Genomic DNA, 72,089 nt, shown 5'->3' with positions numbered 1-72,089 from the left:
CCAGAAGTCATTTGACTGAATCAGCCAGAAGGGTGTCCTTAGTCCCTGGATCCTTTCCTTCTTCATGCTTTTTGGCACCTGAGCTTCTATTTTAATTCTGGATTCAAGCCCTCATTTCCTTCCCAGGACCTCATCTCTCAACCCACATAAAGGCTACAGCTGTTGTCCCCAAGATCCTGTCTGTCTCATAAAGCTACAGTCTAGATTAAGGGTATGGCCAACATGTGTTTCCATTTACCCTGTAGCCTTTCAGATATTCTGCATGTCAATCCAGGGATACTCCTATTCTCTCTTTAACTTCTAAGAGGATTTCTGCCAAAGAATGGGTTGGATACACTGTGCTATAGAATGTGACATGTCATGGTACAGAGGAAGGAAAGGTGTGCTTTGCCCAACTTCCCCTAGAAAGAGAGGAAACAGTCTCCATGTAATGTGTGAAAAATTTGGATTAGTTACCTGGAACAGCTTCATAACTGAGATGGAAAGAATGAAGCAAGGCAGCAAGAAATTCCCTTTTCACAGAGTGCTTGACATTTGAGAAGATTAAGAGAGAGTCTCATCCAAAGGCAGGCATTTTTCATTGATCTTAATGCAATGAAGGGAAAAGATAAGATTTATTTTAATGCAGTCAACATTTATTTGTGCTTATACATTTATGGTACTTTTGCCAACTGTATTCAACACGGTTGGACTGATACAAGGATAAATAATACAAAGTGTCTCCACTCATGGAGTTCACAAACTAGCAGAGGCAGTTAACACATCAATAACTGTCATGCAATGGAATAGTAATAAATATAAATAATAAATATACAATAAATCAAAATGCTATAGGAAGCCTAAGGGGAGAAGGAGCAGGTCTAACTGGATGAACAACGGAGTCTTTAAAATTAGGTTGGATTTCAATAGGCAGAGGTGGTAGAGAAAAGGCAGTTGAGATACATACACCAGGATGAGAAAAGGGTTAGAGATAGGAAAACGCAGGAAGTATTCGGGGAGAGTCAGTATCATTCAGAGGCAGTTTGCGTAGTAGTTTTGAACTTGGAGTTAAGAAGACTGGGATTTGAATTCTACTGCCTACATCTAGTATCTACACAATGGTGGACAAATCACTTTTTTTCTCTGAATTTCAGTTTTGTCATATTTAAAATGCGGGTAATAAAGGCACTCACCTCACAAGGCCATCGTAAAGAGCAAAAGGGGTAATGTATACAAAGTGCTTTGCAAACCTAAAAGTGCTGTACTTTATTGCTGTTCAGACATTTTTCAGTTTTGTCTGACTGTTCATGACCTCATTTGGGATTTCCTTGGCAAAGATATTGGAGGGGTTTGCCATTTCCTGCTCCAGCTCATTTTACAAATGAGGAAACTGAGGCAAACAGGGTCAATTGATTTGCCCAGAGTCACACAGTTAGTATTTGAGGTCAAATTAGAACTCAGTCCAGACCCTGTACTCTATTACACTTTAAGGACATTTTAGGAAGTAGAGCACAGAAATGGGAGTAGTGTGACAAGTATAGGAAGGTAATCTAGCATCAGGATATTGAAGATTTGTTAAGGAAGTTTAATAGGGAGATGAATTTGTCAGTGAAACATGAATGGGGGTGGTAGAAAAGAGTGGAGGTAGGAAAAAACTGTTAGGAAACTATTACAGTATTCTACTCATGTTTGTATTAGAATAGTAGGAATGGGAATGGGAATAGATAAGAGATTTATCTATAGGAGATTTTATGGAAGGTAGAATCAGCCAGACTTGGTAATTCAAAAGACTCACTGGATATGAGAGGATGAGGGAAGGGAAAAAGTCAAAACTAACACCAGTTTTCAAAAACAGGAGCTGGACTGAGAAGCAGTGTTCCAGGTATATATAAAAAAGGATGACATCAGAGAAAACTGTTGAGGAAGCAAAATTATAATTTTTGTTTTGGAGATCCTGGGTTTGAGCTGATGCAGTTGTAGATGGATGAGGTTGGAGACACAGATTTTAAATTTAGGAAAAAAAATTATGGTTACAATTAGAGATATAGAAATCATCTCTTAGGGTTATAGTTGAAACCATGGCAATGAATTAAAATGTCAGGAGACAGAAACAAGAAAGGTCAAGGACACATCTGGAAGAAGCGAAAAAGAGAAAGAGGTACAGTTAGAATAATAGGAACACCATGAGAATGAGTGTGTAGGAACCAGGAGAGGTGAGGTTTTCTTAGAAAGAAGGGTTAGTGTGTAATGCCAAATGCTTCAAAAGCAAAGAAAGATGAACATGGGGAAAACGTCTTTGATTTGAATGATTAAGATGTCACTGGTGATTCTGAGAGAGTAGTTTGAGTAGAATTGTGGACATGGTATTAGATGATAGGAGTCTGAAAAAAGTAGAGTGAGAAGTATGGAGGTAGAAGTATCAATTGCAGGCAATTGGATCACTCCACAAACCATATGAGGGAAGAGGAAAAATTATCTTAACTTAAATTGAGAAAAATATTTTGCCTTTTTTACTACTATAATGCTAGTTAATCTCTTGGGTTGGAGTGAAGTAGCAAAGCTAGTCACATTACCTTGCCCCCTCTGAATATTGAAGGTTCCAGCTAGAAGACCACCTAGGCCCAGGGCTAATACCCTGAATTCCATCTGGCAGCTGGGAAGCTGCCAGAATTCCTTAACATTCTCCCTCCTACTGTCCTTTGCCCTGTTTGGCCTCCCACCCACACACAGTCATGTCTCAGACTACACGCTTTCTTTCTGCTTCCTTCTTTCTTTTATTATACAAATAGCTCACAGGATCCTTTCTTTGCTACAGACCCAAAAATTGAATCTTAGTTACAGAGAAAATTGTAGAATCAGTTTTAGAATTATAGAATCATTTCAGGGATATCCAGTCCAATATCTGGTTCTCTTCTATCCCCTTCCATCCAATACTCGGTGCAGAAATCCTCTGGATAGCATCCCTAATAGGTGAATTTTTAGCCTCTGCTTGAACACCTTAAGTGACAGGGAACTTACTGCTTGCCAAAACAGTCAGTCCATTTCATGACTGGACAGCTCTTTATTGGTAGGAAGCTGCTCCTTATATTAAGAGACAGTGTGGTGTAGGTGAATGAACACTACATCCAAGAGTCAAAGGATATTGGTTTAAATCCTAGCTCTCAGCTGTCTAACCTGAGTGATACTGGGAAAGTCTCTATCTCTCTAAGCTTCTGTTTCCTAAAATGAAGGGACTAAGTGATACAATCTGTAAGGTTCTTTCCAGATCCAAGTCTTCAAGAATCACACCAAATAATTACATAATCCCTCTCAGTTTAATTTGGCACTGTCCCTGACCCAACATCTCTCTCATTAAAGAAGGGCTTTTGGTGCTTTATTGAAAAGGCTCATAAAATCAGAAATTTAAATTTGGAAATGACTGGTAGGAGAATTGGAGATCCTGTGGCAATGCAGAAAGAAAGAAGGAAGGAAGAAAGGGAGGAAGGAAGAAAAGAAGGAAGGAAAGAAAGAAACAATAATTTATTAAGTACCTACTATGTGCCAGGTACCATGCCAAATACTTTATGAATATTATTTCATTTAAGCCTCATCGTAACCCTAGGAGGAAACTGACAAAAAATGAAGCAGACAGACCTTTAGTGACTCATCTTGGGCCACAGAGCTAGTAAGAATCTGAGGCTAGATTTGAATTCAGGTCTTCCTGACTCTAGGCCCAGTGCTTTATCTGTTGCACCATTTAGCTCAGGAGAGAATATTTTTCTTGTTTCTCACCAGGTAATCATCTTCCTAATCTCCTTACACTTTCACTTATTTCTGGACATTTAGTACAGGGAAGCAAGGAAGGAAATAAGCATTTATTGAAAACCTAATATTTTCCAAGCTCTGGGCTAAGCACTGTACAAACATTATCTTATTTGTTCTTTATAACAACCCTGGGAGGCAGATGTTATCATTCTAATCATTTCATAGTAAGAAAAATGAGGCAAACAGAGGTTAAATAACCTGCCTGAGATCATACAGCTAGTAAATGTCTACATTTGAACTCAGAGCTTCCTGACTCCAGATCCAGTACTTTAACCACTGCACCACCTAGCTGCCTACAGGGGCATCTTCCTGGTTTTACAGAACTGACATAAATTAATGACTATCAAAATGAGTTTGCTCGTCACAGCAAGGATCCCACACAAGGATTGCCATATAAGATGGAAATGTATCTGGGTAATTAATGCACGGGTAAGTAGAGTCATAGAACTTCAGAACCATAGAATCTTTGAAATGTAGAAGTAGTAGAAATGATCATCCTCCTACCCATTATTGGAATCACATGGTAGGAACATTGACTTCTGAGGAAAGACTTTCTTTTTTCTCACCCTGAAAGCACCACAAATCAGGGCTCCCCTATACTCTCTGAAGATAAATCTCAAACTCCTTCCTCCAATTCCTGTATCCTCTTATTGACCACTAACCCCTATCTGCTACCCCTCTTTACTTGACTCATTTCCTGGAAAGTAAAGGGCCCCACTTCCAAGTTTTGTTTTGATGAACATCTCTCTGTATGGGGGGCTGGAATGAAGTCTCTTTGAAGACAGCTCCAAAAGTCTGGTTTCTATCTGCCCTCACAGAAAAATAAAGGAACCATAGAGTGAAGCATTCTCAGATATCTGCTGGGAGAAGAGTGGAGCAGGGGTAAGGATCAAAAAGCAGAGCAATCTAGTGTGGAAAGACCAATGAAGGTTATACTCTTCTTTGGTCAATCTGAAAAGGTTTTCTGGAGGAAGTCAGATTTTTATTTTTGAGGATGGATGTTTTTCATTAGCTGCTGGTAGAGACACTACTGTGGGTAGGATGGAGAAGAGGATCATGGGTGGTCCTTTGTTTCTCATTTTTTATTCCTCAGTTGAGTAGGGGAGAGGAAAAATAGAAGGTATATGTGTGTTAATTAAAAAATAAATTTAAAAAATAATTTTTAAAAATCAATTTTTAAAGAGTAGAGAGTGATTTCTTTAGTCTTCTGTGAGATTCTTCTCCCCTCTCCTTTATTTCTCTTTGCCAACCATATTCTTTTGTCTGGATCAGGAGGAAGAAGAAAAGTCTCTTGTATATCATCCCACAATGCTCACTGCAGCTATCCCTAATGGTACTGCCTTTCACCCATCCACTTTCATCCTGTTAGGCATCCCAGGCATGCAGGACCAACACATCTGGATCTCCATTCCCTTTTGCTCCATGTATATCCTTGCCCTTGCAGGTAATGGCACCATCCTCCTTATCATTATGACAGACAAGGTTTTACATGAGCCCATGTACCTCTTCCTCTGCCTGCTGTCCATCACAGACCTGGTTCTCTGCTCCACCACACTGCCCAAGATGCTGTCCATCTTCTGGCTCAATGCCCACACAATCTCCTTTCATGGCTGCCTTACCCAGATGTTCTTTGTCCATGCAGTCTTTGCCACCGAGTCAGCAGTCCTGTTAGCCATGGCTTTTGACCGCTATGTAGCTATCTGTCGCCCACTGCATTACACCTCCATTCTCAATGCCACTGTCATTGGGAAGATTGGGGCAGCATGCGTAGCCCGGGGCCTTCTCTTTGTCTTCCCTTTTGTTATACTTATTAAGCGTCTCCCTTTCTGTGGGCACCACATCCTTGCCCATACTTACTGTGAGCACATGGGCATTGCCAAGCTAGCCTGCACCAGCATAAAGCCCAACACCATCTATGGGCTCACGGTGGCACTCTCAGTCACAGGAATGGATGTGGTGCTCATTGCAGCCTCCTATGTTCTCATTTTGCATGCTGTGCTGCGCCTGCCTTCCCAGGATGCCCAGCTTCGAGCATTCAGCACTTGCGGAGCCCATGTCTGTGTCATTCTTGTCTTCTATATCCCTGCCTTCTTCTCCTTTTTCACTCATCGCTTTGGCCGTCATGTGTCCCCACAGGCACACATCATTCTTGCCAACCTCTACCTGCTTGTGCCCCCTGTGCTTAACCCACTAGTGTACGGCATCAACACCAAGCAGATCCGCACTCGAATCCTAGGACTGGGACTGTGCAGGAGGTAGTAATGCCCTCCATGACCCTCATATTCTGAGGAAAGATCAGGAGAAAATGAGTAAAATTCCTCACTAAGAAGCTCATAAAAGCCTATGGAGACCAAAGGTAGTCCAAGGGACCCACCTGGAAATCATAACTTTTGCTACTTCAGGAGGCAAGTGTTATCTTGGACCTTTGAGGATGCATGTGACACTGGATCTGGACACCATAGCAACTCTTCTAAATCATATAAAGTGACAGTGTGAGCCAGCCCCACAGAAGATATGTATTAATGAGCTGATTCTTACATTCAGGTTTGAATGGTAAAAGGACATGAGACAATGGAGAGCCAGTGAGCATCACAGCCAGAGAATGAACCCTGCTGTTTATCAATTTGTCTTCATTTGTGGGTTGTGGAATCTGGGGAAGAGCAAGTATTAGAGATGAATGCTTTTCATTCTATAAACGGAAATAGGGACCTTTCTGTAATATCTCTTCAGGGTAGGATCCCAGGATGTCATACTCCCTCCATCCCAAGGGCATCTTCAGTTTCTGAGAGAACAGGAACCTCTCAAGTCACTGTGGACTACCTGAGGAACTCAACCTAGAAATGACCTTACCTAACCCCAAGGTGATAGAAATAACAATTTATTCCTTCTGAACTGAAACATTTAGACATTTGACTCATTTCCTGATTTCCTTCTGTGGTCAAGTGCTCCCCAAAGACTGGATCTATGAGCCTCATCTCACTCCCCTATATATTCTACTCTAGCCCCTCAAGATGGCAACCTGTACAAAACCTACCCACCACTAAAAGCTTTCTTGAGAATATGTGGTTTATGAACCTTTCCCCAATTATGCTATTGATCCTGAATTGGAAGAAACTATTTTCTTAAAAAAAATTGATATCTCTGTTTTTATATTACTTTCATTTCCTGAAATATACCTTCCACACCCAGAGAGTAACCCCTTAAAACAAAGAATAAAAAAAGAGAAAAACGGTTCAACAAAACTAACTAATACATCAACTGAGTGTGACATTATATATGGAATACAAAATACTTTAGAAGTTATCTAGCTTAATTTCTCATCTAGTTTAGATCTCTCCCCTAAAGTGTCTCTGAAAGGAGAGTCACATAGGACTGCTATTATTTGTAAAGAAATTTGTAAATGATAAAGTGCTATATAAATACAATCCATTATTATTTTTAATGATGGCAGTTTGCTACCTCTTGAGGAGAGCCATTCCATTATTAGACAGCTTTAATTACTAGGACTTTTTCTTATATAGAAGAAATCTGATTTATGAAAACATCTGTGCATTGGTCCTAATTTGGCTCCCTAAATCTAGATTTTAAGATTACAGGAGAAATATGAGATTTTTGAGAGCTAACCTAGTCTACCCCTCTCGTTTGACTAATAAAGAAATTATGCCACGGAGAAAGGAGATGATTTAATCAACAACACCAAACTAGTGTGTACCAGAGCTGTTATTCAAAGCAGGTACCCCAGTTTCAAGACCATTGTTCTTTCTGCTATGGGGATCTCCTGCTGTGTTATCCTCTGCCCTTCTGCAACATGGGAGAGGAGCATCAAAAGAAAGCTTGAAAGCTTTCAACATACAAACTGATTCCAAACCTGGCTGGGGGTGAGTGCTGAGCCCTTGTTATTATGGTAGCAAAAGTAAAGAGATTGTTTCTGTGAGGCATTCTGGACCTTTACTTGTTAACAGGTAAATAATGCCATATCCAATAAAATCATTCTGGGACCTTCCATGGTTACCATGATAACATACTTGAGGAGGCTCACTGAAACACTTTAGGTTTCTCACTATAACATTCTCTGATTCTCAAAGAAGACATTCTGGCATGTTCTCTCTGGGTTGTATGGAGGAGGGACAGCAAAGGCATTTCCCAATCCTGGAGGAGTAGCTTGACCTCTGGGCATTCATTACATGTATTCATATAAAGCAAGTTCATTCATATATGTATGTATGTGTGTATATATGTGTGTATGTATATATGTGTTGTGATTGCTGTGGATAGTACACACATATACATATTATATATATATACATATATATATATATATATACACACACATATATACACATATATATATAATAGTATATCTGTAGTTCTCATTTAGGGGGAGGGAGAAAGAGAGAGAGAAAGAGAAAGGGAGAGAAGCATGAAACCAGTTTCTTCATATCCTAATACTATGAGATCTCCCTTAATGACTAGCCTTAGTCTCTAAATCCCATAAACCTGAGAATGAATTCAACAAAGAATTGGAAATGTTTAACCTAGAGAAACCAAGACTTAGGGCAGGGAGATGGGAACATTGACACTGTCTACAAGTCCTAATCAGAAGTCAGCTTCTCAAACTCAACATGTCCAAAACAGAACTCATCATTCCTTCCTTTCAACCCAGCTCTCTCCAGACTTCCCTATTTCAGTCATCCTGCACTTTCCCCTCTCCATCACCTCCTTTGTATAATTAGTTGCCATGTCCTATTGATTTGACATTAAAAATAGCTTTCACAAACATCCCTTTCTCTTTCCTCACTCAGCTGTCATCCTGCTTCAGATCCTATTTCATGTAGATTATCTTCATATTTGTTCTGCTGTTTCAGATCTTTCTGTCTTCTACATCAGAGGTATCAAACTCACTGCCCACAGAACTTCTTATGAACCAGATTAATATGTAATTGGGAGAAATTTAACAAAACAAAATAAAACAAATAATTTTACCATGGGCTTTTCTATGTCAATATGTAGCTCACAAAGATTTGTTTCTATTTGAATGTGATACCACTACTCTACATAGTTCCCCAAATAACTTTCCTAAAGCATGAATATAAACATGTCACCTCCTTAAAATAGAAAAACAAGCAAGCAACCAAACAACAACACATTCACTGGTTCTCTGTTGCTTTTAGGATAGAAGACAAATTGCTCACTTTGGCATGTTAAGTTATCTACAGTCTGATTCCTATCTCCCTTGCTTCACATCGCTCATCTTAACATGCTGCATTGCAGCCAAAGTGTTCTACTAGCTTTCTCCTAAACTCAGAATTTAAATTCCTATGTTCAAACCTCTGCACGGGCCACCCTCCTTCTTTTAGAATGTACCATCTCCTCATTTCTGATGAAGACTGCATCAAGGTCAACTACTGCGCTGACAGTAAATTATTTAACTTCAAAAGGCCATAAGCCAAGACTAAAGTGAAGGGAGAGTTGGTGCATGATTTTTTGTTTTGCAGATGATTATGCACTCAGCCTCTGAGGCTGATCTGTAACAAAGTATGGATTGATTCTTTGCTGCTGGTGTTAATTTTGGACTAAGAATTGGCCGAGAAAATAGAGATTCTCCACCAGCCTGTATCATACGATATCATCCATAGGTGGAACCATCAGTTATAGCAAATAAAGAAAAACTGAATGCTGTGGATAAGTTTCTTATTTTGGCAGTTTAGTTTCTAAGGATGTACACACAGGTGATGAGGTTGGGGCACACATTGCCAGAGTTAGCTCAGTGTTTTGGAGGCTTCAAAGGAAAGTGTGGGAGAGAAGAGGTATTAGATATCCTAACAAACAGCATGTCTACAAGAGCTGCTGTGCTGCCCTTACTGCTATATTCCTCTAAAACCTGGACAGTCTACCAGTATCATGGCAGAAAATTGAACACTTCCATTTGACTTGTCTTTCTGAAGGTTACCTGGCAAGATATGGTACTGAGTTCCTTTCTCAAGTTAAACTGTCAACCATTCAAACTCTACTATAGTGAGTGTAACTCCTATGGGTTGGCCACATTGTTTAAATGCTAAATATATGTTTGCCTAAAATGCTATTTTATGGAGAACTCACACAAGGCAAGCACTCACATGGAGGTGTGAGGAAACTGAGGAAGATTCTCCCCAGCCACTTGCATGACTGCCACATGACCTAACATAAGGAATGTAACTTAAAGTTGATATACTTAACTGGGAGTGCCAGGTGAACCAGCAAAATTAATGAAACATGCAGCCCAGGTGAAGAGACCCTTATCTTAAGAGTCATAAAACTCCTTGAGGGAGGAGGTGTCTGCACCTGTGCACTTGGGCACATATGTCCAAGTCAACAGCTGGAACTTCTAGCCAGAATACCTTCTTGTTCTAATGCTCCTCTTTTCCCCGAAGTTACATGTATAAAGGGAATGAGTGAGAGATGGATCTTTGGAGGTCTTTTGCTGCAGAAGTGGGGACACCCGCTTCTGCTCTCCCAGTTAGGAACTTTTCCAAGTGCTTCACGCTTTCAGCCTCCCCAGTTGCCAAAGTGTTGGAGCTCGGACTTGGTTGCTGAAGAATACTTTTTCTTTTACTTTCTGTCTTAACTATTATCTGTTGTTTATACACTTGCTAATTTGCATTACTTGTAGTAATAAAACTTTATTGCCTGTTAAGCTAGTTTTAGTTTGTGTCATTGTATCTTAAGATCGGAGCCTAGAGTAAAAGCACTGCTCAGTCTACATGGTCTACATAATCCCTTTGGATTACAGGAGGTTAGAAGCCACATAAGGACAAGGACACTCTCAATGTCTCTCTAAAGAACGTTGGAATCGATTGTGTGGCATAGTTGACACTGGCAAATGACTGCCCAACACAGTGTCCCTGTTTCAAAGCAAGTGCTGTGCTCTATGATGGAAGCAGAATTGCAGTAGCTCCAAAGAAAAATGTGAGATGCATGCATTTAAAAACATCTCCACTTCACATGTTCACATAAACTATTTTTGTCTGACCTGTAGTAGAGCCTCTCAAGCTTGTATAGGTCTGATCATCCACAATTGGTCACACTGTACCTTGACTCCAATATAGTGATGTCATTTTGGTCCTGTCTGAGTCTGAAGGACAGCAACCAACCAACCAGTACCTCTTCCATAGACCTGTTATTTTGTTATTTCATGCACTATTCCCCAAATTCTTCTTACCAATCCACTCCCTCTATCTCCCCATCTCTGTTTTCTCTGAGTCATAGAATTTTAATAATTGGAAGATACCACAGAAGTCCAAATAACACCTGAAGAGGGTCACCATTCTACATCCACACTGCTTATTATACGATATCCACTTCAAGTATACAATCACGCTGAAGACTTAAAATAGGGCAGATTGGGATAAAATCTACTACCTACTAGGGCAGCCCATTCATTTTGGATAGGAAGGTTTTTTTCCTTCCATTAATCAAAATTTGCCTCTATGTAATTTCCATCCAGTTTTACCCTCTGGATCCAAGCAAATCTACATAACAACCATTCAAATAATTTAAGGCAATTCAGCAAAAATGTTTGTTAAATATTTGCTCTGTTCAATGTACTATGCCAGGTGCTAGAAATATAAAGAAAAAATTGAAATGAACCCTATCCTCAAAGAAATATATTCCATTGGGGAAAATCACTCATGCACAAATAAATAAGTACAAATAATTCAAGGGGGTAGAGAGCATTAATAAGTGGGAGAATGATTTCTCAGAGAAAGTGGTACCTGAGTTGAGCTTTTCAGAAAAACGAGGATTTTAAGAGTCCTCACTGAAGATGTCTGACAACACTTGAAAATGTTATGCTAAAAAGCATGGGAGCAAGCACACAGCCTTGTTCCACTCCATTGGTGACTGGGAAAGCATGGGAGCACTGTCCATTATCCAGAAGTTGGGCAAGCATGCCATTATGAAACTGACTATGGTCCTCTAGGGAGGACTCGGGAAGGAGAGAGGCAGAGTTGTAGGTATTAGGGCATAAGGGGAGATGAGTATGTTTGGACTGTAGAATACATGGATGGGAATAATGTATAAGAAGGCTAAAGCAGTAAGATGGGGTCAGGTTGGGAAGAGCTTTAAATACCAAATATAAGAACATGTATTTGCTCCTACACATAATAGGATCTATTGGAATTGATTGAATAGGAGACTCTATGGTCAGACCTGTGTTTTAAGTAAGAAAAAATATGAGACAGAGGCTACTGCAACATTTTGGGAAAGAAGTAATAAGGGAATGAATTGAAAGATTATCTGACTATAGAGAAGCCTATGTGTGTATACATGTTGTGCAGGTAGAGAGGACAAGATTACTAACTGCTTGGATATATGGAGTGAGTGAGAGTTAAGGATTGAGTATTACAATTAAATTGTGAATATAGGTGAATGGAAGGATAATGGCATCCACAGAAACAGATAAATTCAGGGTAAGAGGGGTGTGGTTTTGGGAAAATAGAATGTGTTCAGTTTTGGACATGTTGAGTTTGTAATAGGTTGTGATAAGGATTTAGAGCTTGGGAAATAGAATAGGACTGGAGATAGATAGATAGATAGATAGATAGATAGATAGATAGATAGATAGATAGATAGATAGATCTGGGAGGCATCTATATAGAGATGGTAATTAGGTCTATGAGAGCTGATGAGGTCATCAAGTAAGAGAATGTAGTAAGAAAACAGTCCCAGGATAAAGCCTTGGAGATACACCCCTAACTGGGAGATGTGATATAGATGATATCGAACAAAGGAGAAGAAGGTGGAACAATGAGACACAAGAAACAAGAGACAGCAAGTGCCAGAAAATCTCAGAGAGGAGAGTATCCAGGAGGAGAAGTTGGTCAGTAATGTCAAATGCTGCAGAAAGGTCAAGAAGATGAAGGGCTAGAAAAAACCAATTGATTTTTCAATTAGTAACTTTGGAGAGAACCATTTTAGTTGAATTGTGAGATTAGAAGCCCAAATATATAGGATTTAGAAGAGTGAAGGGACAGGAAGTAAAGGCAAAGAGTGTAGGCAGCTTTTTCAAGGAGTTTGAGAAAGGGAGAAGAACTTGTAAGGATGGTAGGGTCTAGTGAGTTTATTTTTTAATATAGGGAAGATTTTGTCATTTTTATGTAACAGGAAAAAACAATAGATGTGGAGAGATTTGAAGTTAGAGAAAGAAAGAGTATAATAGCAGAGGCAGTCTGCTGGAAAAGATCAGATGGAATGGATGGAGTGTGCATTTAGAGATTAGCCTTGATAAGAAAAAGGCCACCTCTTAATCAGAGACTAATCTAAAATAACAGGTTAGTCGGGGGTGATATTAAAAGGTTCTGAAATCAGAGGAAAGTGAGAATAGAGAGTCCATAAAGAAGAGGATAATTTTTTTTGGTAAAGTAATATTGAGATTCTCATCTTTAGAAGCAGAGGGATGGGATGGTGTGGGAGGCTTGAGGAAACAAGAGAAGGCTTGGAATCCTGTTGTGGTAAAGGAAATATAAAATCCTTACTTCATTGGGGGAAGAAGTTGAGTTAGGTGACAGCACAGTTGTGTGAATTCTTCTAGCTTTGTTCAACAGTGAGAGTAGGACAACAATTCAAAGACATATATTGAAAAGCACTAAGAGAGATGCAAACAGCAAAATATGGGTAAGTACCCTGGCCGATAATGAATTCAGTGTATATTACCAATCAAGTATAACCAACACAGATATGGATACTCTATCATCATAAGCCCCATGTGTCTGAAACTATGATATGTCTTCCTTCATGTTACAATATGAAGGAAGCAGGGTCTCTAAAACAGAAAAGGTGGCAAAAAGGCTGGGAGAAGCAATGTTTTAAACTTTGAATCCATATTCCCCTGTCATATTCATACTTGGTAACTCAAAGAGATAATTGTAATCTCATCTTTTCAAACTGTGTAGAATCAAATGCTTTCCAAATAATAGCTTAACATGCCTTTAGGTTCACAAAATACTTTTAAGTACGTTATCACATTAATAAATGGATGACAATTGTGAGAATTTTTTTTTTTAAAAGTCAGGCACAGAAGCTATGTACTTGAAGCCAAAATACCTTAAAATGTGTTTTGTAGAGTTGTTTCCTGGTCTTTGGTCTCAAGGAGCAGGAACATTCCTGTGAGCCCCCAGGAACTTCTGATACTAGTATACCCCTCAGATATCTCTGGCTTTGGGCCTGACGCTATTCATGAGATCCATGAAAGGAGTAAGAGACTGAGAATGGAAATTTTTAGGCTTTTGTCATTTACAGAAAGGGGTCTATCTCCCTCACATGGGCTATAATGTCTGTTTGTTTGTTTTATCAGTTTTCCTTAATTTCGTCATCAAAACCATATGGAACACAGTAGGTCAGACACCAAACCTTAACTATGTAATAATATATTGTCCTTGGGTACAAATCTTTGAAGGGATATTCTTATCTGCTCACTGGTCTATTATGACCGGAAAAAAAAATTCAATTGGTGCGATATCTATGAACACATAACTTTTTTCACTTAGGGATGACCCTATCAGACTTAGGAATTCAAAATTATCAATGAACAAGAAGCCAAGGAGGTATTATAACAAAAATAGAATACAAAGAAAAAAATGCATTTTTGTGTCCATGTGTACACATGTATATGTATACATATATGTCTATATTTGCAGAGACAGATAGATAGATATGTTTTTTTGTTCTAATTCTAATACAAATTTCCTAAAAAAAATCAAACAGATAATAAAAGATTCATACATGTAAAAGAAAGTGTATTTAAGAAATTCATTGGTACAATACTTAACAAGGAATTTATCTACTTCAATGACTGCTAGTAAATACATAACCTCTGACCTCACTCTTCCCAACCTATTTGTATAATGGAAGAATCGGCCAATGAGAGCCCAATCTCTCACAATACTGGTAAAATATGTCTCTAGACAAGAAGAATGTACACATTTATTCCTCTGAAATTTTGGCCTATGTTAGTCCAACAAAACTAGAAAGACAAGATCTTCTTAACAGAAAAAAATGTTCTAGGATTTTTAAAAATTTCTTTTTATTATTCAGAACTTAAGATCATTCCTCCCAATTTTAGTTAACTAGTAGTCTGACTTAATGTTAACCTCACCTGATCAAAACCTGTCCCATACGAAGTGAAAATTTACTTAGTCTTAAATACTCCTTATATAAGAAATTAGAGCAAGAATCTCAACTGTACTTGGCCTTAAAAATTTGTAAATGCTCCTTCTCAATCAGTCTATTTGGGAATCCTCTAAATGTGGTTTGATCTGACTTAGTTTACCTATAGAGTTTGTGTAGTGAAGATTGCTTCCTTAGGGAATGTGTGAGATTATGATGGTTAATGGAGTTTGTTCAACTTTATGACATTGAAGAAAGTATGAGATTATGCATCTATCATCTCTTTAACTTTTATAACTTTTGTTATAGGAATATACAATGCAATAATATGTAAATCAGTTATTTCTCTGTCACTCTGACGTAATTTTGCCTGTAAGAAACTTTGTCAGAATCCTTATGATTCTTCAGGTTTTCTCTGAGACCTAAACCTATTCATGAACACAGTACTACCTCCATAATTTTTGCATTCTGGCAAATATATACCTGGAAACAGTTATCTACCACATGAACTGAGACAGGAGGTGCTTCTCCCACAACAAAAACAAGTACAAGAATTTTAATACTTTCTTTCTTGAAGTCTTTCTGGGATGGGGAGAAGCTGTTCAAAGTGGGGATTTGCTCTTTTACTGCTTAATGGTTCAGAAAATAAAGGAAAGAATAACAATACCTATAAAACCTTAGTGCATATATGTATATATATATATGCACATATGTATGTATATGGATTTCCATATACATTCCTATCCATATGTGCATATGCACATATATAGGTAGCAATTTGTATTGGTATCATTAAAATTATGACTGCAGCAACATATTTCTATGTCAAATCCATTTTTCCATGCTTTTTTTCTTAATGAATAAAAGGATATAAATGTTTTTTAGGGTTTTGTAAGTATAAATTTTATCCTTCCTTTATTAACAAATAAATTCAGATTTCTTTCTATAGAATGTATACATACATACATAACTATATTGTTAAGTTCAATCCTTTTCTTTTCAACATTAAAATCCTGAATTCTCTACTCCACACACATATATACACCTCCACTCCATCATTTAGGTCAGCATTCATATGCAAAATCCCAAGGAAAAGTTATAAATTCTTTTTCAAAGGAGCATGCCTCAAAGCCCTCCATTGGCAGAGAGGGGAAGAGGGGAAACTATTTAGAAGAAAAAGAAAAATCCTTAGGATACTTTATTTTCTTGCTTGCCTATGCAATTATTGCGATTTCACTTTTTTCCTTATACCGTATATATATATACACCTTATATAACTTCTTAAATATAAGTATTTCCTTATACTTATACTAAAGGGCTACAAACAGGTTCTTTCTGTCTCCAAAATCATAATATTGCTAATTTCATCCCAGTTTTGGTGGATTGAACTATATCTCTGATTACATGATTCTTCAGTACCTCAGTTGGCAACTTTGAGTTTCAGGTCTTGAATGTAGGAGTAGGGGAAAGATTAAGAAGAGACATCAATGTCTACTTGACCCTTTTTCACCTACCTAGCCTTGCTCCCTCCTTCTTTGTGCTAGCTACCCTATCTGTGGGGAGAAGTCAATGCTATTCCATCTATGGGAGAAGTCAGAGTACTAGAAACTCTGCCTTGGTTTTAGCAATCTAGGATGGAAAATTCCCTGAGGATACCTTGGCCCATCCTGGACTGACCTTCAGCCACTGTTTTTAGCCTCTAGTTCTGGCTTCCCAGGGGGTGAGCTAATTCTGGCTTCTCCAGGGATAGCTACTTGAGGTTATTTACTGGATCTGACTGGATGTCCAGGTGCGTCTGTGGTGTGAGTCTGTGTGGAGTGTCTGTACTATTTCGGACTCAGGGGAACACATGCTGAGACACTCATGGACACCTATGCACTCATATGCCAAGGAATCCATTGGGTGGTACTGATATCTAACTCACGCTCTAACTCATGCATCATCTCAGCCGCATCTTGAAGTAAGTGCTGGGGAGATGACACAAGTTTGTCCTCTCCTCCACCTCCCCATTTTCAAGGTCTTTTCTGGTCTACACTCCCCCCCTCCCATAGGGTGCTGTCCATTTCCTTATTCAGGTCAGATCTCCCCCTGCTTAGGTAACCTCATGGAGTAAACTCCATGAAACCTAGGTATTTATTTCTTTGGAGTGGTACCTCACACACTGAGTGTGTGGAACTGACACTTCTACAGCACTCTTCCCCTGATCTGTTCTCTGGGTTCCAATATTTCATTTCCTTATCCTAGAGAAACTCAGTCTTTTTCCATCATATGCTATTTCCACTTCCCCAAACTTTTTCTCCCAAAGATTTCTATCCTTTGTGAACATTTTGTTCTCAAATTTCCTCCAATCCATTACTCAGTGGCTTGGATAGAGAGGGATAGGGAAGAGCTCACAAAGTAGCCTTCCTCCTTCCCAAATTCACAACTCACAATTAATTCCTCTCAACAAGAAGTGGTTAGATGCTGTGTAACCATATTTTTCTTAACCCCTACACTTTTACTTTTTCCACATTCCTTTCGAGTATTTGTGTCCACTTGGGGAGCGTCTTCTTCTCCATCCCCATACTGCATCTTCCAGTTTAAGGAACTGTGCCTTAACTTTTCCCTCTCTGGTCATTTCTGAGCTGGAAGCCTGTATCTCTGCCAGAGTCATTCTTCCATTCTTATTTTCCCTTCAAACATTGTTCCCAACTCTCTTCTTTCCCCTTTAAAATATATATTATATGTAATATTAGTATATTATAATTTTAATATATTTAACATATAAACAATCTATAATTTAATAGTTATATAACAATGATTTTAATTTAATTTATAAACAATATTAATTTAACCCTATTAATATTTAATATATAATGTACAATATGGGGTCCCTTTCTTTATATTCAGTCTGAAGAGGTTGCTGATTAATATGGTATAGTTATGAAGATAGGTTAGTGGAATGGATGGAAGATTAGACTTGGAGTCAGAAAGAGTTTGGTTCAAAACCAGGTGAATGACTAGGTAGGTAAATATGTGTAAGTCCCTTAATCTCTCTGAGCCTCGGTTCCCTCCTATGTAAAATTCATACAATAATTGTTGAAGGCTTAAATTATGCAAAACTTAAATTATGCAAAAATCAACTATGTTGTAGACAAAGCATTTGACATTCCCCTAAGATTTTTTGGTGGATCAAGGTGGAGAGTTATGGGGTAATAGTACAATTAAGTAGATTCTGAATAGGTTGAATGACGGGGATTAAAAAGCAGAAATTGTTGGAACAATTTCAATGTAGAGGAAAGTATCTAGTGGGGACCTCCAAGAAACTATAATTTGCCTTGAACCATTCAACATTTTTCTCAATTAATTGAATGAAGGCATAGAGAGCATGTTTATCAAATTACTTATTATATAGCTGAGGAAGGTAGTGAATGTGTTGGACAACAGGATCAAGATACTCAAGGATTCTGACAGGATTTAAAATGGTCCAGGTTGAATAAAAATGAAATTTAATGGGGCTAAATAGAAAGTCTTGCAGATGAGTTTTTGTTTTTCTAAACTCTACTACAAAAGTACAACTTGGAGGAAGTGTTGCTAAATCTCAGTTCACATGAAAATAAGTTGGAGATGTGAGGGGTCATCTAGGCACCCAATTCAACCTCCTAATCTTACAGATGAGGAAACTGAGGTCCAGAAAAGGTAAATGACTCATTCAAGATCATGTAAACAATAAGAAGCAGATCTGATATTTGAATCGGGTTTTCCACAGCTAAATTCAATGATCTTTTAGTGGATACAAACCCAATATGAACAAATAGCAAGACATGGAAGGTTAAAAAAAACAACAACAACCATACACATTAAAAAATAAAAACAATAACAAAAAAAACTTAATGTGATCTTCCAGGGAGGCAAAAGTCATTCTGTCTTCTTTTCTGGTTATACTATGTATGCAGTGCTGTGTTTACTTCTCAATGCCACATTTTAAAGTCAGGTTCATGTAATATTAGGATTGAATGAAGGCATTGAGATCATTTAACCCAGAGTAGTGAAGACTTGTGGTGGGATGGGGGCGGGGTTCATGATAGTATTTGAATGACTCTCATGTGAAATAGAGATTAGACTTGTTTTGGTGGGTCCAAAAGGAGAAGAAAGAGCAATGGGTGTAGGTGACAGAGAGGCAGATTTTATCTCAATGTGGGGAAAAGCTTCCTAAGAATTGGATCCTTCTAAAAGTAAAATGGTCTGCCTCAAGTAATTATACTTTTGATTTCTGGAAGTCTTCAAGTAAAGCTGGGATAGCCCTTTGTCAGAATCATTCTAGGGGGTATTGCTATGAAGGTATGATTTAGACTAGTTAACTTCTAAGTGTTCTTTCTGAGCTCTATGACTAAGTGATTCAAGAAGCATACTACAATGACTTGTAGAGGTGCCATATCCCCTAGTAAATTGTAATCACTACAAGGATAAGGACAAATCTTTGTATGTACTAAGTGATTAAGGTTTGTTAACATTCCCTTGACTCAGACTCCAAATATATGCTTACTTGGTCTCCAACCATAAAATAAGAGCACTGAATACTACAATAATATTTATATTCCAGGCGTTTTGCACATAGGAAGCACTTAAGAAGTACTTGCTTCCCCATCCATTTTCATTCATTCTTATCCCCTGTTTACATTTCCCAAGTTTAGGGAGTTGTGTGGGTGGGTGTTTGGGAAACTGGAGGAGAAGAATCAATAAATCTTGAAAATCATGAGTTCTTCTCTGAATGTGAATTGGAGATCTTGGTGGAATCTACACATCCATAGCATTTCCTATGCATTCTCTCATTGTATTTACACTGTTGTTTTCTGGATGTGCAGTTTGGGTTTTTTCCTTCTTTGGCTCTCAGTAATGAGGATCATATATTTCTTAGATTTTAGAGATGAAATGGATTATAGGAGCATAAATCCAGGGCTCACAACCATCTTGGGAGAATGTGGTGTGGATAGAATGTTAGACTTTTTATAGCTATTACATTATCATTCTACAGATGAGGAAACTGAGGCAGGCAGAGATTAGATGACTTGCCTAGGGCCACGTAGTTAATAAGTGTTTAGGGCCAGATTTGAACTCAGGTTTTCCTAACTAGGTATCCAGTGATCTTACCTACTGCAATATGATAAATATTGTGGTGTAGTGTATAAAGTTCTGGCCTAGAAACCAGGAAGACCTTGGTTCAAGTATTATCTGTGACATATGCCTAATATGTGACCCCAGACAAGTCACGTCGGTGCTCTAGGCTACTCTCTATGACTATAAATCAAGGAGAAATTACTTTTGCAGAGGGGCTTTCCTCATCTGGAATTCCCGGTATCAATGAAATCACAGGTCTAATTCTGGTCTCTGAGGGAGATATGACATATAAACCATAGATCAACCAACAAGTTTTGATTAAGCCCTTATACAGTGTCAGGCACTGTGCTAAACAATAGAGATACAAAGAAAAAGAATTAAATAATTTCTGCTCAAAACAGCTTATATTCTAAAGGGGGAGAAAACTACAAATAGGAAAAATACAGCATAAATGTGAGATGAATAAACTCAAATACACACAAAGTACCTAAATCCAAGGTAGTTTCGTAAAGAAAACACTAGCAGCTGGAAGGATCAAGAAAGGTTTAATGCAGATGATAGTGCTTGATCTATGTCTTGAAGGATGAGAGAGGCTAAAGGAGTTGGAGGTGAGGAGGAAATGAGTTCTAGGTATGTGAAATAGTCTATACAAGGACACAGAAATGGAAAATGTAATGCTGTGTGTGAAGAACAGAAAGAAGGTAAATTTGACTAGATCGTAGATGTAAAAGGGAGAGCAATATCCAATGAACCTGGAAAAAATACGTCATGAACAAGTTGTGTAGAACTTTAAAAGCTTAAAGTAGCTAATATTTTATCCTAGAGGCAACAGAAAGTCGTTGCAGTTGGTTGAATTGGGTGGTAAGGTAACGTGGCAAGATTTGCACTTATGAAAAATTATTGTAAGTAAGTTGTAGAATAGACTGGAGGGAGGAAAGACTTTGAAGTAGGGAAACAAATTAGTGGTCTGTTGTAATAATCTAGGTGAGGAATGATGAGGGTCTGAACTAAAGTGGTATCTTTGTGAGTGGAGAGAAGGAATCAGAAGTCAGAGATGTGAAGGTAGAAATGGCAAGATTTGGCACAATTTGCAAAATAATACTTAAGTAGAAAAAAGAAGTATAAACAAAATACTATGTTAGATCTAAAGGGGAAGACCATTACTGATTCGGGTTTTCTGAAGAAGGTGATACTTGAAATTGAACTTCATACAGGACTTTAGGTGAAAAAACAGCAAGATGCCCTGAACACAGTAAAGACAGGCTTTGCCCTTTGAGAAGTATTCATTATTGGCTTTTATCCTTGTCTGAAAAGCTGACTATATTTTCCTTCATCATTCCCTTATTCTAGACATTCAAAAAACCCCTTGTAAGGTCATATTTGTAGATAATTTTATAGGTTAATTTGATTTACCTGGCTTTTATTGTGTGTGATTGTTACGTTTGGGTTGTGGTAATGTGAATTGTAGAATATCTGAATCTCTGGGATAATAAACTGCTATAACAGAGTCCTATTTTATGGTTCAAGTACTCCTGGCTCTTCCATTTGTTATCTGTTTGACTTTGGGCAAGTCTGATTTTCATTTTCTTTCTCTGTATAGTGAGAGGGTTGGTCCTTTCCAGCTCTAAAGTGAGCATTCTGTGATCTTTCTTTTTTCCCACTGTGACTTTTCTGTTGTTGGTTGTTTTTTTGTTTTTTTTTTTTTCCAGGAAAACATACTTTTTCTTTATCATCCACTTCAGTGACCTAACCAGTGTCCTATCATGACTACCTTCAACTTTACCCATGTGAGACCTTCCTTCTTCATCCTAAAAGGCATTCCTGGATTGGAGGATACCCACATTTGGATATCAATACCTTTCTCTTCCATGTATTTCATCACTGTTCTGGGTAACTGTACTATCCTCTTCATCATCACCACAGAACGCACACTGCACAAGCCTATGTTCTTGCTCCTTTACATGCTGGCCCTCACTGACCTCGGGATGTCCACTACCACCATTCCCAAAGCACTTTGCATTTTCTGGTTTGGTCAAAGGGAGATCAGCTTTGAGGGCTGTCTGACCCAACTGTTCTTCATCCACTCCATCTCTGTCATGCAGTCAGCTGTTTTGATGACCATGGCTTTTGATCGTTATGTGGCAATCTGTGAGCCACTGCGCTATGCCACCATCCTCTCCAATGGCCGCATAGCTCTCATTGGGTTGGTCAGTTTAGTGAGAGCCATTATTTTTATCCTTCCCATGCCTGTCCTTCTCCAGAAAATGCCATTTTGTACAAGCCAGGTGATCCCCACCACCTATTGTGAACACATGGCTGTGGTAAAAATGGTGTGTGCAGACACCACTGTCAACCGTATGTATGGTCTGGTGGTTGCCTTGGTGGTCATTGGTCTGGACCTCTCTGCCATTGGCTCATCCTATGTGTTCATCATCCGGGCAGTGATGAGACTCTCCTCCAAGGAAGCTCACCACAAGGCAGTCAACACCTGCACCACACACATCTGTGTGATGCTCACCTCTTACACACCTTCACTTTTCTCCTTCCTTGCCCACCGGTTTGGTCAGGGCATCCCTCCTCATATTCACATCATTCTTGGCAACCTTTATTTTCTCGTGCCCCCTATGTTCAACCCCATTATTTATGGAGTAAAGACTAAGGAGTTTCGGGACAAGGTGACCAAATATTGTTGCTGGAAGAAGGAGCCCATGACCATAGCCCCTAATCAGAAACCTGTCTGATGATTCAGAGGGCATGAATGGAGAGCGGGGAAAGAATGCCAGGCAAAGGAAATTTCCTTTGAGATTTGACTATGAGGGAATTATGTGAGGTATCAAGGCTATATCTCCATGTCAACTTGTGATGTGCTCGTCACCAGGTCCTATAGCCTGCTCCCTGTTACTAAAGAAGTAGAATCAGAGATCAGTATGTTCCCTGAGGAGCATTCAGTTTTAAATTTGGGAGGCATGGTGTTAACATATCATCAAGGACATTCATGAGTAAAAAGCAAGATGTACCAGTCATGTTAAGAATGAGAGCAAATAGGTGGGCATACCAAAACTTTAACAATTTCTCAGGTATTTACAAAAAAAGAAAAGAAAGAGGGCCTCTATAAGTGAAGCTTCTCTGGAGGACTTATGTAATACCTTGAAGGAGAATCACAGTCATGGAAAGGTGCAATCCGTATTAGAGGAGGGAGTTCTGACAATGATGAAATCATATCTTTTTTTAAAAAGTGAAATTTTATTGACCCTTTTCTCTATTAATCACCTAAATTTTCCACTATATGTCTACTCCTCCATCCCAGAGGTCATATCTTCTAACAAAGAGTACTTTTGAAGAAAGAAGAAAATAAAAATAATAAATAAATAAATCGAGAGATCATATCTTAATATCTAAGTTGTATAGTGGACAGGAGGTTAGGCATAGAGTCAAGATAACTGGGTTCAATAGTCTTTTCGAAAGAAGACACTGTTAACCATATAAATAATGCTCTAAATAATTCATAATATTAATTCTCAAGTTTTGTCTTACAACTATGAAATTTCCAAATGTTAAAAAAGATAGAAAGAGCAAATTTAAGAGGGACTAAGGAAGACAGGCACATTAATACACTGTTAGCAGTTCTCTGAATTGTCATAGTTATTCTGTGACAATTTGAATTTTTTTAAGTTACTAAAATATTCATACCTTTTCCTCCTGTGATTCTACTACTATTCAATGATACTACTACACTAAGAAAAGGGCAAAGATGGGGGGGGAAGATCCCATATATACAACAAATATTAATAGCAGCATTTTTTGTGGTGGCAAAAACTTGAAAAACAAATTACCCATCAGTTGGGAAATAGTGGGACAAATTGTACCCTCTGAATGTGAGCAATTTATAGAAATACAGAAAGACCTCATAAAATGATAACAGTGATGAAGGGAAAATGTACCCCAAAGATTTCCATAATTTAAATAAAATGACATTTAAATATGGATGAACTCAGGTTAACAATAATGACCAATGGCCTGGAGTGCAGATTGTGAGACACAGTTCTCTTTTTTGGAGAGTGATGTAATATTATGAAGGTATAATGTTATATATAATGATAAACATGATTATTTTCTCAGTCAGTTTTTCTTCTCTATTTTTCTTTGATGGCAGGAATGGTTCAGTGGTTTGGGGATGCATATTAAGAACTTACCATGACATATAAAATAAAAAGTATCAATAAAACTTTTTTTAAAAAGTTAATCGAGTTCAATTTCTACTTCCAAACCAAGCAATTTTGTGACCTTATGTAAGTTATTTAATGTTTGTTTTCCTGATTATAAAATGGAGGTGATGATACCGACAGTGGTAGAACAGTCTCCAAAATCAAACTGTATAATATTAATAAAAACATCATTTTTTTCCCCCAGGTTGCATCTGGGCTTAGAGACTTTGGAATCTAATGGATAGGAAGTCCTAAAGAATATTAAAGGATAGGAGAGTATAAGAATAGACAATGACAAAAATATTTCTAAGCCACTGGTGGGAACCAATGTCACCCCAATTCCCAGGAACTTCCATTCTTGTCTTCCCTGATTCTTCTAACCTCCCCAATAAAGCTGCCCTTCCCTAGTTCCCCTGATCATCTCTCCACAAATCCTCACCCACATCTTCTAGCTTCCTCCTAATCTTATACCCCTATCTGTCCCTAACCTTTAAAACTCAAAATAGCAGATAGAGTAGAGCACTGGCCCTAAAAACTTTAATGGATAAAGTCAGGGATTGTAGATAGACCCATTATTAGTTTGGCAAATACCTTAACCAATATGTTATTACATTTCCTCTTCAATATGCTCTATTTTCTATATTTTCTATTTTGTTTGTGTTACCACCATTCACTTAATAACCCATTTTAACAGTATTAATGCTATTTTTTTTTTACTCTCCTCTCCTTTCCTTCACTTCTCATATCCAATAGGAGTACTAAGTCCTGTCATTGCTACCTCTGTTATATCCCTCATATGTCAAGTTGAAAAGCATTTATTTAGCTCCTATTATGTGCTAGGCATTTTACTAAGGTCTACTTTCCATTCCATCCTCATTTCACATTATTCCCCTCCAAAATTCTGGTCCCCTAAATATAGTCTACATTTTACTGCCTTCATGCTTTTGCTGATATTCTATGTCTAAAATGTTCTCTTTCTTTCCTTCCCCCTCTTTCACCTGTTGCATTCTTACCTATTCTTTAAAGGCCAACAAAAGGAAGCCCTCCCTCACACACTCCTCTTCATTAAATAATCATCTATAAGTCTCAGAAGGCAAAAATTACATCTCATCTAAGCTTTATGTATCCTACACTGCCTAACATAATGCTCTGTATATAATTCATATTATTCAATACATATAAGAATAATTATAGGTATTGAGTTATAATTATATACAATTATTGAATTGTATTGAACAATTCCTTTGGTGTTCCTTTGTGTCTGACTCTTGGTGACCCTATTTGGGATTTTCCTGGCAAATATACAGAAATAGTTTATCATTTCCTTTTCCAGCTTTTTTTAGAGATGAGGAAACTGAGGCAAACAAGGGTAAGTGACTTGCCCAGGGTCACACAGCTAACAAATGTCTGAGGCTGAATTGGAATTCAAAAAGATGAGGTCAGGACAAGCACTCTATCCACTGAGCCATTTAGCTGCTTTTCATGATGGTTACTGACCAATCTAATACTGTCCAATCCAATAAACATTTGTTAAGTGCTCTTTAAATGCCAGGCACTGTGCTAAGCTCTGCAGATACAACTAATAAAAAGAAAGACAGGGAGCTGAGCCAAGATGGTGGACTAGAAAGACACACTTACGCAGGGTCTCCCCTCACAGCCCATAAAATACCTGTAGAGAGGGACTTTCAACAAATTTTGGAGCAGCAGAAGTGGAGAACAACAGAGTGGAGGAGATTTCCAGCCCACAATGACCTGAAAGGCCCAGGGGAAATGTCAGTTGCATTGGACAAGGAGCCAAGCACAGAGCCCAGCCCAGCCTTGGCCAAGGGGCATGGCACGATGAGACTCTGGGAGGAGGACACTTCAGGGGCAGAATCTCCAGGCCCAGCAAGAGGTCCTCAGATCCCTCAACCCACAGGTGCCAAAGGTCAGTGGCAGAGTTTTATCAGCTGGCCAGGAAGGGAGAAGGGCCTCCCCATAGCTCCAGCAGCAGGCAGCAGCCACAGAGGCAGCACAGCAGCCTTTACGGAAGCTCCACTGTTGTAGTGTAAAAACCTCTGGGGGCACTGAAGACCCGAGGCTTACCTCAGCCCTGGGTGGAGGCTTTGGCCTAGCTGGTCTTTGTCTCACACTGAACGGTGGCCCTGCCCATCCAGCTTATCTGAAAACCAGTCCCCAGTGCTGACTTAGCAGAACTGGAGGCCAGGTGGCTGTGGAGAGGTAAATACTAAGATTTTGAGCATAAAAATCCCTCTCTGTGTCCATAACAGTACACGCTTGATCATGCCACCACGAAGGAACTGAGATCTCACAGATTCACAGCTATACCCTACTCTTGACAAAGGACCCAAAACTCAAGTACCTGGTTGGGAAAAATGCCCAAAAAAGGGAAAAAATTAAGACCACAGAAAGTTACTTTCTTAGTGAACAGATATCTCCTCCCATCCTTTCAGATGAGGAAGAATAATGCTTACCATCAGGGGAAGACATAGAAGTCAAGGCTTCTGTATCCCAAACATCAAAAATAAATATTCAATGGGCTCAGGCCATGGAAGAGCTCAAAAAGGATGCTGAAAATCAAGTTAGAAAGGTGGAGGAAAAACTGGGAAGAGAAATGAAAGAGATGCAAGAAAAACATGAAAAACAGATCAACACCTTACTAAAGGAGACCCAAAAAATTCTGAAGAAAATAACACCTTGAAAAATAGGCTAACTCAATCGGCAAAAGAGGTTCAAAAAGCCAGTGAGGAGAAGAATGCTTTCAAAAGTAGAATTAGCCAAATGGAAAAGGAGGTCCAAAAGCTCACTGAAGAAAATAGTTCTTTCAAAATTAGAATGGAACAGATGGAGGCTAATGACTTTATGAGAAACCAAGAAATCACAAAACAAAACCAAAAGAATGAAAAAATGGAAGATAATGTGAAATATCTCATTGGAAAAACAACTGACCTGGAAAATAGATCCAGGAGAGACAATTTAAAAATTATGGGCCTACCTGAAAGCCATGATCAAAAAAAGAGCCTAGACATCATCTTTCATGAAATTATCAAGGAAAACTGCCCTGAGATTCTAGAACTAGAGGGAAAAATAAATTCACCTTCTTGATTCAACCCTTGGCTTCTGGAGAAATTCAGTTTCCATGAAATATCTGTGTAATGAAACAGCAAATTGCATTATAGTGTGCACAGACAGAAAGGCTTGTGAGAGGATAAATGAGAATAAAGAACTAAGCTTTTCTTTCAGGTTCCCTCTGATCATTAGGTCCCCTTGGCCACTGGCTTGTTCTAATACATTGAATCCACAAGCTAAGTATTTCTTCCTTGGATTCTAATGTGTATTCTTAGGGTGTCACTCAGTTTCTCTCCCAATGACTTTGACTGGTTCAAGGAAGCCAACAGAGCCAGCTGTAACCAATTCATATTTTTTAATTCATTTAAAAAATTTTCTGGATTCAGTCTAGGAAAACAGAGTCCAAAATCATCAGTTTTTCCTCACACCCACGCTGAGATAAAAAGTGTCTGCTTTCCAGGAATTTATATTCAGTTGAGTGTAGTAAAGTTAAATAAAGCTTGAATGGGAAATAGATAAGGAAAACAATTTTTTTTTTCTTATTAGGGAGCTTTTATTTCATCACAGAAGTAATAGGCCATGAACAGTTATTGAGTATAGTCCAGTGAGGGCTAGGTCTTTGGGCCTTATGGCTTAAATTGATTGTCAATTTAATAGGCTTATTAATCACACTATTTTCCAGGCACTATGCTAAAAGCTGTGCATAGAAAGAGATAAAAGACAGTTTGCCTGAAGAAGCTTATAATTTAAAGCATATTCATTCAGCATGCTGAATCAATTTTATCTAGATTTGTTGAATTCAGTTGATTGAGAGCAATTAGGTAGCCATTACCATCTCCTCAATCCTGAAAGTCCAATAACTGGTTATTTAACAATTATTATTTCAAGTAACAAGTTGCTTAAAAAAATAGATCTGTCCCTCCTCTTAAGTCATTAGAAAAATAAAAAGAAATCTCTTGATGTATATTTACACAGGTTGCAAAACATAATCTTGCCAGTCATGTTTGAACATGTTTGTCTCTGAATTTCAAGGTTACCAGCTCTTCTGGGAGAGAAGGGGGCATTTAATTTTCCGTCTTTTGCATTCTTCGTTTATCCTTGTGGTTTATCACTCTTTGAACAGAATTCTAAAATTTTCCAAAGTAATTGGTTAAATGCTTAATAAGTCCTTGTTTATTAACTGATTGATTCTCACTGTTTTTGTGCAGGGCATTGAGTCTCTCTTAACAATACAAGAAATTCATTTAGCTTTCTGATTGCTAGGAAAATCTCTTCACTCATTTTGAGCTTGTGTTCCAATAAAAGGTCAAGATCCTTTACAAATAAACCATTACCTAACCTAAGATTTTCCATCCTTTATGTGTTTGTTTGTTTGTTTGTTTTTTACTGAAGAATAAGTTCTTTTATGTATAAGTATGCAGTGATGTACACAAATATTCCATATGTACATAAACATCTCTGAAAAATGTGTGTGGTCTATATAAGTTTGTCATAAAGTTTCCTAATATGGAAGATATGTGTGGCAAACAATTCACAAGTAGTAATAAAGTATATATTATCCTTTTAAATATTTCAATAAAGCAAATCCAGTCTCACAGGACACTTTCCTTGATTTTTGCTGAATTCTTCTACATGTAGCTCAGCCTTGGTTGCAATTCAACCATAATTGGACAAGTGGACTTGCATCTCAATTCATGAACTCCATTCCCAATCAGCTTCTTATCATTAAATCTCATATGTGATCTAATGTTAAACTATTTCTCACCCTCTTGCAAATGATATTTCTGAAGCTAAAACCTCCTTCAACTTCAGCACTCCTGATTACAACAGAGCTATCTTTTTAACTTTGAGGATAATTGTAGGCACTGGGACATTGTTTGATTCTGTCTTGTTATCTACAAAATCCTGAAAAATTGTTCAAGTGAATTTCATCTTTTAAAATTTCATTTAAATGATACATTCTTTTCATCAGTTATCCTATGGTAAAGTTAGTTCTTCGAAATGCCCAAGTAGATGGTTCTATTAAATCAAAATGTTTAACAATGTTTTCATTGTTTCTGTCTGATAATATACATGCTCACATTTTGAGTTACATTTTTATTAATATTTTCCTAGAAAGAGTATTAATTGTATTATCTTTATTAATGGAATATCTTTAAACTTATCTGACTTAATCAAATTTTTGACTTGAGATTTATGCTTTTGTTCTAGTGAATTTGTGCTCAAGCTCCCCCATTATCCAGGCAACCTAGAAGAGCTGTAGGAGTACTGGGTGTATTAACTGAGGCACAGAGTGACATACCAACAATTCTTTGCAGTGACCAAGAACTAGAAATTCATACCAGCTTTGATTTAGAACCTGAGTCACTTGGTGGTTTATGGACTTTAAAGAGATATTCCTGTCTTCTAGGACTTTCCCGACTGTGGGTTAAGGGACTCTTGGACACATCCTGTTTTTTTGGTTTGGGGAAACAGTCTTATGTCCAGAGACTCCCGTAACTTTGGTTATGGGGTTCTTGGAATATCTTTCTTTTGGAGGTATTTTTATCGTCCTTGAAGTATGGACTGCTCATCTCCAAGAATGCCTTCTGATTTGTGTATCAAAGAACCATAGTTCTGACATTGTAATTCCTCATTTTCCCCAACCTTTGGGGATGAGGCTCACTGACTCATTCCTTTCTAAGCCCACTTTTCTCCTTAAATTCCTTAACTTCTTTTGTTTAAAAGGTATAGAAACTCTCCCTATCCTTTGTCCTGTGCAGCATAGGCTAGATAGTACTCATGAATATGTTTTTTGTTTCTTCCCTGCCTAATAAAAACCTGTAATTTCATAGGCATCATCTTCCTCTTTGTTTTCCCCATTTAAGGAAAAGGAGAATTTACTTCCCAGCATCTGATCTTTGTGTTCTTGGTCATCTTCCTCTTTGGGGAAAAGAGAGATCTAAATTCTCTCAAGAAAGTGTCTGCTCAGTTTACACCTTCCAGCTCCAGTCTTCATATTATCCAAAGTTCACATACTGTTTTTGATTTTTGTTTGTGCTTTCTGAATATTAATTGATATTGACTCCAATGCTGTTGAACATAGTGAAAATTCTTCAAGAATGTCAATCATCAAACAAGATATTCAAAGAAATTAATGTTTTCTGACCTCTTTGGCAAATTAGAATTGGAACTGGAAAAATGCATGTAAAATGCAGGATATGTGTGCAGTATAGCAGCAGTAGCTCATAAACTACATGCCTTCCATCTCATTCCTAATAGTTGATCAATTTTAAGCCTTTAAAATTCACATTCTTTAGCTACATTTTCTAGCTTGGTTTGCTTTTTGTTAGATTGATGATAAACAGAATATATTTTATCCCAAAATGATGTATTTTAAAATGAATAACTCACTTTATTTCTGATACTGAATGTTCAAAATAATTGTAATTGATGATAAATGATAATTTTAGGAAAATTTTCTGAAAAAATTTGTAGCTACTGCCGACTTTCTCTAGAGTCACATTAGCATTACCAGAACAAAATTTAATTAATTCCAATTTTAGATATTCATTATTAAAGTCAAAATTCTTGAAAAACTCCCTATGTACAGTCCATCTACTTCTCGAGGCACTTTTAAAGTCTTTTACAGTCTTGGGAATTTCTCACTATTAAGTTATCAAGGATCTTTTAATTGCTACAAATGGCCCCTTCAGCAGTTTTTTGATCTGTATACTCTCTTCTCCATTAAATGTACATTCCTTGAGGGAAGGGACTTTTGTGTTTGTATTCCAAGGATTTCCCACAAGGCCTGCAGTCCAAAAGTGCAATGGGCTCCCTTAGGACATAGGGTGGTCACCATTACTGGATCTCCTCCAATAAAGTCTGGATGATTGCAAATAGAGGTCACTACTCTTCTAGCTTAGTTCATATCTCTGAGGTCATTATCAACGCTGAGATCATTTGATTTGGTAATATAGGGTTTATCCTCTGGACCTTCTGGCATGGCACAGTCATATGGATGTTTATGGACACAAACTCCTTCACAGTGAGAGTTACTAATAAAAATAGCGAACATTTATCCAGTACGTACTATGTGCCAGATGTTGTGTGCTAAGAACCTTCCAGTTATTTCATTTGATCCTCCAAACAACCCCGGCAAGTAGATGCTATTATTGTCTCCATTTTACAGCTGCCTCCCACCTCTTCTATTTCAGGATACATACCCCAATTTCTTCCAACTGGTCCTCCCATGGCCTAGATTGAAGGCCATCCACCATCTTAGCTGCCTTCCTCTAGATACTTCCCAGCCTAACAATCGACAAGCATTTATGAAATGCCTAATCTGTGCTAGGCTCTGTGTTTGGTGGTAGGGATATAATGTAAAGAATAAAATAATCATTATTTTCTTGATCCTAACATTCAAGTTGGGAAGACACTTTTCAAAGTTCTTAAACTGCAGCACTTGGAACTGAACCCAGTGCTGCACATGAGGTTTGATTAGGGCAGGGTGCAAGGGGACTTTCACCTCCCTATTCTTGAAAGATGTACTTCTCATTGTAGCCCAAGATTGGCTTAGCCTTGTAATGGTCACATCATCCTGCTGATTCTTAACAAGCCTGCAGTAGGTCAACTAACAGTCTCATATTTTTTTTAGTCCAATAGCTTTCTAACCATAGCTCCCCCATTTTATACTTTAAAAAATCATCTGCAAGACCTTGAATCAAATCCTGGCCCTTCCAAGCCTTAGGACCACAGGAAAATTATTTTAGTCTCTGAGCCTCAGTTCTATATTCTGTTGTATGTTGATACCACAGGTAGTCCCTGCCTCCCAGGATCGTCATGAGTCTCACATGAAATAACATATCTATATATCTATATACATCTATCTATCTATCTATATCTATATCTCTATGTACATATTTATGTACAAATACACATATATATGTGTATACGTATATATGTATCTGTGTTTTTGTGTATGTATATGTATATATACATATATGTAGTACTCTTTACAAACATAAAAATGATATAAAAATGGAGAGTATATAGAAACATATCTCCAGCATTTAATGATATATATGGTAATATAGAAAACATCTACATCTATCTGCATTGCACTTACATATATGTGTGTATATGTATATACATATATATATCAGTTTTAACGTTCACAAAATGCTTTATGTACATTGACTCATGAACCTTATGAATACACACATACATGCACTAGGCATTGTTCTCACTCCTAATATTTATTAGGCATAATGGGAGAGAATTCTCAGCCAGGTAGAGCTTGAATGAAGTGCCTTCTGAGATGTCTTCAAACTCTGAAATTTTGTGGTTCTGCCCTCTGGAGACAGTGGCAGAAGTGGGACTAGAATTCAGTTATCCCAACTCCTTGCCCAGTATTTATTCTATTGCACCTTAGAAAGGGAAAAAAAAGACCGAACACTAACTCTGAGACAACTTGGGTTTCTGATTCTAGGCAAGATGATGAACAAAGAGAAGCCAGGACATGATGATTTAGGGAAGCTTGCAGTGTGTCTTGGGGAACTGTCAAGGGAGAAGAGAAAGAATAATTGGGAAAAATAAATACTATTAAGTGGAAAAAAAGAAGGGAAAGAGATCTGATCTTTGTATTGAGTCTGAGGCCTTGGGAAGATGGCATTCATGCTTTGTGACTCTAGCCTCTTTTCCTCCTCTTGTCTTTGTGCTATCCGTGCTTAACAGGAATAAAAAGAGTAAAAGGGTACTATCTCCAGGGGCATCATGAAGTTTCAGAAAAAAATCAGAGACTGGATTCTGCCAAACTAATTTTTTTCCTTTCCTGAAATGTACATACATGTATATGCACACACACACACACACACACAGAGAGAGAGAGAGAGAGAGAGAGAGAGAGAGAGAGAGAGAGAGCAGCATAGCCAAATTAGTCTCTTTTACCCATGATAGATACCTAAGAGAGAACAGAGCTCAGATGCCTGCTTATCTGGGAGTTGAGAGCTCCCAGAAAAGAAGGCACTTTGCTGATCGCTAGCCCTGAGAGGCCCCATAGGATGGCTATGAGGGTCATCTGGTCACTATAATTGTCTCTTTGCATAGCATTCTGACAGCTTAGACTCCTGGGCAGACACAAAGTTTCATGGTCAACAATGTCCTCACCATTTCCCAAGGATGTTCCTGCATGCCCAAACTCTCACCTTCTCTTGTTGCTGCCACTCTGGGGCCAAGTGAGTCTGGGCCAGGGATAGATATGTACAGCATGACCAGGGAAGGCTAATCGTACAGTGAGGGGGCCCGTTGCAACAAGAATCATACAGGTAAGAGGGCAAAGGAGAATGTCTTCACTATTACGGATTGTTTAAAACTCCCTCTGAAAATGTTTGGTGACAGAAAATACCCATTTGTCTGTATGGGCTTACAGGTAGGGGGTAGGGAAAGATGATTTCCACTGCTCAGCTTTGAGAAGACTCCAAACTATGTTATGTAATATGTTGAAAAAGCAGAACTGGGTACAACGTGTGTTATAGTTAATATCTGAGGACCATTTCTGCATCCAAAAGAGATATTTAATTTGATCAATGATTCTGCAGGACTTTTTAGGTACTTGGATGTTAAGATGATAAGCTCATAATCAGATGACTCAACAGAGAAAGACCTATGTTGTGGTCCAACTTAGGAACCACAAATGCTTATGATGACTATATTATTAGAATGATGCTTAAGTGATTAGAGAAAGAAGGGGGTAAAAGCCACATCTGGGCTCAAAGCAAGGTAAACTATCATTTGAAGGATTCTTCAAAACTATGCCTAATATCAGTAGCTTTCTGCTGAGGGAGAGTTACCTGTGAAAGCACACATGTAGATAAAACATTCATTCCACCTCTGTAGTTTTCCACAATTGTCATTTATATCATGAAGGTGCTTTGGGGTGTATGGAGAGACCCTAACTGCACATTGCTCAAGGTAAGTTTTGGAAGTGGAGATGGCACAAGAGTCTCAACCTTAATTTCTCATTGCAGAAAGTCAAAGGAGATTTTGGTACAAATGTGTGGTTCAGGGATGTGGGACATAATCAGGAATTCTTCATAGCCTTTGGTGTAGATAATAGTCAGCTTGACAGAGTAAAATGAATATGACTTTAAATCAAAGGACTTAGGGTCTATTTCCTGCTATGAAACTTCATCTTTGTGTGAACCTGAGGAAGTCACAAAATTCTCTGGGCTTCAGTGTCTTCATGTGAAAAATAAGAAATCTGCACCAAATAACTTTCAAGGTCTATTCTAACTTTAAATCTAGAATTCTACTATCTGAAGATATTTAGTCTGGATAAGAGATTATGGTGAATGTTATAGCATTCACTACAATCCCCTTCCAATCCCTAAAAGACTAACATGGGCTAGAAGGAATAGATCTGTTAGGTTTTACCCCAGCAGGTAGAATTAGGTATACCTGTCATAAAGACAAACTTTAGCTGTATGAGAAGGAAAAACTTTCTGAACATTAAAATTTTCAAAGTGCAATTGATTATTTTAGGAATTAATAACAACAATAACTGTCTCCTCTGCCTTATATTAGCTTGTGACCTTGTACTAGTCAGTTATCTTCTTAGTTTCCTAGAGTACACTCAGAATATAAATTTCAGGGAAAGTCAAACTTATATCATCAGTAGGAGCTCCCTACCCTAATGAAATCACACTTTGAGTCCCTATCACTTTTTCTATCCTAAAACTCCCATTTTAAAGTTCACAAAGCACTTTCCCCACTATACTTCTGTGAGCCATGTACTTTAAATATTATCAGTCTCATTTTATAGCTGAGAAAACTGAGATTAAATGATTTCATACTTCTGTCAAAAATCATCCTTCATTAGAGGTCTTCAAGGGGATATTGTATGACTAATTGTTAGGAATGTCCAAAAGGGTAATCCTTTCGATGTTCTGGTGAGACTGCATGGTATTTGAAGTTCCTTCTATCTCTGGGATTCCCTGAAGCTCTGAGCTGGCATTTGGTCATGGGCACCATTTAGTCTGTCATTGAGTTTAGAATGAAGAGAATTTTTGTAGGGCTTCTGGAAAGGAAAACATCACCTGGTGGAGAAACAGCAAGTATATTGAAGTCTATTCCAAGTTCTATGTTATTATGCTATTCAAATTAGATAGAGGGAAAAAATGACAGATTTTGAAGATGGTACACTTCTACATAAACACATAGCTTAGATAAACAGAGTAAGTTCCCTGAGTGTGACCTTTGCCTTATTTGAGGCTATTTCCTTGGTGATGTTGTGCCAACTTGACATGGAGCCATGAGTTGGGGTGGGAGGTATGGGGTGTGGGTTCTTCACCTCTGTGGAGATATTTCAGGACCAAAAGAAAGCTGCTGCCCCTAGGACTGAAGTTCCTTTGCCAGAACATAAGCCTTTTCTTCCACAAAGGGAAAGGATGCTTGAATATTCATTAAGGTGTAACTGACTAATACCTTCATTGTTTGAAAAATATTTACTGAATGCATGAAGTCCTGTTCTAAATCTTTCCTAAAAATGAGGAGGGGATGGGGTGATTTTGTAGAAACTGGATACTTCTAGGGGGTGATTCTGTGGATTGGGTAAAAGGAGGAGGGAGACTGAGAGACATGGTTCATAAAAGTCTGGCAAGGAAGTTAACTAAAATTAATTGGGTATTGATACCAGTGGCCTTTTGACTGAATACAAATTTTACAAATCTTTAAAAGGATTTGTTTTGTAAAATTTGGATTCAGTCAAAAGGCCCCACCTAAGGATCTAGCAGGTCACATGTGACCTTAAAGTTGCAGCTTCTCCACTCCTGATCTATTCAGTACCAAGTCTTATATCCTGAAAATATCCTCCTTCCTGGGATACTAGATAATAGACAGGTTTAAATATCAAAGAAATAGAACTTTTTTTTAACATGGATTATTTTGTAGTACTATAAATCAGAGGACCCATGTAGTTTCAGGAGATTCTGATACTCATGGAAGAATATCATACATCAAGGATGGATTGAACTGGCATTTCTCTCTCATTTTCCCTAGCTCATTGTGCAAGCAACATTGTCTACACATTTATAGAAACCTGGAAGTAAACGATGGGAGAAGAAAATTCAGTTCAAGGCAACTGGCAGATTACTTTGTCATGAATTGTAGCTTAATAATTTGTGGTTTCTGATGTTCCTTCTTCTGGATAGGGGCAGGGGTCTCAGTACTATACCTGGTAGGCAGTCAATGACCCCTAGTTTCAAATAATCTCTGGTTTCAAAGGAAAGCATGGAGTATGTAAGAGACATGATGACCTAGTGTCTTTGGGTTCAGTGTTGAAATGCAGGGTTCAAATCATAACCCTGAGAGTAAATAATTCTTGAGGGCAACATAACATACAACAAATAAACAAAGAAAGAAAGAAATATGTGAAGTAGTGCTGAAATATTACTCTCCTAAGGAATGAGTTAAAGAGGGAACAGCATATGTATCTATATCTATATAGATATATAGGTATAGGTATAGATAATATGTATACCTACATATATAGGTATAAACAGCTCATAAATTGAGAGAGAAACAAGAGCGCAAGGGAATAGGGTGCAAGATGAGGATAAGGGAGGGATTCTTGGAGGGGTGAGTCAGTTAAGAAATAGGAGGGCAAGGTAGCAGGGAGAAGTAAAGCAGAAGAGTGAGGAGGGATAGGAATAGGGTGAGAAGAGATAGTGAGGAAAAACAGGAAGAAGGAAAATATATAACAAGTAATGGGATGAATTTACTCATAAAATGGAAATTGATAGCAGATTAAAAATTTGAATTCAATAATATGTTGCTTTCAGAAAATGCTATAAAATAAGAGATACATAGAAACATAAAATAAAGATCAGGAGTAGGATTTAGTATATAAAACAAAGCAGTAGTAGTAATCATAATCTCAGACAAAGATAAAGCTAAAATGGATTCAATCGAAAGAGAAAAATAGGGAAACTACACTATGTGTCAGCCATATTATTCAGTAATGTTTTAGACTGTTTAAAGTAACTAAGTATAAAATCCCTTGAGGCTGTATCTGCCAAAATACATACAGGAACTGTCTGAACAAAAACATCAAAAAACTTTTTATACAAATAAATTAGATCTAAATAATTGTGGTAGTATTTATTCTTCATCAGTAGATAAAGCTAATATAATTTTAAAAATAATAATTTTATCTAACTAATCTCTTCATATATAACCATCCCAATCAAATTTCTAAACTATCTTGCTGAATTAGAGAAAATAATAAAACCTTAAGCTATATTTTAAGGTGAGAGCATTATTGAATTGTAAAATGGATGACTGATTATTTTAAATTAAAATTTTCTTGTATAATTAAAAGCTATGAAGCCAAAAATAGAAGGAATGCAGAAAATCTGAGAAAAACTTTCATAGACAATTTCTCAGATAAAATGTTATTGGGTTGGAGTATTGTTGTGGTATCGGAAATGATAAGCTGGTTGACTTAGAAGCACATGGAAAGACTTGAACTTAAGGAAGATGCTATCAACTTTCAGAAAAACATAGCAAATGGAAACAAGCAGACTACAGTCTTACATATATGCTTATGGGTGTATATGTGTATATATGTGTGCATTTATAGTTATCTATGTATATAAAATATAATTATATATATTATATATATGTATGTCTATGTGTTTGTATCTATGTTTAATTGTAACCTCATTTTGGTGGTGATGAGGGGAGGGAGAGGGGGAAAAAGCAAAGGAAATAGTTCATAGCAGAGAAGAAAAGAAAATCCTATCAAGAAGCAAAGAAAAGCTACACAACTTTGAAAACAACATGTACTATTTATTATGTAGGTTTTCTTGAAAAGGAAACTTATTGTTTTATATTGAATCCTCTTCTATATACATCTATGTGCATGGGAATGTTTTTTTTTTTCTTTTCTTATGTTCTATTAAGTTGAAAATAAATTTAAAAACTTTATAAAGAGATTAAACGATTAAAAAATTATAAAACAATTAAGACAGTGCCTTGCACAAAGTAGAGCCATTTAAATGTTTGTTATTATTATCTCTATTTTACAGGTGAGGAAATTGAGGCTTAGGGAGTTTAAGTGACTTATCCAGGATCACCCAATTACTAATTATCTGAGACCATATTTAAATTTAAGTCTTCTTGCCTCTAAGTCCAGGGCATGGCACACATGGCACCACCTAGTTATCTCTAGACATTTAACTGTTTAAATTGAATGAATGACCAGTTAAGGCAGTATCAGAGACCCTGATTGTCTTGGATCAACCCCTGAGGCCCTAGGTGGAGTCTGATCCTGGAGGTATTTGTGGACTTGAACTCAAGGGTATTTCCAAAAGTCTTAGTTAAATAAGGGGATAGATAAGAAACCCTCTCTCTTTTAGCACTTTTCAATGTCTTATTCCTTTCTTAATCCCTAATATCTTTGTCCTTCTTTTGCAGGTGATTTGATGAATATATGATAATAACCGGGAGCCCAGCATCCTGAAGTTGACCATGACACATTTAAACCACACCATTCAGGAACCCCTCGTCTTCTTTCTCCTTGGTATTCCAGGCTTGGAGTCAATCCACCTATGGTTCTCCATACCTGTGTGCTGCCTGGCTGTGGCTACTATCTTAGGTAATGTGACCATCCTGGCTGTGATTGCTACTGAGCCTATCCTGCATAAGCCTGTGTACTTATTCCTCCGCATGCTCTCCTCCATGGACCTGGCTGTATCCATTACCATATTGCCCAAACTTCTGGCCATCCTATGGTTTGGGGCTGGGCACATTTCTGCTGCTGCCTGCCTGGCCCAGATGTTTTTCATTCATGCCTTCTGCATCCTGGAGTCCACAGTGCTGCTAGCCATGGCCTTTGATCATTACATTGCCATCTGTGACCCACTGCATTATGCTACCATCCTAACTGACACAGTCATTTCTCAGATTGGCTTGGCTTCTGTGCTACATGGTTTCCTGCTGATGTTTCCTTTCCCCTTTCTTATTGGGCGCTTGAGCTTCTGCCATAGCCATGTGATTCCACACACATATTGTGAACATATGGCTGTGGTGAAATTGGCTTGTGGGAACACCATACCCAATCGTGTGTATGGTTTGACGACAGCATTGCTTTCCATTGGGGTTGATGTGCTCTTCATTGGCCTCTCCTATGTACTCATTGAATGTGCTGTCCTGCGACTCGCATCTCATGAAGCCAGGGCTAAGGCCATGGGAACCTGTGGCTCCCACATCTGTGTCATCCTCATCTCCTATACACCTGCCTTCTTTTCCTTCTTTACCCATCATTTTGGTCATCATGTCCCACTTCACATCCATATTCTCCTGGCAAATGTTTACCTACTGTTCCCACCAACTCTTAACCCCATTGTCTATGGTGTAAAGACCAAAGAGATCTGAGATCGAGTAGTTAGAGTGTTCTTGAGAGACCAGAATTCTGGGGACAAAGGACTGGGATGATTTGGAGATAGTATGTTAGATAACTAAAAGTCAGCATCCCCAAGAGAAGACAGTTTCAAAAGCTCAGGGAAAGCAATGAATAAGATCCAATTTTGGTTTGAGGAAGAAACACCTTCCCTAGAGTCAGCTAGGCCCTTCCAGCAAACCCAGGCAACAATCAATGTCCACCTCCATACCTCTCTTTCCTCCCTAGGAAAGGACACATAGGGTAGGTTCCCCATATCTATTCCTAGATTACCCTCAGTTTCACTTGGCTTTCCTACCTTTCAGAGGTATTGTACAGAGGTACCAATGATAAACTGAATGGTGATATCATTTATTTGAATAATTATATACATTTTACCTATTTTTCTGGATATCAGTTGTAGATATCTACTTTTCTCCTTTGATCATACAATCTTTACCTGGATTTCAACTTCAAGCTTCTACTGTTGCTTGTGTTAGAAGTTCACCCCTCTGCTCTCCTACCAGTCATCTATGCCCCATGGCTTCTCTTTTAGTGCTATCTCTACCAGCAGAAATTTTCTAATAGGAATCATCTAATGTGGTTGTAAGCTTATCAGTCAAAGAATATTAGAGCTGAACACGTTATTATAGATTATCCAGTGATCTCATTTTATAGGTGAAGGAGCTAGGCCCCATAGAAGCTAAATAGTTTGTCCCAGATCACTCAGAAACTTATCAGTACAGATTCAGGACTATATTGTCAATGACCTCTAGCATGAAACAACAGAAATCTCATCAGTGAGATCTTCACAAGGGTATCAGTCTATCTCCTATCTGCAATGACGTCATTATCCTCCATTAGACTACTTGTATTTATGTTCCACATTCCCTCCCCCCACAACCCATATCCATCTTTCCCAAGTATGGGTTTCTCTAGGATATATTTGTCCTAGTCTTTCCCAGATGAATGGTGTCAAAGGAACACTGCCAGTGCTTAGCATGTCTGTGGGATGTGTGAAGCCAAGGAGGGAGAGATTAGGACAAATTGTCAGTGGCCACAAAATTCTCATTTTTCAGGTTCTAATTCACTCTGAAATCACATACTTCCTAACTTACATGAACCAACATATAGATGTGTATTCATCCACACACATTCACAGTCCATACGTATATAAGGAAAGATGGAAGAAAGGAAAAAAGTATTTATTAAGTGCTTATAATTTGTCTGTTATATAAAATGTAGATACAGTCAGTGAATCACTGTCACATACATACTTTGAAGGTACCAAAAAAAAAAGTCAGAGACTCTTAATTTTCACTAAACTATGGTATGCTTGTCACCAAGTCCTAAGGTCTGCACCTTGTTACTAAAGAGGTACACTTGGGGGGCTGAGCCAAGATGGTCGAGTAGAAGGATGGACCTCTAATAACTCTTTCCCATAGCCCATAAAATACCTGTAAAAATGACTCTAAACAAATTCTGGAGCAGCAGAAGCCACAAAACAATAGAATGAAAGAGATTTCCAGCACAAGACAGCCTGAAAGGCCAACAGGAAAGGTATATTGCACCAGGCGTTGAACAGAGTGGGCTGTGCAATGAAGCAGGGACAGAACCCAGAGGAGGTTTCAGGGTGCCACTGAAAACAGTACAGATGCCAAAAACAGCTCCAAAGGTCAGTGAGTAAGCTCTTTCACCCAGGAGAAGAGAATGGGGACTGAACCACCAGCAGCAGCCACTGAAGCCGCAGTTTCTATTTTTGGAGCCCTCCACCTAAAGCCCCTGGGAGAATTGAGCACCTGATCTTATTCTCAGCCCTGAGAGGTAGCCCTGGGGTAAAGATGAGCGCTGGTGTGGTGGACCTAGAGGCAGTTGTAGAGAGGGAATTCTACTCACTGATTCTGGGCAGAAAAGTTTTTGGTTGCTCCTGGACCAGTAGGCAGGCCAGGAGAGGAGTAAACTCCTCTCCCTTGATTATACAACATTGGAGGAACTGAGAAGTTCCAGGTCCCCAGAGTATACCCTTCTCTTGACAAAGGACTCAAAAGTCCAATAACTGGCTGGGAAAATGCTCAAAATATGGAAAAAAATTAGACTATAGAAGGTTACTTTCTTGGTGAGCTGATATTTCCTTCCATTCTTTTTGTTGAGGAAGAACAGTGCATAGGATCAGAGGAAGTCAAAGCTTCTGCTTCCAAAACCTTCAAAATAAAAATGAAGTGGCCTCAGACCATGGAAGAGCTCAAGAAAGGATTTTGAAAATGAAGTAAGAGAGATCAAGAAAAATTGGAAAGAGAAATGTGAGAAAATAATGAAAGGGAAGTCCACAGGTCACTAACGGAGGCCCCAAAATGTTGAGGAAAATAGCACCCTTAAAAATAGGATAACTCAACTGGCAAAAGAGGTGTAAAAAGTCAATGAGGAGAAGAATGCTGGAAAGGGAGTTCAAAAGCTAAGTGTTGATAATAGTTTTTTAAAAATTAGAATGGAGCAGATGGAAACTACTGATTTTATGAGAAACCAAGAAATTACAAAACAAAACAAAAAGAATGAAAAAAAAATAGAAGATAATGTGAAATATCTCATTTGAAAAACAACTGACCTAGAAAATAGATCCAGGTCAACAAGAAAATATTGGAAGCAACTAGAAAGAAACAATTCAAGTATTGCTGAAATACAAACAGAATAACACAAGATCTAGCAGCATTCTACATTCTACCTTCTACATGAAGGGCTAGGAATATAATATTCCATAAGTCAAAGGAACTAGGATTCAAACCAAGAATCACCTACACAGTAAAACTGAATATAATACTTCAGGTGAAAAAAATGGTCATTCAGTGAAACAGAGGACTTTCAAACAGTCATGATGAAAAGACCAGAACTGAAGAGAAAATCTGACTTTCAAATACAAGAATCAAGAGAAGCATGAAAAGGTAAACAGGAAAGAAATATCATAAGGGATGTTCTAAATTTGAACTGTTTACATTCCTACATGAAAGGATAATATTTGCAACTCTTGAAATTTTTCTAATATTTGGGTAGTTGGAGGGATTACACACACACACACACACACACACACACACATATATACACACACACATACACACACACACACATATATATATATATACATATATAGACAGAGAACATAGAGTGCATTGAATAGGAAGGGATGATATTTACAAAATAAAATTAAGTGGTGAGAGGGAAATAAATTGGAGGAGAGAGGAAGAAATGGAATGGGATAAATTTTCTCTCATAAAGGAGGCAAGGAAAAGCTTTTTCAATGGAGGAGAAAAGCAGGGAGGTGAGAGGGAAAAAAGTGAAACTTACTCTCATCACATTTGTCTTAATGAGGGAATAACATGTTCACTGAACTTGGTATGAAAATATATCTGACACTACAGGAAAGTAGGGGAGAAGGGGAGAAGTGAGGTTGGGGGATGAGAGAAGGGAAGGGAAATGGGAGGAGGGAGCAATCAGAAGTAAACACTTTTGGGAAGGAACATGGTCAAAAGAGAAGACAGAACAAATTTGGGGCTGAATAGGAGGGAGAGAAATAAAGTCTTACACAACATGACTATTACAGAATTCTTTTGCAAAGTTGCACACATATATCCTGTATTGAATTGCTTGCCTTCTCAGTGAGGATGGGTGGGGAGGAAGGAAGGGAGTGAAGTTGGATCTCGAAGTCTTTGGAATGAATATTGAGAATTGTTTTTGCATACAACTGTTAATAAGATACAGGTAATGGAGTACAGAAATCACTTTTGCCCTACAAGAAAAAAGACAAGATAGGGATAAGTAAAAGGAGTGGTTTGATAGAATTGAGGGTAAATTGGGGCAAGGGGTAATCAGAATGCATGGTCTTTTGGGTAACAGTCATGTATCATCAATGAGAGCAAATAGGTGGGCATCCCAAAAACTTAAACAATATCTCTCAGATACTTAAAAAAAAAAAAAGGAAAAAAGGAGGGCCTCCTTAGTTCACTAGATCTTCTCTGGAGGATTTATGTAATATCTCGAAGGAGAATCACAGAGCCATGCAAAGTTGGAATCCACATTAGAGGAGGGAGTTCTGACAATGCTAATATCATAGCTTTTTTTAAAAAAATGAAATTTTATTGACACTTTTGTTTTTTAATCACTTAATGTTCCAATACATGTCTCTCCTCCCCCATCTCACAGGGTCATGTCTTCTAACAAAGAGAATTTTTTGAAGAAAAAGGGAAGAAAAATAAATAAAAACAAATCCGGAGATAATATTTTAATATCTAAGTTGTACATTGGACAGGAGGTGAGGCCTAGAGTCAAGATAACTGGGTTCAAGAAAGTTTTTCCAAAGAAGAAAGTGTTAATCATATGAGCAATATTCTAAATAATTCATAATATTAATACTCATGTTTTTTCTTACACCTATCAAATTTCCAAATATTAAAAAGGATAGAAATAATAAATTTAGAAGGGACTATGGAAGACTGGCACATTAATACATTGTTACCAGATCTCAGAATTGTCACTGTTATTCTGTAAGACAATTTGAATTTCTTATTGAGTTACAAAAATATTCATACCTTTTCATCCAGTCGTTCTCCTACTATCTAGTGATACTACTCCACTCAAAAAAGGGCAATGATAGGGAGAAAATGGTCTCATATATGTACCAAAATATTAATAGCAGCATTTTTTGTGCTGGCAAAAACTTGAAAAACAAAGTATATACCCATCAGTTGGGAAATAGTGGGACAAATTATACTCTATGAATATGAGCAATTCAAAGAAGTATAGCAGGACTTCATAAAGTGGTAACAGTGAAGATGGAAGAATGTACAATAAGGATTTGCATAATATAAATGAAACAGCACTTAAATATGGGTGAACTCAGATTAAAAATAATGAAGAAACTTGAACCTGGAGCACAGATGAGACACAGTTCCCTTTTTTGAAGAGTGATGTAATATTATAAATGTGTAATGTTATATATACTGATAGACATGGTTGTTTTCTCAGTCAGTTTTTCTTTATTTTCCTTTGATGGAAGGAATGGTTCAGTGGTTGGCATGCATATTAAAAATTTATCATGATAAAATAAATAAAAACATCAATAAAACCTTGTTTTGACAATTCTAGAGCTAGCTCAGTACCCTTTCTTTTTTAAATGTTTATTCATATATTATTAGTTTTCAACATTCATTTCCACAAAATTTTGAGTTCCAAATTTTCTCTCCATCTCTCCCCCCCCATCCCTTAACACCTTGCATTCAGATTGCCCTTTCCCTCAATATGCCCTCCCTTCTGTCACACCTCTCCCGTCTTGTATTTCCATCTTCTCTCTTTTCTTGTAGAGCAAAATAGATTTCTCTACCCCATGACCTGTATGTTTTTATTTTTCAGTTGTATTCAAAAACAGTTCTCAACATTCTTTCCTAAGACTTTGTGTTCCAATTTCTCTCCCTTCCTTCCTCCCCAACAATTCCCACTGAGGAGGCAAGCAATTCAATATAGGCTATATATTTGTAGTTTTGCAAAAGACTTCCATAATAGTCATGTTGTGTAAGACTAACTGAATTTCCCTCCCTCCTATTCTGCCCAACATTTATTCTATTCTCTCTTTTGACCCTGTCCTCTCCAAAAGTGTTTACTTCTAATTAGTCCCTTCTCCCATTTGCCCTCCCTTCTATCACTCCCCCCACTCCACTGGCCCCCTTCTTGACTACTTTCCTGTAGTGTAAGATAGATTTTCATACCAAATTGAATGAGTATGTTATTCCATCCCTAAGACAAATGTGATAAGAGTAAGCTTCCATTTTTCCCTCTCATCTCCCCCCTTTTGTCCTCCATTGAAAAAGCTTTTACTTGCCTCTTTTATATGAGATAATTTGTCCCATTCCATTTCTTCCTTTTCTTGTCCCAATATCTTCCTCTCTCACCCCTTAATTTTTTTTTGGATATCATTCCTTCTTATTCAGTTCATCCTGTGCTATCTGTCTATATATCTATATCTATACATATATATATATATATATATATATATACACACATATATATGTATCTATGTATGTATGTATATATATATATATATATATACATGCATGTGTGTATAATCCCTCCAACTATCTAAAGAATTGAGACAAGTCTCAAGAGCCACAAATATTGTATTTCCATGGAGCAATGTAAACAATTCAACTTCAGAAAGTCCCTCATTGTTTCCCTTTCCATATTTCTCTTGATTCTTTTTTTTGAAAGTCAGATTTTTGATTCAGTCCTGATCTTTTCATCAAGAATGCTTGAAAATCCTGTATTTCATTGAATGACCACTTTTTCCCCTGAAGTATTATACTCAATGTTGCTTGGCAGGTGATTCTTGGTTTTGATCCTAGTTCCTTTGACTGGTGTAATATCATATTCTAAGTCCTTTGATCCCTTAACATAGAAGCTGCTAGATCTTGTGTTATCCTGATTTGATTTTCACAATATTCAAATTGTTTCTTTGTAGCTGCTTGCAATATTTTCTCCTTGACCTGGGAACTCTGGAATTTTGTTAAAATTTTCCCAGAAGTTTCTCTTTCCAGATCTCTTTCAGGATTTATTGATGATGGTTGTTGAGAACACTATGGAAGTATTCAACCCATCTCTCTAAGGTCATATCTTTATCACTAATCAGTGGGACTCCATCAGCACTGAGAAGTTGTGATGCACTGTGGGTTTTTGGTCCACAAATAGCTTTCAGGGAATCATCAAAGCACTTTGGGTTGTTCCTATCAGTAGAAAACTAAATTTCATCTGCTTTGTTACTGAACCATGAATCCTGCATCTCTCTAAGCTTTGCTTGTTCTTTCATTTTGATAGTATTAATTGCTGCCTTCTTAGAAATGGATGAACTATCCTGTTGGTAAATCCTGTGGAGTTCTCATTTTTCATTTATCATGGTAGGGGGGTATCTACCCCAATCATGTGAAGACTTCATCTGGTGGAATGGGTGGATGAGAACAATTTGTTTCAATGGCCATGAACGCAGGTGAAGCATGTGATGTGGAGCACTTAGAGCTTGGTTAGACACCAAAGAAGCCAAGGTCATCCACTGAATCCAGAGCCATCGCCAGTCCTCTTGACTCTGTCTTGCCACTGGACTATGATGATTCTGAAAGAGAGAGTGAGCCTGATGACTTTGTGCAACTCTCCCTCACTTACATCCAATTTATGCAAGAATCAAAAGACATCACCCATACCATTTCACTATTATGCCTCAAAGTCCTATGGTGACAGGCAAATGATGAAGCAACAGATGCAGATACATTGGGAGCTATAGTCACTACCCTGCTCAGGTGGTCCAGGCCCTAGGGTCATTTCTCACTGGAAGCAGCAGTGGGACTTGGCAGGGTATCCTGGGTATCTGAGCAACCTTTTAAGGATCTCACTGCTCTCCTCCTGGTGTGACAAAGGGAGCTAGAAAAGGTGCCCTTAAACATTGCCTTCTTACCCAACCTTGGCCTGATTACTCTGCTAGGTGAAGAATCCCACTATACAGTGGAAACCTAAAAAAAGGTACGAAAACATTTGCAAAGATGATTTCACTCACCACAAGCACATGGAACTTGAGCACACTAATAGACAACACAAAATCCAGTACATCTGAAAGAAGAACTGCTGTTGTTCCAGGAGAACTCAACATATATCACATCCAAATAGCAGCCCTGAGTGAAACATGGTTGGCAAATGAAGGCCAACTTATTGAATTTGAAGCTGGATACACTGTTTTGTGAATGGGCCCATTGACGGGGAGTATGGTGAAGATGCTGTGGGTTTTGTAATCCAAACTAATGTAATCAGCAAGCTGGTATGCGTGCCAAAAGGAGTGAATGACAGGCTTATGACAATGTGATTGCCACTAGCAGGAAAATGCTATGCCAACATTATCAGTGCCTATGCTCCCACCATTACAAACCCTGATGAAGTGAAAGAAAAATTTTATGTAAACCTAGAGACCCTTACAGCCAATGTGCCAAAAGATTCCAAGCTTATAATTCTGGATGACTTTAATGCTAGAGAATGCTCAGACTACCAGACTTGACAAGGAGTCCTAGGGAGGAATAGAGTTGGAGACAGCAACAGCAATGGTTATTTAGTGCTGAAGACTTGTGCATCTGATGACTTTCTCATCACCAACACTGTCTCCCATTTACCCAAATGCAATAAAACTTCATGGATGCAACCACACAGCAAATACTGGCATCAAATAGATTATGTGATTGTAAGGAGAAGAGACTGTCAAGACATGAGAGTGACAAAGGCAATATGCAGTGTAGAGTGCTGGACTGATCATAGACTTATCCTTTCCAAGCTGAGTATTGTGCTCATTCTTCACTGCAGAAGAAGACCATGCCATCAGAGAACTAATAACATGACTTGTACTTGATCTTGTTTTGAGTGAAGAAGGGCTGTGCAGGTCACCAGCCTCACTTCTCCTCCAGAGCCATCTGAATCTAGTGACCTGATATTCCTCAGGATGACTGGAGATGGCCCAGGATGCACTGGGAGACCTTGGTCCCTTTAGGCCAAGGTATTTGCAGGTACTCACTTAGGGAGAGGCGATGCCCATTCATTGAATAGGCCAGTCTAAGAAGTAGCCAGAGCATGGCCACTTTAATGAGGTCAAGAGAAACAGAGACAAGAGACTGGTTGGGATGCAGCAAAAGTTACTATTGGTTATCACTCTAAAACTAAGAGAGTCCAGGAGCCCTTGGCAGAGGCCCCTTGCAGTCCCACTTTCAGAGTGTAGTAGGTTTAAGGTTTTGGGAGAAGACAGGGGACAAGACAGAGGAAAGGAAAGGAAGGGAAAAGAAAGGAAAGGGGAAGAAAGGAAAGGAAGTGAAGGGAAGTGAAGGGAAGGGAAGTGAAGGGAAGGGAAGGGAAGGAAAGGAGAAGAGAGGAGAGGAGAGGAGAGGAGAGGAGAGGACAGGAGAGGACAGGAGAGGGCAGGAGAGGACAGGAGAGGACAGGAGAGGAGAGGGAAAAGAAATATACACATTCATCAAAAGCGCTGCCCCCAAGGCAAAATGACTACCATAAATCTGACCCAGATTTGCTCATCCAGGTCAGGACACTCACAAACACCAAGACCGGTTTGATGAAAATGATGGGGAAATTCCGAAGCTGCTAAAATGAAAAAAAAATGTAGATGCATTACTAGTTTGACAAATACCTTAACCAACATACTATCACATTTTCTCTTCAATATGCTCTACTTTCTATATTCCCTGTTTTGTTTGTGGCACCACAATTCACTTAATAACCCATTTTAAAAGTATTAATGCTATATTTTGACTCTCCCCTCCCTTCCGTCACTTCTTATATTCAATAGAGGTACTAAGTCCTGTCATTGCTACCTCTATCATATCCCTCATATGCCAAGTTGAAAAGCATTGATTAATTTTCTGTTATGTGCCAGCCACTCTAGTAAGGTGTATTTTCCTTTCTATACTCATTTCACATTATTCCCCTCCAAAATTCTGGTCCCCTAAATATATTCCACATTTTACTACCTTCATGCTTTTGCTGATATTTTATGCCTAAAATGTTCTCTTTCTTTCCTTCACCCTATTTCACCTGTTCAATTCTTACTTATTCTTTAAAGTCCAACTAAAGGAAGCCCCCCCTCACCTACTCCTCTCCATTAATTAATCATCTATAAGTTTCAGAAAGCAAAAATGATATCTCATCTAAGATTAGTATATCCTACACTGCTTAACCTAATGCTCTGTATATAATTCATATTATTCAATACATATAAGAATAATTATGTGTATGGAATTATAATTATATATATATTGAATTGTATTGAACAATTCCTTCCACGTCCTTTGTGTCTGACTCTGTGACCCTATTTGGAATTTTCTTGGCAAATATACTGAAGTAGTTTGTTATTTCCTTCTCCAGCTTATTCTACAGATAAGGAAACTGAGGAATAAAGGGTTAAGTGACTTGCCCAGGGTCACATAGCTAACAAGTGTCTGAGACTGGATTGGAATTCATAAAGATGAAAGCCCATCTATGGGCTCACGGTGGCACTCTCAGTCACATAAATGGATGTGGTGCTCATTGCAGCCTCCTATGTTCTCATTTTGCGTGCTGTGCTGCGCCTGCCTTCCCAGGATGCCCAGCTTAGAGCATTCAGCACTTGCAGAGCCCATGTCTGTGTCATTCTTGTCTTCTATATCCCTGCCATCTTCTCCTTTTTCACTCATCGCTTTGGCCATCATGTGTCCCCACAGGCACACATCATTCTTGCCAACCTCTGCCTCCTTGTGCCCCCTTTGCTTAACCCACTAGTATATGGCATCAACACCAAGCAGATCCGCACTCGGATTCTAGGACTGGGCCTGTGGAGGAGGTAGTAATGCCCTCCATGACCCTCATTTTCTAAGGAAAGATCAGGAGAAAATGAGTAAAGTTCCCCACTAAGAAGCTCATAAAAGCCTATGGAGACCAAAGGTAGTCCAAGGGACCCACCTGGAAATCATAACTCTTGCTACTTCAGGAGGCAAGTGTTATCTAGGACCTGTGAGGATTCATGTGACACTGGATCTGGACACCATAGCAACTCTTCTAAATCATATAAAGTGACAGTGTGAGCCAGCCCCACAGAAGATATGTATTAATGAGCTGATTCTTACATTCAGGTTTGAATGGTAAAAGGACATGAGACAATGGAGAGCCAGTGAGCATCATAGCCAGAGAATGAACCCTGCTGTTTATCAGTTTGTCTTCATTTGTGGGTTGTGGAATCTGGGGAAGAGCAAGTATTAGAGATGAATGCTTTTCATTCTATAAACGGAAATAGGGACCTTTCTGTAATATCTCTTCAGGGTAGGATCCCAGGATGTCATACTCCCTCCATCCCAAGGGCATCTTCAGTTTCTGAGAGAACAGGAACCTCTCAAGTCACTGTGGACTACCTGAGGAACTCAACCTAGAAATGACCTTACCTAACCCCAAGGTGATAGAAATAACAATTTATTCCTTCTGAACTGAAACATTTAGACATTTGACTCATTTCCTGATTTCCTTCTGTGGTCAAGTGCTCCCCAAAGACTGGATCTATGAGCCTCATCCCACTCCCCTATATGTTCTACTCTAGCCCCTCAAGATGGCAACCTGTACAAAACCCACACACCACTAAAAGATTTCTTGAGAATATGTGGTTTATGAACCTTTCCCCAATTCTGCTATTGATCCTGAACTGGAAGAAACTATTTTCTTAAAAAAAATTGATATCTCTGTTTTTATATTACTTTCATTTCCTGAAATATACCTTCCACACCCAGAGAGTAACCCCTTAAAACAAAGAATAAAAAAAGAGAAAAACGGTTCAACAAAACTAACTAATACATCAACTGAGTGTGACATTATATATGGAATACAAAATACTTTAGAAGTTATCTAGCTTAATTTCTCATCTAGTTTAGATCTCTCCCCTAAAGTGTCTCTGAAAGGAGAGTCACATAGGACTGCTATTATTTGTAAAGAAATTTGTAAATGATAAAGTGCTATATAAATACAATCCATTATTATTTTTAATGATAGGCAGTTTGCTACCTCTTGAGGAGAGCCATTCCATTATTACACAGCTTTAATTACTAGGACTTTTTCTTATATAGAAGAAATCTGATTTATGAAAACATCTATGCATTGGTCCTAATTTGGCTCCCTAAATCTAGGATTACAGGAGAAGTATGAGATTTTTGAGAGCTAACCTAGTCTACCCCTCTCGTTTGACTAATAAAGAAATTATGCCACGGAGAAAGGAGATGATTTAATCAACAACACCAAACTAGTGTGTACCAGAGCTGTTATTCAAAGCAGGTACCCCAGTTTCAAGACCATTGTTCTTTCTGCTATGGGGATCTCCTGCTGTGTTATCCTCTGCCCTTCTGCAACATGGGAGAGGAGCATCAAAAGAAAGCTTGAAAGCTTTCAACATACAAACTGATTCCAAACCTGGTTGGGGGTGAGTGCTGAGCCCTTGTTATTATGGTAGCAAAAGTAAAGAGATTGTTTCTGTGAGGCATTCTGGACCTTTACTTGTTAACAGGTAAATAATGCCATATCCAATAAAATCATTCTGGGACCTTCCATGGTTACCATGATAACATACTTGAGGAGGCTCACTGAAACACTTTAGGTTTCTCACTATAACATTCTCTGATTCTCAAAGAAGACATTCTGGCATTTTCTCTCTGGGTTGTATGGAGGGACAGCAAAGGCATTTCCCAATCCTGGAGGAGTAGCTTGACCTCTGGGCATTCATTATATGTATTCATATAAAGCAAGTTCATTCATATATATGTATGTATGTGTGTATATATGTGTGTATGTATATATGTGTTGTGATTGCTGTGGATAGTACACACATATACATATTATATATATATACATATATATATATATATATATATACACACACATATATATACATATATATATAATAGAATATCTGTAGTTCTCATTTAGGGGGAGGGAGAAAGAGAGAGAGAAAGAGAAAGGGAGAGAAGCATGAAACCAGTTTCTTCATATCCTAATACTATGAGATCTCCCTTAATGACTAGCCTTAGTCTCTAAATCCCATAAACCTGAGAATGAATTCAACAAAGAATTGGAAATGTTTAACCTAGAGAAACCAAGACTTAGGGCAGGGAGATGGGAACATTGACACTGTCTACAAGTCCTAATCAGAAGTCAGCTTCTCAAACTCAACATGTCCAAAACAGAACTCATCATTCCTTCCTTTCAACCCAGCTCTCTCCAGACTTCCCTATTTCAGTCATCCTGCACTTTCCCCTCTCCATCACCTCCTTTGTATAATTAGTTGCCATGTCCTATTGATTTGACATTAAAAATAGCTTTCACAAACATCCCTTTCTCTTTCCTCACTCAGCTGTCATCCTGCTTCAGATCCTATTTCATGTAGATTATCTTCATATTTGTTCTGCTGTTTCAGATCTTTCTGTCTTCTACATCAGAGGTATCAAACTCACTGCCCACAGAACTTCTTATGAACCAGATTAATATGTAATTGGGAGAAATTTAACAAAACAAAATAAAACAAATAATTTTACCATGGGCTTTTCTATGTCAATATGTAGCTCACAAAGATTTGTTTCTATTTGAATGTGATACCACTACTCTACATAGTTCCCCAAATAATTTTCCTAAAGCATGAATATGAACATGTCACCTCCTTAAAATAGAAAAACAAGCAAGCAACCAAACAACAACACATTCACTGGTTCTCCGTTGCTTTTAGGATAGAAGACAAATTGCTCACTTTGGCATGTTAAGTTATCTACAGTCTGATTCCTATCTCCCTTGCTTCACATCGCTCATCTTAACATGGTGCATTGCAGCCAAAGTGTTCTACTAGCTTTCTCCTAAACTCAGAATTTAAATTCCTATGTTCAAACCTCTGCACGGGCCACCCTCCTTCTTTTAGAATGTACCATCTCCTCATTTCTGATGAAGACTGCATCAAGGTCAACTACTGCGCTGACAGTAAATTATTTAACTTCAAAAGGCCATAAGCCAAGACTAAAGTGAAGGGAGAGTTGGTGCATGATTTTTTGTTTTGCAGATGATTATGCACTCAGCCTCTGAGGCTGATCTGTAACAAAGTATGGATTGATTCTTTGCTGCTGGTGTTAATTTTGGACTAAGAATTGGCCGAGAAAATAGAGATTCTCCACCAGCCTGTATCATACGATATCATCCATAGGTGGAACCATCAGTTATAGCAAATAAAGAAAAACTGAATGCTGTGGATAAGTTTCTTATTTTGGCAGTTTAGTTTCTAAGGATGCACACACAGGTGATGAGGTTGAGGCACACATTGCCAGAGTTAGCTCAGTGTTTTGGAGGCTTCAAAGGAAAGTGTGGGAGAGAAGAGGTATTAGGTATCCTAACAAACAGCATGTCTACAAGAGCTGCTGTGCTGCCCTTAATGCTATATTCCTGTAAAACCTGGACAGTCTACCAGTATCATGGCAGAAAATTGAACACTTCCATTTGACTTGTCTTTCTGAAGATTACCTGGCAAGATATGGTACTGAGTTCCTTTCTCAAGTAAAACTGTCAATCATTCAAACTCTACTATAGTGAGTGTAACTCCTATGGGTTGGCCACATTGTGTAAATGCTGAATATATGTTTGCCTAAAATGCTATTTTATGGAGAACTCACACAAGGCAAGCACTCACATGGAGGTGTGAGGAAACTGAGGAAGATTCTCCCCAGCCACTTGCATGACTGCCACATGACCTAACATAAGGAATGTAACTTAAAGTTGATATACTTAACTGGGAGTGCCAGGTGAACCAGCAAAATTAATGAAACATGCAGCCCAGGTGAAGAGACCCTTATCTTAAGAGTCATAAAACTCCTTGAGGGAGGAGGTGTCTGCACCTGTGCACTTGGGCACACATGTCCAAGTCAACAGCTGGAACTTCTAGCCAGAATACCTTCTTGTTCTAAGCTCCTCTTTTCCCTGAAGTTACTTGCATAAAGGAACTGATTGAGAGATGGATCTTTGGAGGTCTTTTGCTGCAGAAGTGGGGACACCCGCTTCTGCTCTCCCAGTTAGGAACTTTTCCAAGTGCTTCACGCTTTCAGCCTCCCCAGTTGCCAAAGTGTTGGAGCTCAGACTTGGCTGCTGAAGTATGCTTTTTCTTTCACTTTCTGTCTTGACTATTATCTGTTGTTTATACACTTGCTAATTTGCATTACTTGTAGTAATAAAACTTTATTGCCTGTTAAGCTAGTTTTAGTTTGTGTCATAGTATCTTAAGATCGGAACCTAGAGTAAAAGTACTGCTCAGTCTACATGGTCCACATAATCCCTTTCGATTACAGGAGGTTAGAAGCCACATAAGGACAAGGACACTCTCAATGTCTCTCTAAAGAATGTCGGAATCAATTGTGTGGCATAGCTGACACTGGCAAATGACTGCCCAACACAGTGTCCCTGTTTCAAAGCAAGTGCTGTGCTGTATGATGGAAGCAGAATTGCAGTAGCTCCAAAGAAAAATGTGAGATGCATGCATTTAAAAACATCTCCACTTCACATGTTCACATAAACTATTTTTGTCTGACCTGTAGTAGAGCCTCTCAAGCTTGTATAGGTCTGATCATCCACAATTGGTCACACTGTACTTTGACTCCAATATAGTGATGTCATTTTGGTCCTCTCTGAGACTGAAGGACAGCAACCAACCAACCAGTACCGCTTCCATAGACCTGTTATTTTGTTATTTCATGCACTATTCCCCCAAATTCTTCTTACCAATCCACTTCCTCTATCTCCCCATCTCTGTTTTCTCTGAGTCATAGAATTTTAATAATTGGAAGATACCACAGAAGTCCAAATAACACCTGAAGAGGGTCACCATTCTACATCCATACTGCTTATTATACGATATCCACTTCAAGTATACAATCACCCTGAAGACTTACAATAGGGCAGATTGGGATAAAATCTACTACCTACTAGGGCAGCCCATTCCATTTTGGATAGGAAGTTTTTTTTTTCCTTCCATTAATCAAAATTTGCCTCTATGTAATTTCCATCCAGTTTTACCCTCTGGATCCAAGTAAATCTACATAACAACCATTCAAGTAATTTAAGGCAATTCAGCAAAAATGTTTGTTAAGTATTTGCTCTGTTCAATGTACTATGCCAGGTGCTAGAAATATAAAGAAAAAATTGAAATGAACCCTATCCTCAAAGAAATATATTCCATTGGGGAAAATCACTCATGCACAAATAAATAAGTACAAATAATTCAAGGGGGTAGAGAGCATTAATAAGTGGGAGAATGATTTCTCAGAGAAAGTGGTACCTGAGTTGAGCTTTTCAGAAAAACGAGGATTTTAAGAGTCCTCACTGAAGATGTCTGACAACACTTGAAAATGTTATGCTAAAAAGCATGGGAGCAAGCACACAGCCTTGTTCCACTCCATTGGTGACTGGGAAAGCATGGGAGCACTGTCCATTATCCAGAAGTTGGGCAAGCATGCCATTATGAAACTGACTATGGTCCTCTAGGGAGGACTCGGGAAGGAGAGAGGCAGAGTTGTAGGTATTAGGGCATAAGGGGAGATGAGTATGTTTGGACTGTAGAATACATGGATGGGAATAATGTATAAGAAGGCTAAAGCAGCAAGATAGGGTCAGGTTGGGAAGAGCTTTAAATGCCAAATATAAGAGCATGTATTTGCTCCTACACATAATAGAATCTATTGGAATTGATTGAATAGGAGACTCTGTGGTCAGACCTGTGCTTTACAGTAAGAGAAAATATGAGACAGAGGCTACTGCAACATTTTGGGGAAGAAGTAATAAGGGAATGAATTGAAAGATTATCTGACTATAGAGAAGCCTATGTGTGTATACATGTTGTGCAGGTAGAGAGGACAAGATTACTAACTGCTTGGATATATGGAGTGAGTGAGAGTTAAGGAATGAGTATTACAATTAAATTGTGAATATAAGTGAATGGAAGGATAATGGCATCCACAGAAATAGATAAATTCAGGGTAAGAGGGGTGTGGTTTTGGGAAAATAGAATGTGTTCAGTTTTGGACATGTTGAGTTTGTAATAGGTTGTGATAAGGATTTAGAGCTTGGGAAATAGAATAGGACTGGAGATACATAGATAGATAGATAGATAGATAGACAGACAGACAGACAGACAGACAGACAGACAGACAGACAGACAGATAGATAGATAGATAGATAGATAGATAGATAGATAGATAGATAGATAGATAGATAGATCTGGGAGGCATCTATATAGAGATGGTAATTAGATCTATGAGAGCTGATGAGGTCATCAAGTAAGAGAATGTGGTAAGAAAACAGTCCCAGGATAAAGCCTTGGAGATACACCCCTAACTGGGAGATGTGATATAGATGATATCGAACAAAGGAGAAGAAGGTGGAACAATGAGACACAAGAAACGAGACAGCAAGTGCCAGGAAATCTCAGAGAGGAGAGTATCCAGGAGGAGAAGTTGGTCAGTAATGTCAAATGCTGCAGAAAGATCAAGAAGATGAAGGGCTAGAAAAAACCAATTGATTTTTCAATTACTAACTTTTTAGAGAACCATTTTAGTTGAATTGTGAGATTAGAAGCCCAAATATATAGGATTTAGATGAGTGAGAGGACAGGAAGTAAAGGCAAAGAGTGTAGGCAGCTTTTTCAAGGAGTTTGAGAAAGGGAGAAGAACTTGTAAGGATGGTAGGGTCTAGTGAGTTTATTTTTTAATATAGGGAAGGTTTTGGTATTTTTATGTAACAGGAAAAAACAATAGATGTGGAGAGATTTGAAGTTAGAGAAAGAAAGAGTATAATAGCAGAGGCAGTCTGTTGGAAAAGATCAGATGGAATGGATGGAGTGTGCATTTAGAGATTAGCCTTGATAAGAAAAAGGCCACCTCTTAATCAGAGACTAATCTAAAATAACAGGTTAGTTGGGGGTGATATTAAAGGGTTCTGAAATCAGAGGAAAGTGAGAATAGAGAGTCCATAAAGAAGAGGATAATTTTTCTTGGTAAAGTAATATTGAGATCCTCATCTTTAGAAGCAGAGGGATGGGATGGTGTGGGAGGCTTGAGGAAACAAGAGAAGGCTTGGAATCCTGTTGTGGTAAAGGAAATATAAAATCCTTACTGCATTGGGGGAAGAAGTTGAGTTAGGTGACAGCACAGTTGTGTGAATTCTTCTAGCTTTGTTCAACAGTGAGAGTAGGACAACAATTCAAAGACATATATTGAAAAGCACTAAGAGAGATGCAAACAGCAAAATATGGGTAAGCACCCTGGCCGATAATGAATTCAGTGTATATTACCAATCAAGTATAACCAACACAGATATGGATACTCTATCATCATAAGCCCCATGTGTCTGAAACTATGATATGTCTTCCTTCATGTTACAATATGAAGGAAGCAGGGTCTCTAAAACAGAAAATGTGGCAAAAAGGCTGGGAGAAGCAATTTTTTAAACTTTGAACCCATATTCCCCTGTCATATTCATACGTGGTAACTCAAAGAGATAATTGTAATCTCATCTTTTCAAACTGTGTAGAATCAAATGCTTTGCAAATAATAGCTTAACATACCTTTAGGTTCACAAAATACTTTTAAGTACATTATCTCATTAATAAATGGATGACAATTGTGAGAATTTTTTTTTTTTTAAAAGTCAGGCACAGAAGCTATGTACTTGAAGTCAAAATACCTTAAAATGTGTTTTGGAGAGTTGTTTCCTGGTCCTTGGTCTCAAAGGGGCAGGAACATTCCTGTGAGCCCCCAGGAACTTCTGATAGTAGTATATCCCTCAGATATCTCTGGCTTTGGGCCTGACGCTATTCATGAGATCCATGAAAGGAGTAGGAGACTGAGAATGGAAATTTTTAGGCCTTTGTCATTTACAGAAAGGGGTCTATCTCCCTCACATGGGCTATAATGTCTGTTTGTTTGTTTTATCAGTTTTCCTTAATTCCGTCATCAAAACCATATGGAACGCAGTAGGTCAGACACCAAGCCTTAACTATGTAATAATATATTGTCCTTGGGTACAAATCTTTGAAGGGATATTCTTATCTGCTCACTGGTCTATTATGACCGGAAAAAAAAAATTTCAATTGGTGCCATATCTATGAACCCATAACTTTTTTCACTTAGGGATGACCCTATCAGACTTAGGAATTCAAAATTATCAATGAACAAGAAGCTAAGGAGGTATTATAACAAAAATAGAATACAAAGAAAAAAATGCATTTTTGTGTCCATGTGTACACATGTATATGTATACATATATGTCTATATTTGCAGAGACAGATAGATAGATATGTTTTTTGTTCTAATTCTAATATAAATTTCCTAACTAAAATCAAATAGATAATAAAAGATTCATACATGTAAAAGAAAGTGTATTTAAGAAATTCATTGGTACAATACTTAACAAGGAATTTATCTACTTCAATGACTGCTAGTAAATACATAACCTCTGACCTCACTCTTCCCAACCTATTTGTATAATGGGAGAATCGGCCAATGAGAGCCCAAGTCTCTCACAATACTGGTAAAATATGTCTCTAGACAAGAAGAATGTACACACTTATTCCTCTGAAATTTTGGCCTATGTTAGTTCAAGAAAACTAGAAAGACAAGATCTTCTTAACAGAAAAAAATGTTCTAGGATTTTTAAAAATTTCTTTTTATTATTCAGAACTTAAGATCATTCCTCCCAATTTTAGTTAACTAGTAGTCTGACTTAGTGTTAACCTCACCTGATCAAAACCTGTCCCATACGAAGTGAAAATTTACTTAGTCTTAAATACTCCTTATATAAGAAATTAGAGCAAGAATCTCAACTGTACTTGGCCTTAAAAATTTGTAAATGCTCCTTCTCAGTCTATTTGGGAATCCTCTAAATGTGGTTTGATCTGACTTAGTTTACCTATAGAGTTTGTTTAGTGAAGCTTGCTTCCTTAGGGAATGTGTGAGATTATGATGGTTAATGGAGTTTGTTCAACTTTATGACACTGAAGAAAGTATGAGATTATGCATCCATCATCTCTTTAACTTTTATAACTTTTGTTATAGGAATACACAATGCTATAATATGTAAATCAGTTATTTCTCTGTCACTCTGACGTAATTTTGCCTGTAAGAAACTTTGTCAGAATCCTTATGATTCTTCAGGTTTTCTCTGAGACCTAACCCTATTCATGAACACAGTATTACCTCCATAATTTTTGCATTCTGGCAAATATATACCTGGAAACAGTTATCTACCACATGAACTGAGACAGGAGGTGATTCTCCCACAACAAAAACAAGTACAAGAATTCTAATACTTTCTTTCTTGAATTCTTTCTGGGATGGGGAGAAGCTGTTCAAAGTGGGGATTTGCTCTTTTACTGCTTAATGGTTCAGAAAATAAAGGAAAGAATGACAACAAAACCTATAAAACCTTAGTGCATATATGTATATATATATATATATATATATATGCACATGTATATGTATATGGATTTCCATATACATTCCTATCCATATGTGCATATGCACATATATAGGTAGCAATTTGTATTGGTATCATTAAAATTATGACTGCAGCAACATATTTCTATGTCAGATCCATTTTTCCATGCTTTTTTTCTTAATGAATAAAAGGATATATTTGTTTTTTAGGGTTTTGTAAGTATAAATTTTATCCTTCCTTTATTAACAAATAAATTCAGATTTCTTTCTATAGAATGTATACATACATACATAACTATATTGTTAAGTTCAATCCTTTTCTTTTCAACATTAAAATCCTGAATTCTCTACTCCACACACATATATACACCTCCACTCCATCATTTAGGTCAGCATTCATATGCAAAATCCCAAGGAAAAGTTATAAATTCTTTTTCAAAAGAGCATGCCTCAAAGCCCTCCATTGGCAGAGAGGGGAAGAGGGGAAACTATTTAGAAGAAAAAGAAAAATCCTTAGGATACTTTATTTTCGTGCTTGCCTATGCAATTATTGCGATTTCACTTTTTTCCTTATACCATATATGTATATATATATATATATACACCTTACATAACTTCTTAAATATAAGTATTTCCTTATACTTATACTAAAGGGCTACAAACAAGTTCTTTCTTTCTCCAAAATCATAATATTGCTAATTTCATCCCAATTTTGGTGGATTGAACTATATCTCTGATTACATGATTCTTCAGTACCTCAGCTGGCAACTTTGAGTTTCAGGTCTTGAATGTAGGAGTAGGGGAAAGATTAAGAAGAGACATCAATGTCTACTTGACCCTTTTTCACCTACCTAGCCTTGCTCCCTCCTTCTTTGTGCTAGCTACCCCATCTGTGGGGAGAAGTCAATGCTATTCCATCTATGGGAGAAGTCAGAGTACTAGAAACTCTGCCTGGTTTTAGCAATCTAGGATGGAAAATTCCCTGAGGATACCTTGGCCCATCCTGGACTGACCTTCAGCCACTGTTTTTAGCCTCTAGTTCTGGCTTCCCAGGGGGTGAGCTAATTCTGGCTTCTCCAGGGATAGCTACTTGAGGTTATTTACTGGATCTGACTGGATGTCCAGGTGCGTCTGTGGTGTGAGTTTGTGTGGAGTGTCTGTACTATTTCGGACTCAGGGGAACACATGCTGAGACACTCATGGACACCTATGCACTCATATGCCAAGGAATCCATTGGGTGGTACTGATATCTAACTCATGCTCTGTGACCATTATCTCAGCCGCATCTTGAAGTAAGTGCTGGGGAGATGACACAAGTTTGTCCTCTCCTCCACCTCCCCATTTTCAAGGTCTTTTCTGGTCTCCACTCCCCCCCGCCCTAGGGTGCTGTCCATTTCCTTATTCAGGTCAGATCTCCCCCTGCTTAGGTAACCTCATGGAGTAAACTCCATGAAACCTAGGTATTTATTTCTTTGGAGTGGTACCTCACACACTGAGTGTGTGGAACTGACACTTCTACAGCACTCTTCCCCTGATCTGTTCTCTGGGTTCCAATATTTCATTTCCTTATCCTAGAGAAACTCAGTCTTTTTCCATCATATGCTATTTCCACTTCCCCAAACTTTTTCTCCCAAAGATTTCTATCCTTTGTGAACATTTTGTTCTCAAATTTCCTCCAATCCATTGCTCAGTGGCTTGGATAGAGAGGGATAGGGAAGAGCTCACAAAGTAGCCTTCCTCCTTCCCAAATTCACAACTCACAATTAATTCCTCTCAACAAGAAGTGGTTAGATGCTGTGTAACCATATTTTTCTTAACCCCTACACTTTTACTTTTTCCACATTCCTTTCGAGTATTTGTGTCCACTTGGGGAGCGTCTTCTTCTCCATCCCCATACTGCATCTTCCAGTTTAAGGAACTGTGCCTTAACTTTTCCCTCTCTGGTCATTTCTGAGCTGGAAGCCTGTATCTCTGCCAGAGTCATTCTTCCATTCTTATTTTCCCTTCAAACATTGTTCCCAACTCTCTTCTTTCCCCTTTAAAATATATATTATATGTAATATTAGTATATTATAATTTTAATATATTTAACATATAAACAATCTATAATTTAATAGTTATATAACAATGATTTTAATTTAATTTATAAACAATATTAATTTAACCCTATTAATATTTAATATATAATGTGCAATATGGGGTCCCTTTCTTTATATTCAGTCTGAAGAGGTTGCTGATTAATATGGTATAGTTATGAAGATAGGTTAGTGGAATGGATGGAAGATTAGACTTGGAGTCAGAAAGAGTTTGGTTCAAAACCAGGTGAATGACTAGGTAGGTAAATATGTGTAAGTCCCTTAATCTCTCTGAGCCTCGGTTCCCTCCTATGTAAAATTCATACAATAATTGTTGAAGGCTTAAATTATGCAAAACTTAAATTATGCAAAAATCAACTATGTTGTAGACAAAGCATTTGACATTCCCCTAAGATTTTTTGGTGGATCAAGGTGGAGAGTTATGGGGTAATAGTACAATTAAGTAGATTCTGAATAGGTTGAATGACGGGGATTAAAAAGCAGAAATTGTTGGAACAATTTCAATGTAGAGGAAAGTATCTAGTGGGGACCTCCAAGAAACTATAATTTGCCTTGAACCATTCAACATTTTTCTCAATTAATTGAATGAAGTCATAGAGAGCATGTTTATCAAATTACTTATTATATAGCTGAGGAAGGTAGTGAATGTGTTGGACAACAGGATCAAGATACTCAAGGATTCTGACAGGATTTAAAATGGTCCAGGTTGAATAAAAATGAAATTTAATGGGGCTAAATAGAAAGTCTTGCAGATGAGTTTTTGTTTTTCTAAACTCTACTACAAAAGTACAACTTGGAGGAAGTGTTGCTAAATCTCAGTTCACATGAAAATAAGTTGGAGATGTGAGGGGACATCTAGGCACCCAATTCAACCTCCTAATCTTACAGATGAGGAAACTGAGGTCCAGAAAAGGTAAATGACTCATTCAAGATCATGTAAACAATAAGAAGCAGATCTGATATTTGAACTGGGTTTTCCACAGCTAAATTCAATGATCTTTTAGTGGATACAAACCCAATATGAACAAATAGCAAGACATGGGAGGTTAAAAAAAACAACAACAACCATACACATTAAAAAATAAAAACAATAACAAAAAAAACTTAATGTGATCTTCCAGGGAGGCAAAAGTCATTCTGTCTTCTTTTCTGGTTATACTATGTATGCAGTGCTGTGTTTACTTCTCAATGCCACATTTGAAAGTCAAGTTCATGTAATATTAGGATTGAATGAAGGCATTGAGATCATTTAACCCAGAGTAGTGAAGACTTGGTGGGATGGGGGCAGGGTTCATAATAGTATTTGAATGGCTCTCATGTGAAATAGAGACTAGACTTGTTTTGGTGGGTCCAAAAGGAGAAGAAAGAGCAATGGGTGTAGGTTACAGAGAGGCAGATTTTATCTCTATGTGGGGAAAAGCTTCCTAAGAATTGGATCCTTCTAAAAGTAAAATGGTCTGCCTCAAGTAATTATACTTTTGATTTCTGGAAGTCTTCAAGTAAAGCTGGGATAGCCCTTTGTCAGAATCATTCTAGGGGGTATTGCTATGAAGGTATGATTTAGACTAGTTAACTTCTAAGTGTTCTTTCTGAGCTCTATGACTAAGTGATTCAAGAAGCATACTACAATGACTTGTAGAGGTGCCATATCCCCTAGTAAATTGTAATCACTACAAGGATAAGGACAAAGCTTTGTATGTACTAAGTGATTAAGGTTTGTTGACATTCCCTTGACTCAGACTCCAAATATATGCTTATTTGGTCTCCAACCATAAAATAAGAGCACTGAATACTACAATAATATTTATATTCCAGGCGTTTTGCACATAGGAAGCACTTAAGAAGTACTTTCTTCCCCATCCATTTTCATTCATTCTTATCCCCTGTTTACATTTCCCAAGTTTAGGGATTGTGTGGGTGGGTGTTTGGGAAACTGGAGGAGAAGAATCAATAAGTCTTGAAAATCATGAGTTCTTCTCTGAATGTGAATTGGAGATCTTGGTGGAATCTACACATCCATAGCATTTCCTATGCATTCTCTCACTGTATTTACACTGTTGTTTTCTGGATGTGCAGTTTGGGTTTTTTCCTTCTTTGGCTCTCAGTAATGAGGATCATATATTTCTTAGATTTTAGAGATGAAATGGATTATGGGATCATAAATCCAGGGCTCACAACCATCTTGGGAGAATGTGGTGTGGATAGAATGTTAGACTTTTTATAGCTATTACATTATCATTCTACAGATGAGGAAACTGAGACAGGCAGAGATTAGATGACTTGCCTAGGGTCACATAGTTAATAAGTGTTTAGGGCCAGATTTGAACTCAGGTTTTCCTGACTAGATATCCAGTGATCTTACCTACTGCAATATGATAAATATTGTGGTGTAGTGTATAAAGTTCTGGCCTAGAAACCAGGAAGACCTTGGTTCAAGTATTATCTGTGACATATGCCTAATATGTGACCCCAGACAAGTCACGTCGGTGCTCTAGGCTACTCTCTATGACTATAAATCAAGGAGAAATTACTTTTGCAGAGGGGCTTTCCTCATCTGGAATTCCCTCTATCAATGAAATCACAGGTCTAATTCTGGTCTCTGAGGGAGATATGACATATAAACCATAGATCAACCAACAAGTTTTGATTAAGCCCTTATACAGTGTCAGGCACTGTGCTAAACAATAGAGATACAAAGAAAAAGAATTAAATAATTTCTGCTCAAAACAGCTTATATTCTAAAGGGGGAGAAAACTACAAATAGAAAAAATACAGCATAAATGTGAGATGAATAAACTCAAATACACACAAAGTACCTAAATCCAAGGTAGTTTGGTAAAGAAAACACTAGCAGCTGGAAGGATCAAGAAAGGTTTAATGCGGATGATAGTGCTTGATCTATGTCTTGAAGGATGAGAGAGGCTAAAGGAGTTGGATGTGAGGAGGAAATGAGTTCTAGATGTGTGAAATAGTCTATACAAGGACACAGAAATGGAAAATGTAATGCTGTGTGTGAAGAAGAGAAAGAAGGTAAATTTGATTAGATCGTAGATGTAAAAGGGAGAGCAATATCCAATGAACCTGGAAAAAATAGGTCATGACCAAGTTGTGTAGAACTTTAAAAGCTTAAAGTAGCTAATATTTTATCCTAGAGGCAACAGAAAGTCATTGCAGTTGGTTGAATTGGGTGGTAAGGTAAAATGGCAAGATTTGCACTTATGAAAAATTATTGTCAGTAAGTTGTAGAATAGACTGGAGGGAGGAAAGACTTTGAAGTAGGGAGACAAATTAGTGGTCTGTTGTAATAATCTAAGTGAGGAATGATGAGGGTCTGAACTAAAGTGGTATCTTTGTGAGTGGAGAGAAGGAATCAGAAGTAAAAGATGTGAAGGTAGAAATGGCAAGATTTGGCACAATTTGCAAAATAATACTTAAGTAGAAAAAAGAAGTATAAACAAAATACCATGTTAGATCTAAAGGGGAAGACCATTATTGATTCGGGTTTTCTGAAGAAGGTGATACTTGAAATTGAACTTCATACAGGACTTTAGCTGAAAAAACAGCAAGATGCCCTGAACACAGTAAAGACAGGCTTTGCCCTTTGAGAAGTATTCGTTATTGGCTTTTATCCCTGTCTGAAAAGCTGACTATATTTTCCTTCATCATTCCCTTATTCTAGACACTCAAAAAAACCCCTGTAAGGTCATATTTGCAGATGATTTTATAGGTTAATTTGATTTACCTGGCTTTTATTGTGTGTGATTGTTACATTTGGGTTGCAGTAATGTGAATTGTAGAATATCTGAATCTCTGGGATAATAAACTGCTCTAATAGGGTCCTACTTTATGGTTCAAGTACTCCTGGCTCTTCCATTTGTTATCTGTTTGACATTAGGCAAGTCTGATTTTCATTTTCTTTCTCTGTATAGTGAGAGGGTTGGTCCTTTCCAGCTCTAAAGTGATCATTCTGTGATCTTTCTTTTTTCCCACTGTGACTTTTCTGTTGTTGGTTTTTTTTTTCCAGGAAAACATACTTTTTCTTTATCATCCACTTCAGTGACCTAACCAGTGTCCTATCATGACTACCTTCAACTTTACTCATGTGAGACCTTCCTTCTTCATCCTAAAAGGCATTCCTGGATTGGAGGATACCCACATTTGGATATCAATACCTTTCTCTTCCATGTATTTCATCACTGTTCTGGGTAACTGTACTATCCTCTTCATCATCACCACAGAACGCACACTGCACAAGCCAATGTTCTTGCTCCTTTGCATGCTGGCCCTCACTGACCTCGGCATGTCCACTACCACCATTCCCAAAGCACTTTGCATTTTCTGGTTTGGTCAAAGGGAGATCAGCTTTGAGGGCTGTCTGACCCAACTGTTCTTCATCCACTCCATCTCTGTCATGCAGTCAGCTGTTTTGATGACCATGGCTTTTGATCGTTATGTGGCAATCTGTGAGCCACTGCGCTATGCCACCATCCTCTCCAATGGCCGCATAGCTCTCATTGGGTTGGTCAGTTTAGTGAGAGCCATTATTTTTATCCTTCCCATGCCTGTCCTTCTCCAGAAAATGCCATTTTGTACAAGCCAGGTGATCCCCACCACCTATTGTGAACACATGGCTGTGGTAAAAATGGTGTGTGCAGACACCACTGTCAACCGTATGTATGGCCTGGTAGTTGCCTTGGTGGTCGTTGGTCTGGACCTCTCTGCCATTGGCTCATCCTATGTGTTCATCATCCGGGCAGTGATGAGACTCTCCTCCAAGGAAGCTCACCACAAGGCAGTCAACACCTGCACCACACATATCTGTGTGATGCTCACCTCTTACACACCTCCACTTTTCTCCTTCCTTGCCCACCGATTTGGTCGGGGTATACCTCCTCATATTCACATCATTCTTGGCAACTTTTATTTTCTTGTGCCCCCCATGCTCAACCCCATTATTTATGGAGTAAAGACTAAGGAGTTTCGGGACAAAGTGATCAAATATTGTTACTGGAAGAAGGAGCCCATGACCATAGCCCCTAATCAGAAACCTGTCTGATGATCAGGAGGGCATGAATGGAGAGCAGGGAAAGAATGCCAGGCAAAGGAAATTTCCTTTGAGATTTGACTATGAGGGAATTATGTGAGGTATCAAGGCTATATCTCCATGTCAACTTGTGATGTGCTCGTCACCAGGTCCTATAGCCTGCTCCCTGTTACTAAAGAAGTAGACTCAGAGATCAGTATGTTCCCTGAGGAGCATTCAGTTTTAAATTTGGGAGGCATGGTGTTAACATATCATCAAGGACATTCATGAGTAAAAAGCAAGATGTACCAGTCATGTTAAGAATGAGAGCAAATAGGTGGGCATACCAAAACTTTAACAATTTCTCAGGTATTTACAAAAAAAGAAAAGAAAGAGGGCTTCTATAAGTGAAGCTTCTCTGGAGGACTTATGTAATACCATGAAGGAGAATCACAGTCATGGAAAGGTGCAATCCATATTAGAGGAGGGAGTTCTGACAATGATGAAATCATATCTTTTTTTAAAAAGTGAAATTTTATTGACCCTTTTGTCTATTAATCACCTAAATTTTCAACTATATGTCTACTCCTCCATCCCAGAGGTCATATCTTCTAACAAAGAGTATTTTTGAAGAAAGAAGAAAATAAAAATAATAAATAAACAAATCCAGAGATCATATCTTAGTATCTAAGTTGTATAGTGGACAGGAGGTTAGTCATAGAGTCAAGATAACTGGGTTCAATAGTCTTTTCAAAAGAAGACACTGTTAACCATATAAATAATGCTCTCAATAATTCATAATATTAATTCTCAAGTTTTGTCTTACAACTATGAAATTTCCAAATATTAAAAAAGATAGAAAGAGCAAATTTAAGAGGGACTAAAGAAGACAGGCACATTAATACACTGTTCTCAGTTCTCTGAATTGTCATGGTTATTCTGTAAGATAATTTGAATTTTTTTAAGTTACTAAAATATTCATACCTTTTCCTCCTGTGATTCTACTGCTATTCAATGATACTACTACACTAAGAAAAGGGCAAAGATGGGAGGGAAGATCCCATATATACAACAAATATTAATAGCAGCATTTTTTGTGGTGGCAAAAACTTGAAAAACAAATTACCCATCAGTTGGGAAATAGTGGGACAAATTGTACCCTCTGAATGTGAGCAATTTATAGAAATACAGAAAGACTTCATAAAATGATAACAGTGATGAAGGGAAAATGTACCCCAAAGATTTCCATAATTTAAATAAAACGACATTTCAATATGGATGAACTCAGGTTAACAATAATGACCAAGCTCAGGCTTGGAGTGCAGATTGTGAGACACAGTTCTCTTTTTTGGAGAGTGATGTAATATTATGAATGTACAATGTTATATATAATGATAAACATGATTATTTTCTCAGTCAGTTTTTCTTCTCTATTTTTCTTTGATGGCAGGAATGGTTCAGTGGTTTGGGGATGCATATTAAGAACTTACCATGACATATAAAATAAAAAGTATCAATAAAACTTTTTTTAAAAAGATATTTGAGTTCAATTTCTACTTCCAAACCAATTAATTTTGTGACCTTATGTAAGTTATTTAATGTTTCTTTTCCTGATTATAAAATGGAGGTAATGATACCTAGAGTGGTAGAACAGTCTCCAAAATCAAACTGTATAATATTAATAAAAAGATCATTTTTTTCCTCAGGTTGCATCTGGGTTTAGAGACTTTGGGATCTGATGGATAGGAAGTCCTAAAGAATATTAAAGGATAGGAGAGTATAAGAATAGACAATGACAAAAATATTTCTAAGCCACTGGTGGGAACCAATGTCACCCCAATTCCCAGGAACTTCCATTCTTGTCTTCCCTGATTCTTCTAACCTCCCCAATAAAGCTGCCCTTCCCTAGTTCCCCTGATCATCTCTCCACAAATCCTCACCCACATCTTCTAGCTTCCTCCTAATCTTATACCCCTATCTGTCCCTAACCTTTAAAACTCAAAATAGCAGATAGAGTAGAGCACTGGCCCTAAAAAGTTTAATGGATAAAGTTAGGGATTGTAGATAGACCCATTATTAGTTTGGCAAATACCTTAACCAATATGTTATTACATTTCCTCTTCAATATGCTCTATTTTCTATATTTTCTATTTTGTTTGTGGTACCACCATTCACTTAATAACCCTTTTTAACAGTATTAATCCTATTTGTTTTTACTCTCCTCTCCTTTCCTTCACTTCTCATATCCAATAGGAGTACTAAGTCCTGTCATTGCTACCTCTGTTATATCCCTCATATGTCAAGTTGAAAAGCATTTATTTAGCTCCTATTATGTGCTAGGCATTTTACTAAGGTCTACTTTCCATTCCATCCTCATTTCACATTATTCCCCTCCAAAATTCTGGTCCCCTAAATATAGTCCACATTTTACTACCTTAATGCTTTTGCTGATATTCTATGTCTAAAATGTTCTCTTTCTTTCCTTCCCCCTCTTTCACCTCTTGCATTCTTACCTATTCTTTAAAGGCCAACAAAAGGAAGCCCTCCCTCACACAGTCCTCTTCATTAAATAATCATCTATAAGTTTCAGAAGGCAAAAATTACATCTCATCTAAGCTTTATGTATCCTACACTGCCTAACATAATGCTCTGTATATAATTCATATTATTCAATACATATAAGAATAATTAAAGGTATTGAGTTATAATTATATACAATTATTGAATTGTATTGAACAATTCCTTTGGTGTTCCTTTGTGTCTGACTCTTGGTGACCCTATTTGGGATTTTCCTGGCAAATATACAGAAATAGTTTGTCATTTCCTTTTCCAGCTTATTTTAGAGATGAGGAAACTGAGGCAAACAAGGGTAAGTGACTTGCCCAGGGTCACACAGCTAACAAGTGTCTGAGGCTGGATTGGAATTCAAAAAGATGAGGTCAGGACAAGCACTCTATCCACTGAGCCATTTAGCTGCTTTTCATGATGGTTACTGACCAATCTAATACTGTCCAATCCAATAAACATTTGTTAAGTGCTCTTTAAATGCCAGGCACTGTGCTAAGCTCTGGGGATACAACTAATAAAAAGAAAGACAGGGAGCAGAGCCAAGATGGTGCACTAGAAAGACACACTTACGCAGGGTCTCCCCTCACAGCCCATAAAATACCTGTAGAGAGGGACTCTCAACAAATTTTGGAGCAGCAGAAGTGGAAAACAACAGAGTGGAGGAGATTTCCAGCCCACAATGACCTGAAAGGCCCATGGGAAATGTCAGTTGCATTGGACAAGGAGCCAAGCACAGAGTCCAGCACAGCCTTGGCCAAGGGGCATGGCACAATGAGACACTGGGAGGAGGACACTTCGGGGGCAGAATCTCCAGCCCAGCAACAGGTACTCAGATCCCTCAACCCACAGGTGCCAAAGGTGAGTGGCAGGGTTTTATCAGCTGGCCAGGAAGGGAGAAGGGCCTCCCCATAGCTCCAGCAGCAGGCAGCAGCCACAGAGGCAGCACAGCAGCCTATACGGAAGCTCCATTGTTGTAGTGTAAAAACCTCTGGGGGCACTGAAGACCTGAGTCTTACCTCAGCCCTGGGTGGAGGCTTTGGCCTAGCTGGTCTTTGTCTCACACTGAATGGTGGCCCTGCTCATCCAGCTTATCTGAAAACCAGCCCCCAGTGCTGACTTAGCAGAACTGGAGGCCAGGTGGCTGTGGAGAGGTAAATACTAAGATTTTGAGCATAAAAATCCCTCTCTGTGTCCATAACAGTACACGCTTGATCATGCCACCTCGGAGGAACTGAGATCTCACAGATTCCCAGAGTATACCCTACTCTTTTTTTTTTTTTTCAGACTTTAGCCATTTGCTTTAATTTACACATATGGAAAATAATTGTTTTTCAAAGAAACAGATGAATACTACATGCAAGAAAAAAATACACATGTGTATATGCAAAAACATATGGTCTTTCCTTTATGTTTAAAATAAGCATATACTTTAAAAAATCAGCAAGTGTTTTCAAAGCATAATTATTGAATCAGTGAGAGGTAGTTTGTCATAGTGGATAGAAAGCTAGATGTTGAATGAGGAAATAAAGTCAAGTCAGCATGTATTTATTATGCACTTGCCTTGTGCCAGGCACTGTTTTGAGCACTGGAAAACCTTGGCTATGGCTCTTCCTCTGACAAATCCTGCCTGTTTGTGACCCTGGGTGAGGCATTGAATCTCTCACTGCTGCAGGTGATTCTCTAGGACTAAAGTTTTCTTTTTCTTTTTTTTTTTTTTTTTTAATAGATGCAAAATTTTTTTTTTTATTTTGTAATGTTTAACAATCACTGCCATACAATTGTGATTTTATCCCCCCACCTACCCCCCACTACCCCCCTCCCTCCCCACGACTGCATACAATTCTGTATAGATTCTACATATACTTTCCTATTGAGTATATTTTCACTATAGTCATGCTATGTAGTCAGACTAAGATAAATGAAAGAAATCGTATAACAAATCAGAACATGATACACAAACACATACACATACACAAACATGATCTGCTACAATATGTGAGTGACTTCCATATTTCTCTCTCTGAGTTTGGCAGGCATTTTGCCTTGAGATCCTCCATTGGGATTTTTTTTTTTTTTTGGTAAGAAGTTCTTGTGTTATTACACAAATCTAAGTCTACCAGAAAAAACTCTCACACACTGTGGTTGTTGCTGTGCATAAAGTTTTCCTGGTTCTGCTCCTTTCACTCAGCATCAGGTCATATAAGTCCTTCCAGGCCTCTCTGAAGTCTTCTTGTTCATCATTTCTTATGGCACAATAGTACTCCATTACATTCATATACCATAATTTATTCAGCCATTCCCCAATTGATGGACATCCCCTTGACTTCCAGTTTTTGGCAACTACATAGAGTGCTGCTATAAATATTTTTGTACATGTGGGACCCTTTCCCATTTTTATGATCTCTTGGGGATATAGTCCTAGTAGCGATATTGCTGGGTCAAAGGGTATGCACATTTTTGTAGCCCTTTGGGCATAGTTCCAAATTGCTCTCCAGAATGGTTGGATGCGCTCGCAGCTCCACCAACAATGAATTAGTGTTCCAACTTTCCCACATCCTCTCCAGCATTTATCATTTTCTTGTTCTGTCATGTTTGCCAATCTTATAGGTGTGATGTGGTACCTCACAGTTGTTTTGATTTGCATC

At 38.0% G+C, this 72,089-nt stretch overlaps 4 protein-coding genes across 4 annotated transcripts; all 4 read left to right on the top strand.

The window, feature by feature from the left end:
• Positions 1-5,091: 5,091 nt before the first annotated feature.
• On the top strand, positions 5,092-6,042 carry LOC140508679 (olfactory receptor 52D1-like). Its single transcript, XM_072616568.1, has one exon. The coding sequence runs from the start codon at positions 5,092-5,094 to the stop codon at positions 6,040-6,042; it is 951 nt and encodes a 316-aa protein (XP_072472669.1).
• A 15,670-nt stretch (positions 6,043-21,712) lies between these two features.
• LOC140508678 (olfactory receptor 52P1-like) lies at positions 21,713-22,763 on the top strand. The gene has a single exon (XM_072616567.1). The coding sequence runs from the start codon at positions 21,786-21,788 to the stop codon at positions 22,761-22,763; it is 978 nt and encodes a 325-aa protein (XP_072472668.1). The 5' UTR covers positions 21,713-21,785.
• A 16,021-nt stretch (positions 22,764-38,784) lies between these two features.
• On the top strand, positions 38,785-39,710 carry LOC140508677 (olfactory receptor 52P1-like). The gene has a single exon (XM_072616566.1). The coding sequence runs from the start codon at positions 38,805-38,807 to the stop codon at positions 39,708-39,710; it is 906 nt and encodes a 301-aa protein (XP_072472667.1). The 5' UTR covers positions 38,785-38,804.
• A 26,221-nt stretch (positions 39,711-65,931) lies between these two features.
• LOC140508676 (olfactory receptor 52P1-like) lies at positions 65,932-66,909 on the top strand. Its single transcript, XM_072616564.1, has one exon. The coding sequence runs from the start codon at positions 65,932-65,934 to the stop codon at positions 66,907-66,909; it is 978 nt and encodes a 325-aa protein (XP_072472665.1).
• Positions 66,910-72,089: the final 5,180 nt, after the last annotated feature.

This window comes from Notamacropus eugenii, chromosome 5 (assembly GCF_028372415.1).
Source record: "Notamacropus eugenii isolate mMacEug1 chromosome 5, mMacEug1.pri_v2, whole genome shotgun sequence".
In the NCBI taxonomy this organism is placed as follows: Eukaryota; Metazoa; Chordata; class Mammalia; order Diprotodontia; family Macropodidae; genus Notamacropus; species Notamacropus eugenii.
Note: the sequence above shows the minus strand (reverse complement) of the source record. Positions and strands in the feature narration are given on the sequence as shown.

Excerpts from the sequence above, each read along its gene's own strand:
- LOC140508678 (XM_072616567.1), top strand. The coding sequence starts at position 21,786 with ATGACTACCTTCAACTTTACCCATGTGAGACCTTCCTTCTTCATCCTA.
- LOC140508679 (XM_072616568.1), top strand. The coding sequence starts at position 5,092 with ATGCTCACTGCAGCTATCCCTAATGGTACTGCCTTTCACCCATCCACT.
- LOC140508677 (XM_072616566.1), top strand. The coding sequence starts at position 38,805 with ATGACACATTTAAACCACACCATTCAGGAACCCCTCGTCTTCTTTCTC.
- LOC140508676 (XM_072616564.1), top strand. The coding sequence starts at position 65,932 with ATGACTACCTTCAACTTTACTCATGTGAGACCTTCCTTCTTCATCCTA.